The 52,357-nt window shown below is 36.0% G+C and overlaps 2 protein-coding genes across 3 annotated transcripts; both read right to left on the bottom strand.

Moving 5' to 3' along the window:
- Positions 1–3,597: 3,597 nt before the first annotated feature.
- On the bottom strand, positions 3,598–17,348 carry LOC129254109 (peptide methionine sulfoxide reductase-like). Of its 2 annotated transcripts, none has more exons than XM_064095006.1 (4): positions 16,856–17,348; positions 14,419–14,600; positions 10,778–11,029; positions 3,598–6,949 (listed from the first exon to the last, which is right to left on the bottom strand). In XM_064095006.1, exons 3-4 carry the CDS (start codon positions 10,909–10,911, stop codon positions 6,727–6,729), a joined length of 357 nt encoding a protein of 118 aa, XP_063951076.1. In that variant the 5' UTR covers positions 10,912–11,029; positions 14,419–14,600; positions 16,856–17,348; the 3' UTR covers positions 3,598–6,726. The 2 variants fall into 2 exon arrangements, with proteins under 2 accessions (XP_063951076.1, XP_054748536.2); XM_054892561.2 differs by having other exon boundaries at positions 16,921–17,151.
- A 5,078-nt stretch (positions 17,349–22,426) lies between these two features.
- LOC129254107 (peptidase M20 domain-containing protein 2-like) lies at positions 22,427–29,195 on the bottom strand. Its single transcript, XM_054892560.2, has 3 exons — positions 28,750–29,195; positions 26,052–26,343; positions 22,427–25,030 (listed from the first exon to the last, which is right to left on the bottom strand). Exons 1-3 carry the CDS (start codon positions 29,134–29,136, stop codon positions 24,477–24,479), a joined length of 1,233 nt encoding a protein of 410 aa, XP_054748535.2. The 5' UTR covers positions 29,137–29,195; the 3' UTR covers positions 22,427–24,476.
- Positions 29,196–52,357: the final 23,162 nt, after the last annotated feature.

A 52,357-nucleotide genomic window follows, 5' to 3' on the forward strand; every position in this document is an offset into this window, starting at 1 on the left:
TGAATTACAATATTTCAATTTTTACAGATTTGACAATAAGGACCCTCTTCTTTGTACCGCAAAATGTTAAAACAATGATAATTACACATGTTCAGGGAGGAATAAAACCTTTTTTCACATGACAATGAGGAGAAAATTCGAATATTTCAAATTCCATGTAATGAAATACATGTACAAAAGAAATAGTGAGTTGATGATGTCATCAGTCTCCTTATTTGTATAGCGACCAGGATTGTGAAAATAACTTTTTGTGAAATTAAGCGAAACTTTAAATGTCATAACTTTCTTATTTAATTTACATCCGATTTTTATGAAATCTTTGATGTTATGCTTATTTGATTTTTCTTTTTTTATTAAAACCAACTTTTTTGTTGGGGTGCATGGTCATTTAACATATAAAATCTGATAATGTCTTAAACTGGTATATGGATGCACTTTTGGTGAACTCTTTTTTTTATATAAATATTTGTCATTAATGGGTTTGATTAAAAACCTTAGTCCCATGAAATAAATCTTTATATTTTCTGTGATACCGAGAAAGCAAATATCGACATGGTTCTGGTTATCTGATAACTTTCTTACGTCATATCTGCATTATCAACAAAAAATTTACTAATAGTTGCAAGTTTCAAAATAAAACAAGAACACCGATCGACACCCATGATCGACGAACTATTTTTTCCCCTTTTGTTTTTCGAGAGGGAAACGTCGACCATTTTGATTGGCCATTAATATGAAATACATTCTATATTTGCACGATCTGTGGGATTCGTTATGGAGTTATAAATGACAGTTACAATTGACCCCCAATTGTCATGTATCAAATTTCAATATCACTATCATTTCCCTGAATTTTTGTTCTCACTTTCGTGTGACCATCACCCGGACCATCATCTTTATTACCGTTTCTAATAATATTTCTCTTTCCTTTTTGATCCTGTAACTTCATCTTGTTTCCTGCTTCAGATAGTGGAAAAGAGCATATGAATTATGAAAATATAACTTAAACATAGGACTCGAATAGCACTTACACAGAATACTTTCATATTGAATGCCCCCAAATTTTGGAATTCCCTTCCTCTGAATATAAAAGAGAGTTTAAGCTTAAGGGTGGAGCCCCCACCCCATACATCTTTGTTCAGTTATTTTTTTTCCATCCATGGCCGTGCATTTATCATCTCTCAAATGTATATGCCTATATATTATTAATCTTCTACGTTTCTTTGATATTTGTGTTCTGTTGGAGAGATCAACATCATAAAAGCCTTGCTTCTTCGCTTGTATCTTTTTTAAAGCATATACGTAAATACTTTCAAAAAGGTTTGATTTATCTATATTTGTTTATTGTATATTGTTTATTACCAATTTGAAAATGTGAGCTCATTTATTGTTTCGGCCATTTGTATTGATTTATGTAATTATTTTGTTGGCCCCATTTATGTATCTCTGATATAATTTATGTTGAAAAAAAATTGATATAGAAATAAAATAAACAAAATAAACTCAATTCAAACAAAATTTCTTGTAAAAATGAAAAGGACCTATTTTGTGAAAAAGAATTTGTTGCACCACTGAACGTGTCGATGTATTGTTTTAAAACGACTATAAAGTTTGACACATGGATGCACTCTTGGTGAACTCTATCTTTTTTTTAATTCTTTATAATCGGTTCGTCCCATGAAATAAATTTTGATTTTTTTTTTCAATGAGACGATGAATACATAGAAAACAAAACTCGACATGGTCCTGGTTGTCTGATAACTCTTTACGTCATATCTGTCATTTAAAAAAAATCTTACTTGTAACTGTAAGTTAAAAAAAAAATCGAGATTCGAAATTGGATTGAGATTTCAAATTGGAATATACCTTTATTAAAATGTTCTATGCATTGTGTACTTTACTTTCAGGAAAATTCGACTGGCATTTCTTATTTTTGTTGCATATTGTGTATCAAAAATCGTCGTTTTATTCAAGTTCTTATTTTAACCTCTACTTTCATTTCCTGAACCCCTACTGGGGGGGGGGGTACGGGCCATGCCCCCTTCCCCCCAAAAAAGTACCATGACCAAAAAAAAGGAGAAAAGAAGAAAGGAAAGGAATAGGGGAAAAGGGCGAAATTATATCTTTATATCTTTCTGAATACTAAGTCCAAATTTATCACAATTTTTTTGTATGATCAAAACGGTTGAAATTGTTCCTCGCTCGCTTCACTCGCTCTGAACTTTGAAAAAAAAATTGGTCCTTGGCGCCATGTCTGACCCCCTCAAACTTTTTGGCCCATTACGCTTCTGTCCTAAAATAAAATATACCCTATTTACGATCCTGTAAAATATAAAGACTCCCCTATAGGCATATATAAATAGTAATAAAAAAATACATCCTCAATATTTTTACTGTTAGACCTATACGTTTATACTTGAAACAATTGTTACGATTAATGGAGAGAATACACGCATGGAGATGGTAATGTTTCCTTTGTTTTCTTTTGTCGTTTTTGATGTAACATTATTATACGCCTTTTTATTCTATATGTATAATGTATCTACTTTGTATATTTTTATCATTTGTTGTTTAGTTTTTCTGCTTTTAGGGCCCCTTCTAATACTAGTACCATCTTTTGCTGAAAGGGCACCCTTTTTTAATATTGTTCAATAAATAAATAAAATATGGATACATGATATGGTCAAAAATCGATAATTCTTTATTATATTACAAATGACGATCGCGCAATACATTTCGACCTGATTTCACTCACTGATCATACTGAAACGCACACACCCTTGAGCGCTCTCCAGAAATGATACACAATTAATCTAAAAAATCCTTCAACTATCTCTGGCCTGAATACACCTATATAGCAACGACAGATAAAGATTTAGTTACGATCGAGCTGCTTTTGTTGTCAAGGATGGTGATTAATTAGGATGATTTATGGGAAGCAGAATTAAAATTCATCCGGATATTTTCCAGCCCTGCAGTCAAAATGAAAATCATGCAGAGGCCTATTTACCTATCCGATTGCGAGTCTGCATAAAAGTCTGTTTCAAGTTGTATTTAGATTGATTTGATAGAAAGTAAGGGACTCATTCTAAACATCCTCCTCATCGTCGTCGTCGTCAGAATTTCAAAGACGTGGAATCGTCGCTATCATATTCACAATTCATTATCATCTCATTAACATCACCGTCTTTCTCATCGCCATCACCATTCCATCATCATCATTATCTTCATCATCATCATCCTCCTCCTCATCATCATCATCATTCCATCAACATCCCATCATCATCATCATAATCATCCTCATCATCATCACCATCATCTTCATCATCCTCCTCCTCATCATCATCACGACCATCATCATCGTCATTCCATCATCATCATCATTGTAATCATCATCATTCCGCCGACTCTCACACAGACCTACAAATGTATTGTAAATTCTGTAATTCTATTACACAACCTCCTCAACCCCACCCTTATATCTTAATTATTAAAAGATTACTCATACCAACTACCAGATTCACCAACCAACTATTTGGAAACAAAACCCCGCCCACGCTAGTGTAGACATTAGACGAAATAAAAGAAAACTAACACTTGTTTTCATAGTGAAAATAAACAAGCTGCAGGACCAAATTTAATTACGACATGTATATCAACATTATTGTGCAATATAATTATTAAATATATGTCCCGCAAAATCTCTCATAAAATGAATCTATTGACTAAAAGACGAGGTGTAAGGAATGTCTGGCTGAATAAAGTAGATAGAAATCCAGACAAGTCGTCATCGGTGAGTCGGCTTCGATCAATAACCGAGTTTACCAAGCCACGTCATAATGTTCTGGGATTCCCCTACTGCGCTATTCAACATGTCATACCACAGCTAGTCTATTAGCCTCACGGTTCATATACATCAATAACATTGAAATCCACCATTTATAAACCTGCTATAATAACGATGAGTCTCTGACATACAAGAGGTCATAGTACAAGATATGGGTGACGTCATGAAAATCCCCTGAAATATATATATAAATAGATTATTAGGTCACCAATGAAGCATTTGTGCTAGAAGAACGGGTTTATCCACGTTTTGTAAACATGTTCAAACATGAATCTGATACTCGACACAAAAAGAAAGTGAAAGACCAGCATAGCTACGTTTCCAACAATTAAAAATTAGTCTAAAAATCAATCACATGATTAAAACCTTCAATTGCATATATTTCTGTCAAAATAGTTGCCAATGTGATGAAACCAATACCAACTCCTATAATTAACATCACAAGTTCCCTTTCGTTTGTTTCACTCATAACTGTTTAAAAAATAACTACACCTTTTTCTTCCTCGGAATTTCACACAGTTCTTTAGAACCCTTGCTTCCTGATTGATACCAACGAGAAATTTGTGAGCGAAGTAAGTGTCACCTTAATTATTCTAATTTCAATTGAAATATGTTCAGGGTTTCCACAAAAGATTATTGGGTTATGAATTGGGTGTTTTCCCCATGTTCAACATGTGGTTGAATCCCTAAATGATTAAAATCTGTGAGACCAACAAAACAAAAAGAAAGATACTGCCATACAGAGGATTAGCGGCCTTTAAAGATGTTTTTGAGATTATTGTAGCCCAGTAGGCAGTAGGATCAATGGAGGGTGCAAACTCAACTCGTTACTTTATATAGGGTGGCTTTTAATGAGAGGGTTATAACTTTATACGCTGTTTTGTTTCAATAAACGTGGCCTATATAAAATAGTTTCAAGAAACATTTTTTTTCCTTGAGGAATGCGGTGTTGGTCAGCACCTACAATTAACAGAAAATCTTTCATGAAGAGATATTTCTAAAGGAGCAAAATATGTGGGTCAGCACTTTTTTTTTCTCGACAAAAATTCTTTGAAATAAACTGCAGAGCAACTAAACGATAGTGGCCATTCCCAAGCTACATTTCACAGAAACAAGGCCATATTTGTTAGTGACTAAAGATAGTGGCCCGTATTCTGAAGTCGGGTTTAACTTAAACTCAGGTTTAAAGTTGTGGTTTAAGTATGGGAAGCCAAAAGTATCAACATTTTTATTAAGTTGTGTGTTTCGTATGTTTACTGCGCTCTTTCCTGATTCATCGATGGTGAAGACAATCATCTATTTATACTTCCTAGACAATTATGAATGATTTGAGAGCCAAATGAGCAGAAATATGATATCTCTACTGTTAGTGATTTATGTAACAATTGGCTTCCCATACTCAAACCACAATTTTAAACCTGAGTCTAAGTTAAACCTGACTTCAGAATACGGGCCAGTGAGTTCAGGAAGAAATATGTATAACACATGATAACATTACATAATATATTGCGCAACTGATGAAACTTTCGATCATGAATGAAGTTGATATTGTAGTTAAGTTGAAAGCAGTTTCAGAAGTGGTTTTAACACAGGTTATTGGCCTTAAATAAGGAAACATGAATATTATACATATCAAAGTCATGACCCCTTCAATGCTTTATTCTCTGGTGTCAGCTTCCTTTCGGTTTCTGAAACTTTCTGTTTTCCTCCCAATAAACACTTCTTAACAAGTCCATAGATTACAAATATATTGACACAAGAATAAAGATAATTCAAGGTACAGACTGAAGTATATTTTGAGTGCAAGAACAGTATACTGATTTGTACTCATACAATAAACTCTGTAGATTGGCAACAATTCATGTAGTCCCTTTATTGATGCAATACCATTCACATTTGCCTATGGTATACTTGTATTTTATTTAATTTACCACAGTAAACCCCTTAATAATTTCTTTTTTTTTGTCGTACATGTAGAAAATATTCCTCAAGAATTTTAAAAATGATTACCTCACATACAGAATAAGGGGCCAATTCATTAATAGAAATTCTTGAGAAATAATTGTAATAATTTTGTTTCTCTGATGGTAGTAATTTTGATTTCACAGAAAAACATAAAACAAAGGTAAGGAGAATGACATCATCAGCTGATTCATTGCATATGGTATATAATGACAAGCAAACAGCTGTTTCACTTGAATAATGCACTAAGTAACTCAAAACTGCGGTAAGTTCATCATTTCATCAATTTAGGATGAAACTTGTTACGTTTACTGATAACTGAAACCATATTCATTTCAGGACGGCGCACCCCTTGTAACCAAACACAAGTATATTGGGAATAAAATTGGCAAGGACACAACTCACAAATCATCTGACACACATATTCAGAGCATAATGGTTCTTGCAACGCTGGGGAGACCAGGAAGTAGATACAGTGAAAATGATATGCATGCATATCAAATCAAAACTGTTGGCATATATTTTTGCTGGCATGATGGTACTTACAAAAACAATTCATATGAAAATAAATGATTGGCAAACCCCATTGGACTTTAGATTCATCAGAGCACACACAAAAGAATCAAGCTAAAAGAAATATTAAATTGAGGCACCAATATTGACATTCTTTCCCTAGCCCTAAATGAAAGAAGTGCATGTATAACTTCAACAAGATCATTGGAAATAATCAAATGGTATTGACAAATCAGTAACAGAACTCTGACAAATATATATAAATCACACCAAACTTGATTAATGTCACCAAAAGAAGCTATGTCTTTCTTCCTTCATCCAAATCTGGTGAACATGATACGTGTGGCACCAATGTATTAAAAGTCCATTCCATGTAGAATCCTTGTACTAGAAGGTCCTTCGTTCTAATTGAGGCCACCACCTTTGACTTTAGCACGGACATACTGCTCCTGTTCATCGGAAAGGCCCAGGGACTCCAGCTCCGCCTCAAAATCCTTGAGCTTGCCGAAGCCGCCGAGGTATCCGTTGAGGCGCGCTGCAGTGTAGGAGGACACCTCCTCATTGGGCTTGAAGATGAGGCTCTGGAACAGGCTGCGTTGCTGACGGAGCATGTACTTCTGGTGGTAACTGTAAAGAACAAAGGAAAAATGGATGGTCAGTGAATCAGTTGGCACAAATGGAATTCATGGTTCACTCAAAGCTCCAGTTCTGTAGCTAAGATAACATTGGCATGAAACTGATGGGATACTTTCATATAGTCCAAATTATCTGGCAAAAAAATACATTTTTTTATTTATTCCATCCATCCATCCATCCCTCTCTCTCTCTCTCTCTCTCTCTATCTATCTATCTATCTATCTATCTATCTATCTATCTATCTATCTATCTATCTATCTATCTATCTATCTATCTATCTATCTATCTATCTATCTATCTATCCATTTATTTATTTATATATTTATCTATTTATTTATTTATTTATTTATTTGTTTATTTATATATATATATATATTTTTTTTTTTTTGGGGGGGGCTACTTTTCACAACCTACTGCTTAAATATGCAACATTGGATAAGCTTTAGCATTGCAGTGAATGGGGAATTTTGGGGGCTCTTTTTAATTTCCTGGGCTGCTTTCAGCATAGCCCCCGTGCATTTTTCCCTTACAAGTTACGAGTATTAAGACAGGGAGATAGGGTTGGCAACTTGGTGTCTCCCACATAGGTCATATTGTGCAATCACGGTCCAATCTAAGGCCTAATTCTTAGTTTTTAGTGTAATAAGTTGAGGAGAGAAATGCATATTTCCCATCAAATTGACAGAGAAATATATATGTGAACCCTGAGATTGATTGCTATTTCTCTCAAGAATTACAGAGGGTAAATGTTAGTCTATTCAAGCCATAACAGTCCAATGACAATGGTGACAAGTCCTTAAATTCAAATTGGGAGAAATTCACTTTTCCCATCTTTAATTACTAGATAATCAATCGAGTGTTGTCTTATCCAAATACCTACCCTCAATCACATGAAATTGTTTATTCAATATGAATTCATCTCAATCGTGAAAATACTTAACATCTTCTTAGTTAAATTGCCTAAAATGATGGCTCCTGAACTCAGAACAAGGGGTGACAAATAATTCTAGATCACATCAAAAATGTAATCAAATGGTAAAAGTTGTGAATATACTCTTCTTTATTCCTTAAAGGCCAAGTCCACCTCAGAAAATGTAGATTTGAATCAATGGAGAAAAATCAGACAAGCATAATGCAAAAAATTTCATCAAAATCAGATGTAAAATAAGAAAGTTATGAAATTTTAAATTTTCACATATTTTTCACAAAATAGTTATGCACAATTTGCTTACATGCAAATGAATGGACCGATGATGTCCCTCACTCACTATTTCTTTTGTTTTTTATTGTTTGAATTATACAATATTTCAATTTTTACAGATTTGACATTAAGGACAAAGTTGACTGAACCATAAAATGTTTAACAATGGTAATTCTATAGGTTCAGGGAGAAATAAAACTTTGTTTCTTCAGACAATGGGGAGAAAATTAAAATATTTCATATTTCATATGATAAAATACAAAAGAAATAGTGAGTGAGTGATGTCATCAGTTCCCTCATTTGCATACTGACCAGGATGTGCGTATAACTGTTTTGTGAAATTAAGCGAAACTTTAAAATGTCATAACTTTCTTATTTTACATCCGATTTTGATGAAATTTTCAGTGTTATGTTTGTTGGATTTGTCTCTTTTTATTCAAATCAACTTTTTGTTGGGGTGTACTTGTTCTTTAATCAAGAAAACAGGCTGGCTAAGTTTCAATATCTTCCGCCCGTCTTTGGAACAAACTCCTTCCAACTCTCTGAAACATCTTTTCTCTTGACCTCTTCAAAAACTTAAAACACACCTGTACAATTATAAGCCATAACTTGTTTTATGCCGTTAACAACACTTTATATCTATTGAAAAAAAATACTGTATAAATCCAATCATTACGATTATTACTATTTTGCTATTTTGGAATTCACTTTTTTTTCAGTGTACCATCCATTATACAAAGCATGAACAATTCAGTGCATTACAAGAAGGAAAAAAAAATATTCAAGATCTTATATTCTCAAAATCAATTTTGTGTTGAAAAAAAATTATATTTTAACCTTTACAATATTAGATTTTGTGTGGCAAAGTTTACCTGAATTTCAAGCTGGTAATAAATTCAGGTGGACTTGGGCGCACAAAATTGTGTATTGTAAGGGTTAAAATATTTTTTTTTCTCCTGATAAAACCTTTGTCAACACAAAATTGATTTTGAGAAGATCTTGAATCTTTTTTTTTCCTTCTTGTAAATGCATTGAATTGTTCATGCTTTGTAAAATGCTACACTGTAAAGAAGTGAAAAAAAACCCCCCAAAATAGTTCATCATAAATCTAACTAAAAATGAACAAAGAGGGCAGCATCACTAAAATGCAGTCTTTGAGCATTAAATGCAAGTTCTCCACAAGATTATACAATGTGGAGTCACAAGGCAATAACCATTATGTGGGCAAAGTTCAACGAGTGTAAACATACATGTAGCAATTTAGCCTATAAAATATACGAATGCTGATGTGAAGCTAATACCCAAATCTATTCTTCATTAAATAGATGATGAAGAATCTCATTGATGGCCTAAAGGGAGATCAAAAAGCCATCACACATCTACATGCTCCAATATCCAAGGAAATAGTATTTGTGGATGTTATGGGTAGGGGTCTTTAGAGACTGCTACAAGATAGACTGATTTTGACTATCATCATTATTTAAAATGGGAATGCGAATCATTGTAGAAAAAATGGAAATACTGAATTAAAAGCAACAACCGACAATTAGGAAATTGAATAGTTTACTACATGCAAACTTACATGTAAAGTAAACTATCCATTTAGTCAAATATTTGCTTACAGGTATGCACATATAATACTACAGCTTATGCAGTGAAGATACCTCTTCTAAGCAAGATTTCTCATAAGACGAACAGATTCCTGTGGTCCCCCCAAATTTGACTAATACCATGGTCACATTTGCTCTACGGCGGCCGTACGGCGAGTCGAAAACAGCCGTTTTATTAATTTTGATTCAAACCACTTATATGAAGTTGGACAAAAAATGTTAAAACGGCTGTTTTCGACTCGCCGTACGGCCGCCGTAGAACAAATGTGACCATGGTATAAGTCAAAGTTCCCTTTATTTCAAGTTCCATACAAAAAAAAATATATCTTTTTATGTCTATTTCAAATTCAACTGAAAAAAAAGATGATCATATGAATGATGCAATTCCATCTTTTCAATGTTCTTCTAAACCCGATATTGATCAAATTCTGTAATGAAAAAAAAATGTTCTCCATCGTCTCCATCTGAAAAAATATTGCTTTTTTACATACATAGTGATATAATTATAGTTTCACTATACAATGAAGGCAATGATGGTGATATGACTACCACCACTACTACGATTGCCACTACCACCACCACTCCACCACAACCACCACCACCACCACCACCACCACTACTACTACTAGTACTACTAGTACTACCACTACCACTACTACTACTACTACTACTACTACTACTACTACTACTACTACTACTACTACTACCACCACCACCACCACCACCACCACCACCACCACTGCTGCTGCTGCTGCTGCTGCTGCTGCTGCTACTGCTGCTGCTGCTGCTGCTGCTGCTGCTGCTGCTGCTGCTGCTGCTGCTGCTACTACTACTACTACTACTACTACTACTACTACTACTACTACTACTACTACTGCTGCTGCTACTACTACTATTACTAAGAAGTATTTCTACTTCATCCACTGACTACCACTACCATTCCCCCTCCTAATAACCTCCCCCCCCCCCAAAAAAAAAAAAAAGGTATTGCTATGGTGAACTACTCACTCTTCTGCATCATAGAATGTCTCTGCTGGCTTGATCTTTGTCTGGATCTGTCTCTTGACGATCTTCTGATGTTCATCCCTGGTGCTCTCAGCGACTTCCTTCTGCTTCTCGCCGTGGTAGAAGATAGCTGACATGTACTGGTTCTTGTGGCAAGTTGTGCTGTCATGGTTCGCCCAGAACTTCTTCAGCAACTTCTCGTAGCTGGTTTTGGTTCGGTCAAACTCAATCTGCACGGTTTCTGTATGGTCCCCACTGCCAGAACAGGAGGTAGATATAAATGCAGAATAATATACGTTCTATAAAGATTTGTATACTTACATGTAGCAACAATTACATTGTTAATTTACATCATAAAAGGGGGCATGTATAGTACTCTTTTTTTTGGCCATAAAATGCACCATAGTGCAAAATACATGTAGGCGCATCAAAAATACATACTTGTATGGTATTGCGAACATGTGAATAGTATGTAGTTTTATATGCCAACTTGCCAAGGATTTACATTTGTACATTCAATTCAGTTCAATTCATTTATTTCCATACTCAAATCAAACGGTATAAAAAATGAGATACATGTAGGAGGCAAGGGCCTTGTGGCGCTCACCTACAACATGCACAATGCACTTCTAGCTATGTCACAAAGAAAATTTAATACCTATCTTAATTCTTGAACGGGTGATTTAAAATTGTTCAGATTTGTGAAAGAAAAATTTTAATTTATACCATACAAATAACGCTTATTTATGAATGTGTTGTGGATGATGCAATGCACTCGAGTGTACAATTACTTACACCTACATCATTATTGTGAAAAACCCCTAAGTGCGTTGATTGCCACAAAGCAAACACTATCATCTGTGCACTTTATACATATACAATGAATGTATCCCATATTGTTTTATGTAACTGTGATATAAAATCGTTTTGAATATGTTAGTTCCTCCTTTGGTTTCAAGGTCTAACGCACTAAAAACACTCATTTGAAAAGACTAACATAAATGCAGTCTCAATTCAATGTACATCATGTCTCCACTGAACAACAATTATCAAACAACCAACCAAATTACAATCCTAATGCACAAAATATTTGTTTTCAGAGTAAAAATTCAAATAAGAATTACTTTGAAGAAGAACCCCAATTACTTTTTTTTTTTTCAAATCTAACCCCCCAAAAAATAAAAAAATAAAACAACTGATTACAAGAACTGGAAGTTAATTTTCGAGTGATATCATTTTCAAATAAAGGCTCAGATTTCACTTCATTTGAATCAACTTCCCTGACCGTGCCTTGGTTATGACTGTACAAGTCTTTCATATTATCTTTCATATGTTCTTACCATGTTCAAATATCAATTATCATATCAGAATATTTTTCTAAACATAGAACTGTTACTCAATCCCTTTTATAGGCCTAATTGAAACAATAGAAATGTAATCAGGTTACTGCACTAGACTACAATATTTTTTCTTAAAAATCATTGTTTGCGTTGTGTGTTAATGTGCAGATTGCCTCTTCCGATTAAATAGCAGTATCACTTCCTGTATACACAGTAGAATATATCCTGAATATTGAGGACTCATTTATAAAATGATAGTACCCTTTTTTCAAGTACTGAAACTATAATGTCAAAAAGAGTACTTGTACCAATTACAATTCACTTTTTTAGTATGAAAGTCGATTTTAAAGCCCATCTCGGCCATAAGTTTTGTAATTAATTACCAATTCCCAATTATTTCCAGTCAGTTTCTTATCAGCAGAATGTATACAAATACATTTAAATTTCAAAGTGTTATTGTTCACATCAACACTTGAAATCAATATTTTTGCAGTCTTGTAATTAATTGCAAATTTGCAGCTGACTACTGGTCTGCTGCTTGGGATATGATTATTTTTCAACATTTCAAAATTATCAACCTATTTTAGGATAGTAAATGCAATCGAATGAAAATGGGTATTGTAAATAATTGAAAAATTTGCAATTTCTTACTGGTCTGATTCTTGTGACTTGAACTGACATCGATTTCAGATTTACAATTGATTACAAAGTCTGTTTCTTACAACTGAAAGTAAGCACTCATTGCTTTTCTACAGTATATTTAAAATTGTTCTATCAATTATTAATATGCAAAATATAAGGTTTTGGGATAGAAAAAAAAAACAATTGCAAACTTGCAACTGATGACTACTTTGTTTCTTGCAGTTGAAACTGTGTATACTACTTGTGATCTGGTACTACAAAATTAACCTAATTTCATACTGTGTGATTTCAGTAAGTCTTTATGGAGTGTTTTGTACAGAACTTTATACATGAATACTGTACTAAAAAAAAATATGGGTCTTTTTTTTGTGACACATCATTTGCTCCTGCTGCATTTGCTCAAGTCTTAATATCTTAGAGGGCACAGCATTAGTGTTAGGGTTGTAATAGATTTTAAGGGGGGTTCTGAACTTCTGAGCAACGTTCAGATAAGGATCCGGATTTATTTAGATTTAGAGGTTAGGTTTTAAGTTATGTTAGGCATATTATGCAAATTATGCATCGGAGCAGTTGCCACTGGAACAAATATTATGGAACCCTTTCTTGTAGTTGTTAGCTGAATATTTCTCTCACTTTGTTCCATGAATTTAAAACTGAGCTTAAATTCTTGCATTGATACAAAACAATAAACAGGACGTGCTTAACTTTGGCGGCCATTTGATGACTCCTCCCATGAACTTATATAGGGCTCTCTAAAATATTCTTTTGTCAGCTTTACATAATAGTGGGGAAAGAATATGCAAGCTTGCAACTTTTCTCAAAAGGTAATTTTAATGTTTGGGAGTGAACAATATGCTTGTTAAGTGGATTAGTTCAGGAATATCAGGGGCTCCCTGGTCATATTAAAGCTTAAATCTCCTCTTTTAGAAGATCTTATTCATTTTTGGATGCCTGGCCACATACTACAAAACAATGAACCGGATGTGCTTAACACTTGCATTAAATTTGGGGGCAGTTTGTTTGATGACACCTTTCATGAAAAATCTACAGGGATCTCTAACACTCCTTTTAACACCCTCGGACAATAACAGGAGTGGGAGAATAAGTGGGCATCAATTTCTCAAAACAAAAGTTAGCTTTTTTGTTTGGGAGTGATTCTTTGTTTAGTGGATTAAATTAGATTGGGGGGGGGTGTCATTTTAAAGCTTAAATCTGTTCCTTGAGAAAGGATCTTGAAGTTTTTATTCATCTCTAAAGATTTCTTGAAGTTCTTAAGATTCATTTCTGAAGACTTTTTGTGTGTTTAGTGGAGCCTGGTCACATATTGATAGGCAGAATTGATCAATTGGTATCTGTTGCAGATTTCAAACTGAACTTTGCAATCAAAATAGAGAGAGAAAAATTAAAAACAAAAAATATATATAACATACACATAAAATGTGTCATAATACTAGATACACATAAAATGTATACTAGGCCTACATGGACACATGACACCACTGTATGTACATGCACACAACCACAACCACTTTGCACAAGCAACCTCACATGGGCGTGCCATCCAACCACACGCAACTGTCTATAACTTCCTTGTATGTTGCAACATCCCACTCCCCCTGGATGTGGACGACTTCAACAAGATCCCTTGCACAAGATACTTACAGGCTGTAGTAGGTGGGAAACTTCTTGCTTCCACCCGTGTACCCGACCTTGGTACGGACCACCCCCGGGGCACAGCCAAACTGTGCCTCGGGGAACCAAAATCAGCTCATGGCAAAGGTGGCGGTCTCCAGATCGTCCTTCGCAATCTTGGGCTCTTCCCGCGGCATCCTGTTAGATGCGATCTGAAGGGAACACAATGAATGGAGAGAGATATTGAATAAAAATCCACAAAAGCAATTTTAATAGGACCTGATAAAACTTTGATATTAACTGTATCAACTTCCTTGTTTAATGCACCTACACTACACTACATTTATAATTGTAAGCATTTGAATAAAACCACTGTGTGAGTACTAACCAGATGAGTGTAAGGTCAATTTACCATGCACGCTCAACAGTCAACAGGAAAGTGAAACCAAAATTATGAAAGTTTAAAAACGAATAGTGAGTATCAGGCATGTTTACAAGTGTACATGTATTGATGTGTGATTAACTGAATAGTGGGATACGGTACATCAATCATCCTTGTCAAATCTCTCTAGACTAGATTTCAAAGTAAAATTCTATGGGACGGATGGAACCCGCCCCCCTTAAAAATTGATTTTGCTTATATACAAAAATTTTTCCTCAAGTGCGCACTGGTAATTTTTCATCAGTTTAATTTTCTATGAAAAAAAAAAAATCTTGGTAAGAACATGGAGCTACTAACAGATACAAAGGCCTACTAAGCTAAGCTAGCTACGGTCTCAACCACGAGTTTGAGCACAGCCTGGACTACAGGTATTTGAAGGCTTCATATTTGTGCATTATTTGTTGATAAATGCATGATGTAAATTTAGTATGGGGTCCGGACAGCCCGACCCTGGACAGCCCGACCCGCTGCCCTGGACAACTCGTCCTGGTCGAGTTGTCCAGGGTTGGCTCTGAATCGGACAACTCGACCACTAGAATTCTTCTTCGGAATTTCATGAAATAAAATTTCAAACTTTACTTCAAAAGTATTTTCCCGCATAATCCATGTTTCTACAATACATTCTCGACAGGAAAAATCAACTCAAATTCGCAGACCATGAACACAGGGGGCGGTATCGGTTTGTCAACTTGAGATTCTCGTTGCAAGGGAACCCGCTTTATTTTCTTTTAAAAGAGCTCAAAATGCATAGAAATGTCAATTTTTATTTCAAGAATGTATTGTAGAAACATAAATTACGCAGACAAATACTTTTGAAGCGATGTGGGAAAATTTATTTCATGAAATGTTGAAGAATTCAAGTGGTCGAGTTGTCCAGGGCAGCGGGTCGGGCTCTCCGGTGGTCGGGCTGTCCCGGATTCAAATTTACTTACATAGGTTTATAGCGCTATAAGAGGAAACATCCACAGTAAAACTTGGATAGATTACAGTCAAATGTCATGGGGACTGAGCAAAATTTATTGACTTGGGCGGATACTCAACACACAAACTTTGACCTCAGAATTTAGAGTAGAGAGAGTCTTAACTATTGTGAAAAGTTATGTACCTTTTTTACCCTTCGATAAAATAACAACTATTTTCGTTAAATTTGGTAAACATTTGTGAAAAATAGACAACAGAAAAATCTAGCAGTGATCAAGTTTTACTCAAAATTGGCTCCCCTACAAATTCTACTTCAGGTCTTAAAACTTGAGGAAAGTTTTCCTCAGACTGACACCAGACAGATCGAGGTGTCTGCCTGTATACCATACCCAGTCATGCCAGTTGTGTGTCCAGACAATCAAATCAATTTTAAACAGCCCTTTGAAAAAGTTATCAAGCAAAGTCTCATAATTTTTTAGTAACAAAATATTAGGCAATTTTATTGAGAATGAAATTGAAGATTGCAGCTAATGAATTCATATTTTTGTGTACAATCCAAAGACAGACAAGAAGGTTTCAAAACATAAACAGTCGATCATGACAGTATACATGTATCTAAGTGGACCCATCCTAACCACAGCAAGTTGCAATTGCAAAAATTAACGTTACTCGTCAGAATATGAGTAACGGTAGGATGGGGGGTCGGGTGTCCGGACAGTTTATCTTTTTGAAGCCTTCTTTTTTGTCTTAAGATTACACTAAAAATATGAATTCAATACTTGTAATCATCTTCTATTTTGTTCTTTATAATATTTCCTAACATTTTGTACTAAAAATTGATGAAACTTCGCTTGTAATTTTTTCCAAACGACTTTCTAAAATTGATCGTCCGGACACACAACTGGGTATACAATTTACAAGAATAAATTGAAGGAACAAGTGGTAGGCCCAACAATAACATTACACGATTCATGAGTATGGTGACGTCCTGTAATACTAGTAATAATATTAATAAAATTCAAATTCTTCTTAGCACTCCTCTGCAGTGCCACTGACGGAAAGAATAAAAGTGAACAAATTGTGAATGTGAAAAAACAAACAAACCTTTCCGTTCATTTGCCCCATGGCATGCATGCAAAAAAGAATTCAAATGATGTCTAGAAATTCACCTTTGCTACAGAAAATAGTGACCAACTGCCGAATTCTGCTCGTGATAGCTGTGCTATCCTTCCAATTGCCAATAATGCCATGTAATGCAGAAGTAATTATATATAAAATGCTTTTGATACGTCGGAAGGTCCGGGTGCGGAGGTCATTTTAGTCTAGTTCTAGACGATATTAAACGAATTTATTTGCACCGATATATACGTTCTATTCCGTGCGTACGCCCAGCCGAGTGTGCGCGCAAAACCGAGAACCTGTATTTCCTCGGAGTACAGGTTCTCGGTTTTGCGCGCACACTCGGCTGGGCGTACGCACGAAATAGAACGTATATATCGGTGCAAATAAATTCGTTTAATATCGTCTAGAACTAGACTAAGGTCATTTCAGATCAGACTCAGAGTATGACTAACACATTTTGGTGTAAGCTGTATCTGAAAAATCAGCGTTCAGCGACAAGACCGTAGGAGTGAATGGAGAACATTGCGCAATAACGTAATACAATATCCGAACTATATTGCAACTTGAAATTATGAAACGGTTTCGGATTGGCAGGGGGGGGGGGGGGGATTCAGAAGCATTTCTCCCAGAAAGTTTTGATCCGGGGTTTTGATAGGCCTAAAGTAATTTACCAAAAGGCTTACATCGCAGTTACCTTGCTTTATTCTACTATATATATGTAATTTTATTCAAATGTTTTTCCAGTCAGTTGGAAAAGATCGAATAGGGTCGATATGGTCCTCCGAAATGAGATGAAGATGATTTTTAGCCGGGGAAAGAATATTTTTACAAGTAAAGTGAAAATTTCAACAAAATTGGAGAATAATTTTTTTTAGTAACAACAAAATTGAGAAACGGAAAAACATAATTACATGCAAGCAAGCTAGCGAGCTACTCAATTCAGTTTTTCTCATTTTTAAAAAACTTCTATTTCCATTTCATTACATGAACTTCCATGAAAATGAGCATTCGTTCTCTCTTGACTAGTTCTATCAAGTGAGAATATTACAGGCATGAGGAGCCAACCGATTTTCTAGCATTGCAGAGCTGATTAATTTCGTACAAAGTACAAATAATTGGGATTGCCTCACAAGTTGTAGCACCTTTTTCATATCCACAGCTATTATAGGCCTTCGATCTACTCTTCGGAAACAAAATATTCAAATATCAAAATGACAGGCCCTATAATTTTCATGCAATTTTGATGAAATTTTGTCACTGCTTTATTTTATTTTATTTTACTCTTTTTAGTTCCGGTCAAGTTCCCAACAAAAATTTGACTTGGATGAAAAGAAAGAAAAAAAAATCAAATAAGCAAACGCTGAAAATGATGTGAAATAGGACAGTTACCGCGACATGTTTAAGTTTCACTATCGTTATCCTGGTCGGTAGGCCTATATGCAAATGAAGGAGCTGATGATACCATGCACACATTCACTATTTCTTTTGTTTTTCATTATTTGGAATATCTTATTATCCCCCTAAATAATGAGAAATAATGTTTGCTTACTTTGGGAACACCATTGAAATTGTCAAATCTGCAAAAATTGAAACTGTATCATTCATATAATAAAACTCTAAAGAAATAGTGAGTGGGTGACAGTATAATATGGACTGTTCTGTAAAAAAATAAAGAAACTTTAATTTCTTGACATCCGCGATTTCGAAATTTTCTGCATTATCCTTGTTTGATATTGTTTTATTTATTGAAATCAACTTTTAGTTAAAGTGAACATGCCCTTTAGGTCAACTTGATTACAGGTTGGTCAAGGAGTAACTCCTTGGGTTGGTTAAAAACACCTGTGATTTTTTTTTCTCCTTTCTTATTCATTATTGACTGAACTCAACCTGGTACAATTATAGTTGAAAATACACTACACTATAATGCATACAACAAAAGATGGCGCTAGACCACTTTTCAGCCCGAGTCTGTGAACATATGCGTCAAAGTCTGTTTATACTAACTTTTCTCTAATAATTACTTACTTTTGGCAAATAAATATAATGCGTTTGTTTTCATATTCAACTTTGGGATAACTCTTGCATTCTCCCCCTATAGTTCCTTCACGTTAAGCTCTCTGACAGTCTAACACATAATATGCCCATATACTCTTTCGCTTCCATCCCTTCTCTTCACCTATATAGCTCAATGAATATACTCTTAATTTTTTTTATTAAGGTCATCTTGATACAGGCATAGTTGGTTTATCTCTAAGGTTAAAAAACGTGTGATTTTTTTATCAATTGAGTCAAGTCAACCGAGATCCCAATAACACTGTTCTTCAGTTGGGAACACTGATCTGTATTCAGATCAATGGCTGGGAATACACCGAGAATACACTACACTACATTCAACAAGAGATGGCGCTAGACCACTTTTCAGCACGAGACGGCACACGCCTTAAAGTTTCATTTCATCAATTTCTTGTTTTCGCCTGAATTCTAAAATCACAAATAAAACAAATATTCTTTATGTATTTTGTTTCTTATTCAGGTGCATAACAAATGGCATTTACGATTGAGGTTTCATGAAGTTAATGCATTAATATGAACACATAGAATCAATATATTGTCATTTGCGCGTTTCTTTGAGATAACTCTCCCCTCTCTCTCGATCTCATACACACGACTCTCTCTCCCCTTCTATCCTCTTCTTTCCATCCAAGAAGCAATAATCAACCCCTCTACTGCCACAGCTGTCAAATTATAAATCAGATGCACAAAACCACTGTCTTAATGAAACATTATCCTTTCATTTGAAGAAGGTGGTATGAATTTGCAGCCTTTACGTTCCAATTGAGTATTGGGAATTGAGTATTGAAGACTCCTCAGTTGCATCGATTTCTATTTGGTTAGACTTGTCTCAAGCCCCAATTATTGATTATATAGTCAACCATTCATATCCAATAAATCAGTTTAATTGCAATTTAGCCTTTGGATAGGCCTACTGTAGGTATACAACATAATTTTTTCCACTTTAATCTAAAAAAAACCAAAACAAAATAAGTTTAATATAAAACTATTATGTCGTAGAATTAATCATGGTAACTGCAATTTAGCCTTTGGATAATGTAGGTCTACAACAGAATTAAAAGTCTCTTAACCCCCCATCCCCCGCCCAAAGACTGCTTAGCTCGCCGGCCGCATATGCCATTGAGATTTTTGTGAAAAATTGGCGGATGAAATGGGTGGAAATAGTTAAAGGAAAATGAAACCTTTGGAACAAGAAAGCTTGTGTGAAAACAGAAAAATCAAAGAAACAGATCAATAGTGTAGTAGGTGTCACGGTACACCATGTATCTTTTTTGGGCAAGTGTTGGTCCTGAAAAGGACCACCCAATCTCGACAAGTGTGTTCTTGTCGTCTTCAGTAAAATGGGCAAAGTTTGTAAAAGCAGGCCTTATATACTCTGTCAAACAGATCAACTTAAGTTTGAGAAAAATATGACAAATGATGAGAAAGTTATGAGCATTTCAATATTGCGATCACTAATGCTATGGAGATCCTCCCTTTGGCAATAACAAATATGTGTGATGTCACTTGCGAACAACTCTCCAATTACTTCAGTATAAGAAAGAGCAAAAAGATACTTTTGGGGCCTTTGGGGGTATTTTATAGTCCATCAGAGGGAAAGTTGTTCACATGTGACATTACACATCTTTGTCGCATTGCAAATAAGAGGATCTCAATAGCATTAGTGATCACAATATTCAAATGCTCATAACTTTCTCATTATTTGTCCGATTTTTCTCAAACTTTCTTTGTTCTTCTTCTTTGATTTGTCCGTTTCCACACAAGCCCACTTGTTCCAAAGGTTTCATTTCCCTTTAAGAACCTCTTCTTTTCCTAAAAATGATGCCAATGTCCTGTCTCTCAACTTTACAATCATTCTTATCTCATTCTTAAAGCTTTAACATTGTGATTCATTAAAACATTCTAAAGAAGAAATCTAAGTACTGACAATTAATATCAATATAATACTTCTTTATTGAAATGATATCCGGAAATTCTTGACCACAAATACAAGAGTTTAATTAATTAGTACAGTCCAAAGAAATTCCAAACATGATACAGGTAGTATACTTTTAGATTGTTCGATAAAATCAGGTGCTGTGACATGTACATTAACAAATATCAATTGAATACTAGTAAATAAAACAGGAAAGAAAGAAGAAAAGGAAGAAGAGGAGGAGGAGGAAGATGAAGAATGAACAAGAATTATTCAATTATTATTGCAGCACACACATCCTTCCCTATAGACACCAATAATAATAATAATGATGGTAATTATAATAATCATAATAATAATAATAGTAATAATAATTAAAAAATAAATAATAATAAATAATAATAACAATAATGACGACGACGATGATGAATTGAAAAAAAAAATGAACTATGAAAAGCCAGCAACGTCAAGATCTAAAAAACATGTTGGTTCAAAACATTTTCTAGAAATGATGTATATTCATACATTCAACATTTTCTTGACAATTCTCTTTGTTTTCAAAGGGCATTGTGCAAATTTCCAAAAGAAAAAAATTATGACATTGATGGATTTCCATATACTTGAGGTTGATCGGATCAATCGTAACTCTTTGTAAGACGGGGCCCAGGGCTCTTTTGGGCATTTCGAGGGCAAAATCACCCCAAGGCCCAAAGTTATTTCCCTGGTTGAACACGTGGCCCTATACATACCATGAAGACCACATATGGCACTTTCCAATAAAGAAACCTATGTGTAAATTCAGCATTAAATGAAGGCTAAAGCAATTACAAAGAAGAACACCTTTAAATCATTACATGTCGAAGTTGCTATTTGGCATCATGCAATAAAAGAGAGTTCCCAGAGCTCAATTCTAGCGATGGTGTTCATTTACAGCCCCAGTGGCATAAATTATTGAACTTTCCACTCAAAATGAACTGTAATGCAATCGTCACCTGTGTAAGAATAGGAAGAATAATAACCTCTTTAACACTTAAAAATACATTTTTCAAATCAAATATCCATTAGAATCAACCAATAGATGTTCTTGTCAAAGTTGTACCACTGTCAAAAGCACATGATTTTTTAAAAAGTATAACACACTTAAACAGCAACCTTGGGGACTGTGACACAAAACTTCATGATCAATTGCTAAATTCAATCAATGATCCTAAGTTAGTACAGTGGGTATGTTATACAATATATGTAACAAGGATCTTGATTGGACACGGTTATTATGCGATTGATCACAAACCTTTGCGTCAAGACCAAGGTGTTGTTGTTTAGGGCCATTCTTGGTCACGTGTGTGATGAGAAATCTTGACTTTAATTAGTTACAAATCTAAAAATATGAGAGATTTATAGCCAATTATGATCTCGAAAGTTACATTTCATTTTGAAATTAACAGGAATTTCAGAATGAAATTAAACTTTCACAATCATGCTTCTGTGTGAAGTCACACACACGTGAACAACTTATTTTGACCTCTGACCTTGAACCTGCACACTGGAAACAGCAAAAATATTTTCAAATGATAGCTGACTAAATATGTCAATGTTATATAACCTTTGAATTACTAAAGCTAGAACTTTCACAAATTTGTGTTAATTTAATAAATCATCCCAAGACCAGCTGCATAGAATCGATCACACAAACTCTCTATTACCAGTATCTTCTCACCCTAAACAATTTTTACAGCTTGTTATATATTTTACATTTGAAAATAGACATTATTGAGTGCTGACACTAATGTAAAATATATGCATGTAATAAACAATCCATAAGTCTTTGACAACATATGTATCCAGAATATTTCTGATTTGTGCATGATGCATAATGAATCAAGATATTTCCACAGGGCTCAATGCATGACAATGATTGATGTTACAAAATATTTTAAATGCCTACAAAGATTTGAAGACTTCTTGTTTAATTACTCCCCCTAAGTATGTGAAAATGGCTCCTAATGAATCAGATGAACTTAAATAATATCAATTCTGCTGCTAATGAGGAGGAAGTCTATGCAGAATCCATCAAACAAAACAAATGCTTTTCTGAATTTTACTTTCTATTTAGCATATTTAGCAGAATAGGGTTAATCATGTCAGGCATTTCTTGGTTAGGCCCCAAACCTCAATGTCAACACAAGCAGTCTACTTGCAAAATCATTCATACATGGATTTCACATAGTACCTGCATGATTTTCAGAGAACAATGCTTTAAAATGATATACTAACTGGGCAGGGGTAGTTTCATGAAGAGTTCACTGAGGGCTGATCTGAGCCGAATTTCACCGACTTTCCTTTGTTTTTTATTGTTTTTACCAATATTCCAACCAAAAATTGGTCGGTGAAAATCATCCAATGAGAGCGCGGGCTGCTATGACGTCATATTGAATATTCATGACTTATCCTAAATGGCGACCCATGGGTTCTTGGCGAAGAGTGACAACGAAATATCAAAGAGCATTGATTATGCCTCTAAATGCTGAATATTGACCGATATAAGGATTTGCAAGTTGATGCAATTAAATCTGCACTGAAAGGACAAGATGCGTATGTAAATCTACCCACAGGATATGGAAAAAATGTAATATTTCATGCGATTCCACTTTGTCTTTGCGTCGATTATATTCGCGGTGAGGGAATGCTGGAGTCGAGTTGTTCAGTTAGTGCTACCCGTCCCGTGGACCAGGCCGATCTCCCGGGAAGTCTCGGTGGGAAGTTTGGGTGCGGTGATATGTAGTACCACTACTTGTAGCATTTTGCTGGTTATATCCCGCAATTAAATAAACCCCTGCAAAATAGTGGACTACTCCAATCCCCTGACGAAACAGCTTTGACATTTCATTGGTCAATTTACTAGGTGACCATTAAATATTTCATTGAGCTCATGTATATTCAATAGACAGACGTTCCTCATGAATTATATAATTCAGCTCAGATGTCAAGAGGCCCTGGCTCGCTGCGCTCGCCAGGCCTAATTCGCTTATATCCCCCCTCGCTACGCTCGGGAAGCAGCCGTCAGGGCCTCGACAAGAGGCTAGATCATGAGTAACTTTTTGTGAAGAACCCCCTCGAACAAAGTATTGTTTTCTAAGACTTGGCAGCACTGAGCCCTGGTAATAATGAACTGCAACCAATATCACAAACTGAGTTTACAAATGAAACTTTTACTGCAGTGAGCTGGGCCCAAATTACCAACCGCCAGAAACATTGTTTTCATGGTGCATTCAGGTGGGCTTGATAAAGGAGTTGGGGGGGGTCACCTTATCTGATAGACAGTGTAAAATATGTAGGGTTTTAGTTTCATTCTCAGAAATAAAGAGAATATAGGAAGGCAATAGTTTAAGTCAACAGGATTAAAGAGATAGAACTGAGGGAAGAATAAAGAAAATAAAGGACACACAGAAAAAACAAAAGTTGGAGGATAGAATACATAGAAAAATATTTCATGCAATTCAGCTCACAATGGCATCATTCAAATAATCGTTTGAGAATGGTCAATAATTAGGGCCAAGCACGCTGCATCTTCAAGCATGACAAGAATTTAGTACCCGCCTCAAATAGCAATCAATCTCAAGACCATTCTGTCAAAGAAGCAGCACAAGAGTCCTTCTCAAAGTCACTCTTTATACCCGCCAAGATAGCCGGATCTAACATTGCTTTCAGCAACGCCTTACACATTGCCTTCGAGGCCACCATGGTCTGATTGTGTGCTTCCTCCGTCCCTGCCAGCTCTGCAAAGGACTGGGTGTTGGTGGCACTGGCAGCAATCGCAATGTCGTAAGCCGGTGCGATGGTCGGTACCACATGTGACACGTTGCCCGAGTCTGACGACCCGACTAGTCTCGAACTGGTCTCCTCGTTGGTACTGAATGTGCAGCCTAGTCCTTCGGCTTCTTCTTGATACAGAGCAGCTAGCTTGGAGCTGTTGCATAGGTTGGAGTAGGGTGTCGGGGTAAAGGCTATTTCTAGCTCACATCCAGTGGCTCTGGCAGCTGCTTTGAATGCTGCATCAGCTCGCTGCTGTAGGTGGGCCATTTCGATGTGGTCAGGAGCACGCAGGTAGAACTTCATCTCGGTTTGCTCTGGGATGATGTTGGGTTTTAATCCTCCCTTGGTGATGATGCCTGTCAGAAGTAAAATAGAATAAATAAACAAACAAGCAACATTTTGATCTTAAGCAATCTTCATTTATTACTCATTAACTTTTACAGCAATGGTGCTCTTCTGGCATAAGGCAGATGATATGAAGTTTTAAATTTAATTAACAAAATAATTCTTGTAAATAATGTGATTTTCATGATGTTTTGAATAAAAATAGAATTATATAAAAAAAAAATAATAATAATGAAATCATTGACAACTGCTGCAAAGAAATCCAAGTAATATATAAAATATCGCTCTGAGATTTAAATAGGCGAACTCTGAACAAAGCAACCTCCCCTCCCCATTATTGTATGCCTAAGTAGGTTTAAAGTATGTTTGGTAAGCAAATTAACAAGTTTTTGAGCTAGTCATTAGGAGGGAAGTTGGTTCAACCAGAGGCCCAGAGAAGCATAACCTTGTCAAGACAAATGTGGGTTTGAATTCAACCTAGGCGGGTGACTGAAGCTTGCATTGTTTGTTTGACCTGATCATTATTGAATTAATAAAACATTAAACTTTGGAATGCACACTTGGACGTTGGCAAGTCTTTCCTTGCTGAATAAAGCACTTTTAAAACAAAGACATAAACATGGGAGTAAAGTGATCATTGTAATTTGTATCTAGATATACTCAGGTAAATTGGGTGTAAAAAATAACCATTTCCTGATAATAATAACATCATATTTTACCCAGGGTAGCCACTTTAGTTCTGAAAACTTTTCTCCCAGCGGGCCTTGCTTAACATGATAATGTTATTACTGAACCAGGGGTTAATTATAAAGCTGGTGAATGGTAACATTTCTTGTATTAAACGAGAAACCCTAAATTTGATCTTTTTTATCACATGTCTAAGAACCTTTTCAAATTTAGACATAATAATTGCACATTCAGTCCGCTTTGCAATATGGAAAAGAAAACTGATTAATTCAGCGTACAGGCAAGTCCTTCCTCAAAATTGATTATCAACTAAAAACATAATGCATCGATAGGAGGATCACTTACAATGAATCTGCATGTATGGCTTGAGCTGTTGTCTCAGTAATGAGATGTTATTATAGCACAAGATGGCTGCATCCAGGGCATTCCTTCCATCCCAGGGACAGGTGGAAGCATGAGCTGCCTTGCCCTTGAAGCTGATAGTTTCCCTCATGATGGTCAGCATGACAGGCTTGGCGACATGGCAGGTAAATGGGATGAAGGTCACAGCAAGGTCAACATCCTTGAAAAAGCCATCCTTGATCGCCTCCATCTTCTTCCCGTTGCCTTCCGAGTCCGGGGCTCCGAGAACAGTCACCTGTTGGAACATTAAAGAAAAATAATGATTTGAGGGGATAATGATCTAAGTAGCAGGGACTCAGTTTTAAGTGGAGTGAGAGTGATCACTCGGTACCGCTCTCCTTAATCCATTTTTGGTAGAGCGATTTATCACTCGCCTCAGCAATTGCTTAACAAGAGTGTCAGTCAATGATCAAACTGTTAGAGTCAACCTTGAAAACCTCATTCTCTGTCAAGGTTTTCACACAATTATATTGTAAGCAATAACACACTTACAAGAATGACATTAAAAAGTTCAATGAGATAAACGTTGCAAAGATCTACCGGTATATCTGATTGTTTGTCTCCTTTGGTTGTGGGTTGTAACTTAGTGTACTTTCCTCCATCTGTTTTGAAATTGGACAAGAGAGCTCCCCTTGTATGTCAAAGAAGAGCTTTTTGTAGTGCTCCCCTTAAAAGTTTTAGGAAAGCTTTTTTATTGCTCCCCTCATAATTATAAAACTGAGTCCCTGAAGTAGCAATGGCATTTGAAAGATCATTGGTCTTCACAAAAGCATCCCTATCAAGACAACTGATTTTTTTTTTGGTGCATGTATAGTATGAATCAGTTGTCTACATAAATCAAATCCATATAACCACGCAATGTGGGGGGGGGGGGGGGGTACATAAGTCTTTCCCTGATCATTCAGGATAGCATTGCCATCAGTGGCACATGCTATGTTTTATGCATGCAACTATGCAAGTGGATATTATCAGGTTTCCTGATGCATGAATGTGAATTGCACAAGCTACATTAATACTTGCAGATGAAATCATATTTGCAGTGAATTGTGCAATGTTTAGGACCTAAAATTGTGTGTGCTCAGAGCTGTAGCCTGCGATTTCATTTAATGTGCAATGTATGGTAAGTAGTCCCAAAGCTACATACATCACTCAATTTCAAATGCGAACTCCCCATGTACATGTAGACATGTATGGAACTCTGACTGAAGTGTAACAATTTTTCTAGAGGCTGAAATAAATTCACGGTACAAAAGGACCTGCAAGTGTTTGCAATATGGAAATATTTTAGAAACTGAGGTACAGGAAATACAATATCTTTGCATGATGAATCGAGTGCGTAGCTATAGGTTACTTCCAAATCTGGTGGCAAAATAAACCGGTGTTTGATAAACATGGCAGGATTTTTATTAATGAGTTTTGAAGTTTGTGAGGTTTTCTTCTTTTACAGTAATGATAAACAGCAAATTTGAGTGAGACAATCTGTTCATACATATTCAAATTCTTAGTCATACATGTAGTTTTTCATCATTTGTAAAGAAAGTTCATACGTAGGCACGGTAGGCTACATGTACATTGTACATGTATGCAGCTTTTAAGTGTTCCCATAATACATTAATTGCTAAACAGTGATGTCCACTATTTTACGCTGCATGCAGAAGAATAAAAATCACTCACACTGAGTAAGCAACATAATATGCATTGTGCAATAAACATATAGATGGTCTTGGATAGATCTACTAGCATCATATCCATATTCCATAATCTTGCATGTAAAATATGGCAATTTAGCTATACCTCTAACTCCATATTACTGGAGCACCCTGAAGGCATTTGGAAGGCAAGGTAAAATCATTTGACAAAAAGTACTACTACCTGTACTGTAAGGTTATTCTTCATAAAAATGAATCTTACTTCCTAGGATTCTACTCTCAATAAAAATAATTTGCTATTATCATTTTATTCATTTAACACGTCTAGCGTCTCTGATCGCTTCCACTTTGACTTAGGCCTAGATCTCTAGACTTTAACGTAAGTTCAATCATAGATCTAGACCAAAAGCTTTGGTCTGTTTATATTGGTTGTTCTGCTGAACTCCGTTGGCTCCAATCACCAATTACAGAGACTGAAGTTCTAACTCGATCTGTACAGGGACTCAAAATCAAATCTCAATCATATTAAGATCGGATAAACCAGTACCAGGAAGTGGGAGTTGCGTGACAGCCGAAGTAAGTCACCGTTTTTTTTTTCTTTTAAGTTTATTTTTTCCCGTTTTGGTGCATTTCAGGCCAAAACGGAATAATAATATTTATTTTGGTCCAGTTCTTTTTAACTTATCTATTTTTATGAATTACGGTACATGTAACTAAGACAAAAATCGATGAGCCCTGTCTGGGGGATTTTGCATTGTTAACCCCATAATCGCGGCTGCACGATCGCAAGCCGTCTGTGTACCAGGAGAATTAAAGAAAAATGTTACAAAACTCCTTGAAACAGACCGCTGCCAGCTGTCTATCAATAGATCTAAAATCTAACTTTGTTAGACATTGTTGCATGCATTATTATTGGCATTGCATTTGCATCATTATCGACACTTGCCATGCTTGTTTAGTTTGCTATATTTAAAAAATAAGAGTTCTCATACCTTTCCCAAAGTTCCTTTCTTGTCAATAGCTGCTTTTAGGCCCATAGCTGTAGCGACACAAGCCTCTGAAACTAAATTATGAGCTGTAGCATGACCAAGCTCTGGAAGCGCATCGTATTCAGCCATCAGACACACGTGAACCCCTGACGGGCTAGAGGCCCCATCACCCTTGTCCATACTTCCGTACGAAGCTCGAAATCCTGTGGGGCCAAGGAATTCGTCTACCGTGAATCCTCTCTCGCGAAAGAAGTTACACAGAATCTTGTGGGCATGAAACTCTTCCAAACCTAATTCTGGATTCCTCCATATTTCTTGGCCAATATCTCTGAAACTGCTTGCTCCAGCGTCGATCGTTGAACAACAAATATTAAGTAATTCTTCCATCATAACGTCGTTTTTTTCCACTCCTATCTGTTGAGTGAGTCGATCCAGAATTAACGAACGAATGTATCGAGCGGATATGGTACCGGTATACCGGTACCTATACGATACGGCATTGGCACCGCGTATTTCATAAGCGTTGTGATGGGGGGGGGGGGGGGGGGGGGCCGGGGGAACCCCTAAATAATAATAATACGGTAAGCAGCACCAGGGGCTGGGGCCCTGGGGTTTATGCTAAAGACAAAGTTAGACCCATTCAAGCCAATCGCAACACGGTACCTTATGTATAGGTTGTTGGTAAGTGATTTTTTAATGACATTTCTTCTTCGTCTTTAAAGGACAAGTCCACCCCAACAAAAATTTATTTGAATAAAAAGAGAAAAATCCAACAAACATATAACACTGAAAATTTCATTAAAATCGGATGTAAAATAAGAAAGTTATGACATTTTAAAGTTTTGCTTAATTTCATAAAACAGTTATATGCATATTATCCTGATCGGTATGCAAATTAGGAGACTGATGATGTCATCCACTCACTATTTCTTTTGTATTTTATTGTATGAAATATGAAACATTCTAATTTTCTCCTGATTGTCAAGTGAAACAACGTTTTATTCCCCCATGAACATGTGGAATAAGCATTGTTCAATACTATATGGTTCAGTCAAGTCGGTCCTTATTGTCAAATCTGTAAAAAATGAAATATTATATTTCAAACAATAAAAAACAAAAGAAATAGTGAGTGAGGGACATCATCAACTGTCTCATTTGCATGTCACCGTGTTGTGCATATCAATGTTTTGTGAAAAATAAACGAAACTTTAAAATGTCATAACTTTCTTATTTTACATCCGATTTTTGATGAGATTTTCAGTGTAATGCTAGTTTGATTTTTCTCTATTTATTCAAATCCACATTTTTCTGGGGTGGACTTGACCTTTAAACAAATTCGCTTATGCCCTTTTGTGCTGCTTTTATAGAACCAATAGTGCAGTCTATCAAAGTGATATCGCAAGATGTTAACATTCAATTTGATTTGGGAAATTCATAAATCCGTAATAACTATAGGCCTACAGTGAATTAAGTCACACAATTAAAACCACAATATTTTTCTAAAAGGTCAAGATTATGACATCACTTTTTTACCAATCAACGACGAGGAAATTTGCATTTTCATATCACATTAATTGACGTGATTATGACATCATTCATTTGCCATTCAACGCCGACGAGGAGATTTACAATTTCATTTTCAAAGCGCATACTATTTTTTTAACCTTGCCATGTTAGCAAGGCTATTTTCTATTTAGAAAAGGAAAAATAAAATAGTACAGAAAAAAAATTTCGGGAAAGTATATACTATCTTTCTACAACCGATAGTACCTGAATACATATGAGTTTTTCAGAAGAAAATTGGCTTCTCTCAATGATGGTTAACGTAAAATTTTGTGGAAAAATCTATGCGAAATAGTTTAATTATTGGCCGGTGAAAATTCATGTCTAAATGAATTATGGATATAACCACAACGACAGACATTTTGGTATTTATTCAGAATAATGATGAATAGGAGCATTCAAATTGAGACTAATATAGACACTTTCTGGGTCAGCAGAGCCTAATTTTAAAGTGGTTCAGAGTGATGTGTTTCTGATTACTACACACAAAAATGGTGATGTTTTCTTGAAATAAGCCCCCACTAAAGTTTAAAAAAAAAATCCCTCAATGTATATTTATTCTAAAAACCGGAATTTCACATTTTTCGCGGAACAGTAATAAGAACTCGAAATACGAATGACCCCCTACGGTCTTCAGTGGCGCGCGCGACGTATAAGGCCACTGAACAGCAGTGGTCACACCGCCAGAACTTTGCTGGAGCGGTTCTTGAACAATTTACTTAAAGCAAATAAATTTCCTTTTTTTGATACAGGAAGAAAACCATCAATCAATTGCAAATTTGCGATAAAACGTATGACTTTCTAATGAATTTTGGACATGAAATTGACTTGCGATCAATTGCAAGTTTCTTGCATCAAGCACCCCGGCATGCACCCCATCAATCTTTTCCGTAAAGAACTCTTTCTTGGCGCGCCAGCGCCTATGCACTGCCCCTGCCCCGCTTTCTTGACCTTCAGAATCGTTTGAGTGAGATTTGTTTTAAAGTATTCTTTTATTCAGAATACAAACAAAAACTGGCTTCATAAATCTTACATGCTCAATGGCGTAACTACAGGGGGCACCCCTCCCCATCGGTTGGCAAAAAACCCCGATCGAACAGGGGGAGAAAGAGGGGGAAAGACCAAAACCATAAATGAAAAAAAAACGAACTATAAGATTTTTTTTTTTATTACAATGATAATTTTTTGGGGGCTTAAAATAAAAGAAAGGTTAAATATTGTATGTATTCTAATTCAGTTGCTAAATTTCATGCCATCTGTAGAAAGAGGGGAAAAGACCAAAAACATAAATGAAAAAAAAAACGAACTATAAGAAATAAATTGTAATTACAATGATAATTTTTTTGGGACTTAAAATAAAAGAAAGGTTAAATATTGTATGTATTCTAATTCAATTGCTAAATTTCACGCCATCTGTATATGAATTTTGCACTTTTTGATGGAAATGAGAAAAAAATAAAAATTGAAAATAAAACTGAAACTGGCGCTAGGATATTCTGTTCAAGAGGAATATATGGCACTAAAAACAGTCCGTTTTCATCATGATACACCAAATATTTTTCCTCGCACTAAAAAAAAGAAGATCAGCACGCGCTTCCCGCTCGCATCAGATGAGTATGGCGAGATGTATGCTCTTCATGAATTCCTAAAAAGAGTCCTAAAAATGTCGATTTTGGGGGGTCAATATATACAAAAATTCCAGCTTGCGCTTCGCGCTCGCATTGTTTGCCGAGTGAGACATAGCAAAAGTGCAAACAATTGCATATAACATGTATAATATCCCGTTTTGAGGTCTGAATTTCAAAAATTTTCAGCTAGCGCTGGTTAGTTGTAAAATTGTATAATATACACCTTGGAAGAGGCACAATTTTAGCACTTGCCCCGGGCGCCATTTGTCCTAGATACGCCACTGGCTGTAAATGCTATATAGTCGTAATTTCTTAAAGGCAGACAAAACCATAGAAATGGTTAAGAGTTAACAGTCCACCTCTGATTTAGTAACTTAGTCCAGTTGCTCAAGGCATGATTTCGCATGGGTCGGACTTTTTAACTTCTCTTTTGGATAATAATTTATTGGGTTCCAATTCAGACCTTATGTATTCAGGAAACCTTTTATGTTTGTAGAAACAGATAGGATGGTAGGAGAGGTGGTCTGGCTATGTATTAAAAAAAGACATCACTTTCCAGTTTATGAAAGTTCAAGGGAATATCAAATGTCAAAGGGTAGATATTTGTTCAAGGAAATGAATTATTTCCATTATTAATTATTACAATCCCTGTAAAAAAGACTGGACTAGAAGAACTTAACAACATAATCAGAAATGTGCCCGAGAAGCTTATTATTCTTGGTGAATTTTAACAGTCATGGGAAGAATGTTGAATCTTTCATGGAAGTTAATAATGTACAGTGCGTATAAAAAAAAACGGGACAGATTTGAAAAGTCTATAAAATCTTTGTTTCAAATTTTGATGTCTATATTTTGGTGTTAATAGGTGCTCTAAGGTCTTATCTTGCAAATGCTATTAAAAAGATTTAGTTTCGTTCATGCTTGAGCGAACACGGAATGTTTTGTCTAGGGTTAACAAGTGGAACGCCTCTGGCAGTCTCGCCTGCATTACGCAATTTAATATAGCAGCAGTGCTAACTTTGAAAACTACTATAAAATAATTATTCACAAAAACATAATTCATATAATGACATAATACCACGTTCATTGACCATAAATGACATTTGAACGGAGACTTAAAGACTGTCAACTACACCCATGTCCACATTTCATTCACTCTATCTATAAACTTTCAAAGTTATGATGGCACTTCAACAATTACCCCAACATGGCCTAAGTTTATTGACCTTAACTGACCTTTGACTTGGTTTTGTGACCTGAAACTCACAGGGGATGTTCAGTGATGCTTGATTACTCTTATATCCGAAGTTTTATGAACTAGATCCATAAACTTTCAGAGTTAGGATGGTAATTCAACAAATACCCCCAACACGGCCAAAGTTCATTGACCTTAAATGACCATTGACCATGGTCATGTGACCAGAAACTCGCACAGGATATTCAGTGGTACTTGATTAACCTAATGTCCAAGTTTTATGAACTAAATCCATAAATTTTCAAAGTTATGATGGTAATTCAACAAATACCCCCAACTTGGCCAAAGTTCATTGACCCTAAATGACCTTTGACCTTGGTCATGTGACCTGAAACTCAGGCAGGATGTTCACTAATACTTGATTAACCTTATGTCCAAGTTTCATGGACTAGATCCATAAATATTCAGAGTTATGATAGTAATTCAACAAATACCCCCAACTTGACCAAAGTTCATTGACCCTAAATGACCTTTGACCTTGGTCACGTGACCTGAAACTCGAGCAGGATGTTCACTTATACTTGATTAACCTTATGCCTAAGTTTCATGAACTAGGTCCATATACTTTCTAAGTTATGATGTCATTTCAAAAACTTAACCTTCGGTTAAGATTTTGAAAATAATTTTCCCAACATGGTCTAAGTTCATTGACCCTAAATGACCTTTGACCTTGGTCATGTGACCTGAAACTCAGGCAGGATGTTCAGTAATACTTGATTAACCTTATGTCCAAGTTTCATGAACTAGGTCCATATACTTTCTAAGTTATGATGTCATTTCAAAAACTTAACCTTAGGTTAAGATTTGATGTTGACGCCGCCGCCGCCGCCGCCGTCGGAAAAGCGGCGCCTATAGTCTCGCTCTGCTATGCAGGCGAGACAAAAATGAGGCTTGCGCCAAAATGGCATAAAATTATAAATATGATGACCGGACTTCTTGGTAATTAGCAGACTTCCTCTTAACCTTTTCATTATCTTTGCCATAATTTTCAAATCATGCGGTCAAACTTCATTTTCAGATCTATTTATTTGCTTGAATTATTCTGTTTTTGTTTTCTTTTTAATATGCTCTCTGTTAGCTTTGAATATTCTTTCTTCAAGCTAAAACAATTTTGTTTCAACCGAATCATGAGAGAGCGTGGATTTTTTTAAATCCTTTCATTGTGTGCTACAAAGGTTATGGTGCCTTTCAAACAGTGCCACACAGATGGGCGGGCGCTCAAGATGCTCCCCCCCCCCCCTCAATTAAAAAAAATCATGACCAAGAAAAAAAGTGGTCAGGAAAGATAGAAAGTAAAATATGATATTATTTTCTGAATATTATGTTAAAATCTATCACAAAATTTGATATTGTAATAAAAAAAGTGGGAATATTTGCGTGCTCACTTCGCTCGCTCACAACTTTTTAATACATTTTACCCGATCTGCCATATCTAGCTCCTTCAAAATTGACTCAATACACCTTTGTCATTGAAAGACATGAATCCCTTCCTGTGTTTTCTGTCAAGCAATTAAACTTGGACAAGGAATCAACGACCCCTTGAAAAATAGATTCATGTCTTTTAAAGGTACATAACATAATTTGTTTCGCATAATAAAAGGATTTGAATAATCACAATTTTTCCCAATTAATAATTCAAATCTTCTTGCTTGGGTTGACAAAAAAATCTTCTTTTCTCAGTTACTTATGAAGGAAAATTAAAAGGTAAGAGAAGTTTAAATGAAAAAACAAAGTAATTCAATTAAATAAATAAATTTGTAAATGAAATTTGACGGCATAATTAGAAAATTGTGGCACAGATAATTAAAAGGTCAAGAGAAAGTCTCCTGATTAGCAAGAAGTCTGATCATTATATTACTCATATTCTGCCATTCTGGCGCAAGCCTCTTTTTGAACCCCCAACAAAAACGTCCCGTGTTCGCTCAAGCATGAACAAAATTTATCTTTTTTAATTGCATTTCAAAGATAAGACCTTAGAGCACATATTAACACCAAAATATAGACATCATAATTTGAAAAAAAAAATTTATAGACTTTTCAAATCTGTCCCGTTTTTTTTTATACGCACTGTATAGCATTACTTAATGACGGATCACCAACGAGGCTAGACCCGCATTTCGGTTCTTATTCCATGTTAGATTTATTTATAGTCTCCAAGGAACTCGCTTGTAATATGGACATGATGGAGTGACAAGTATTGACCAATAATTTTGGCAGCGACCACAATGCAATCGTGATGAAATTAATACAGACAAAAAAATGTAAATATTAATGAAAACGCAAATATAGATTTTAGGAGTTTTAGGAACGTGAACTGGGAAGAGTAAAGAAAAGCAATTAAAGATGAATTGCTAAATCTAAATTACAAGAGCTATGACTCGGCATGTGATTTGGATATGCTTCGAATAGGTGTATTCATCGAGCGCGAATAGGAGGAGAAAATAGAAGTAAAATAACTCCCTGGTATATAGAACGAAGCGTGTCAAAGAGCGGTGGCGGAGAGAAATCATACTAAAAATAGATTACGAAGGTATTATGATGGAAATAACGTTCAACTATACTTGAAAAGGAAAGCGTTAGCTCAGAAGGTGCAACGGAGAGCACGGTGTGACTATTGGTCTAAATACTGTGGTAAAATGAATAGATTTACAGATATTGGGAAAGTATGGAAACTAGTAAAAGGAACGAGAGATAGCACGATGAACACTCATAATTTCTACAATTTAATCGTTGACGGCAATATCATTAGCGAATCAAAAGAGAAACTAATGCGGTCGCTCGTTTTTTTTCAAGTCTATTGACAGATCTTTTAATAATAAAGATGGTGAAAACGAAAATAATTTATATAAAGAAATTTCAAAATATGACTGCACTAATGATTTTAATATGAATGAAATAAATGATGTTTTACAAGATTTGAAAATCTCAGAACCAGGTAAGGATGATGTTTATGCGGTTATGTTAAACAACTTACCCCAAATAGCGCTTTCAACGTCATATTAGATCTGTACAACGACATAATTAAAGAAAACTTAACATTTTCCTTGTCAGTGGTATGAAGTTGTTCAAATACCTATTTTGAAACCTGGAAAGGATCCCAGTTTAGTATCATCATATAGACCGATTTCTTTATTATCAACCTTTTTATAATCATGGAAAAAATTATTAAAAACCGTCTGACTTGGTTTTAAGAAAATAAGAAAAGTTTCAACCCATTTCAATCAGGATTCTGCAAATATCGTAGCGTCAAAAATCATTATTTTAGTCAGACTTGAAACAGATGTAAATTTAGCATTGAATGATAAAAGATATAACGTGGCAGTTTTTCTAGACCTGGAAAAGGCTGGCTTATAATTTGTTATGAAAAGAAGGTCTCTTGAAAAAAATGTATATGGGTTTTTTATTAGAGCTTTCTTAAAGAATAGGTATTGTCATGTGAAAGTATTTCGGAAAATTATGTACAAGAACACGGGATCCCGCAAGGGAGCTCATTAAGTCCTGTCATTTTACATTGATGTTAAATGACTTAAAATTAAAGAAAGTGGATTAAGAATATCATGATCATTTTACGCCGATGATATCGCGATTTGGTTTACTAGCTCTATAACTCCTGTTTGTTGCTGCTGGTATGTTTATTTAGCTTCGGGGTCTGATGGGGGGGGGGGGGGTTCTGGGGCGGGAGAATGCTTAATATGCATTCATTCTTTCAGTTTGCGTATAGCTGTTACGTTATGTTTTTTTATTGCTTTAGCTGCATGTATGACTTGTTGAAATGTTATTTTTGCATGATTTCGGATTATGTCACTGTTCCGATACAATTTGTCTACTATATGTTTATTACAGTGTAATTTTATTTGTGTTTTTACAGCTGCAATAATCATTTAGTTTTATATTTTCTTGATCATGTATGTATGAACGTTATTTGAATGAATAATAAAGACTACTACAAAACAAAAACAAAAAAATAACTCAGAAATGGTCCGCCAAAAGCTGCAAGAAGCCCTCCATGAAATCGAAATTTGGTGCTGGAGATGGAAACTAAATATTTCCCACACCAAGTCTGTAGTTTTAATTTTTACCAATAAACAAAAGAAATTACTTTGAAAATAAACGGGAATGTTTTTCCTCACTGTGAGCAGTTTAAATTTCTTGGTAGTGGTTACTGGTTAGACTCTAAACTAACTTGGTCTATCCATAAAATGCGATTACTGATTAATGTAAGAAAAATTTGAATTTATTACGTTGCGTTTAAAGTAAACCTTGTAGAATAATAAGTATTAAATTTTGATGATGATATACAAAGGACTTTTCTTATCTATTTTAGACTATGGAAGTGAAGTGTATGATTCTGCCTGTACATCTCTTAAGAAAAAGCTTGACTTTAAACAATATAGAGCTTTGAAAAATCATTACAGGCACAAAATACAATGTATACAAGTTTTAATCGGTGAATTACCGTTTTTTGAGAAATCTGTTTAATATCAAATTTATATATCATTTGTTATTTAGCACTTCATGTCATCCAACTAATACAATTTCATTGATCATACGAACATACACGAATTGAAGGGGAAGGAACTTTGAAACTTCGAGCCTGTAGAGATGAGGTACTTGTAGAAAATCAAGACAATATTAACAGAAATCCCGAAATGGCGTTTGTCCCGCCCTCCTGTGTCGTTTTATGCTCATCGTAAAATTAAAAAATGCTATAACGGCTGAGATGAGTTCTAAAAAGAATTGGAATTGTGTGGGATGGTTATTTACATATTATAATATATAGAGATGGATCAGAATAGGAAAATCTTACACTCTTAAAAATGTTGGGCAACATATACTGTCCTCACAACAATTGGCTAAAACTTTATCCAATTCTGGGTTGTTTTAAACCAATAATGTGTGCTTTGGGTGAAAGCATACACAGTATTGGTTGAAAACTACCCAGAGTTGGACAATTTTTTTTAACCAATTTGTTGTGTGGACAATATGTTGCCCAACATTTCAAGAGTGTGGAACAGGAGCAGCATTTTATGTCCCTAAGTATAAAATAATTAAAGGGGAATCCAACCCAAATAAAAACTTGTTTTTATAAGAAAAAGAAGAATCAGACAAGTTGATAGGTGAAAGTTTGAACAATATTGGACAAACAACAAGAAAGTTATGAATTTTTAAAAGTTGTAAATATTGGTAATCACTATACTCATGGAGACTTCAAATTTGCCGCATATGGGATGTCATAGTGATGTAAGGCAAGGGCTATTCTTCAATGTACTACAATACATATTATGGCTAAAATGTAATTTTTCCCCAAAAGTTTTATTTAAAATTATAGTTTTCTTTCATGTGGACATTAAACAATATCCTACCTGGGTTATATTTAGATCACTGCCCCAGGGGAATGGGTACTTAGGAGAAAACCACAAATCACTGATAATAAAGTACATGGCCTATGGGAAAGTTGTCCTTGCCCCTTGTTATAATTTACTTACCCAGTTGCCAATTTGAAATCTACATACTATCAATGATCTCAATTTTAAAGCAGCTATAACTTTCTTATTGCTTGTCCGATTTCTTTCAAACTTTCACCATTCTTTTTTATTTATTTTTCCCCTTCCCAACACAACATTTTATGGCCAAGGCTGGATTCCCCTCTAAGTATTTTAGGTTATCCAATGTAAGTATCATGAGAGCGGAACTCCTGGTGGCCATTTATATGGCACTTGAGTGGTTAGACTCTTGATAAATCATGTTCAGTTGTCATTTTTGCGAATCCTTGTCAGCACTTAGTATGATTAATTCCTATTTCATAAAATGCACTATTGTAAGTCAAATATTATTTAGAATTCATAAACTTAGATTGAAAGATATTTGTGTTTATTTTAAGTGGATTCCCTCACACTGTGATGCTAACGGGAATGAGACCGTTGATAACGCTGCCAGGAAAGAACCTGTATGAAAAACTTTGTAGACATTGTTTTACCAAACACGATCATCACGCTTTACTTATTATAAGCGAATTGGAATGCTTCTGAAAATAGTAGATTTTTATATGCTATTCATGATATGATGTCTTTAAGGGTACTGGGATTTCAATCGTAGAAGACCTCACGATGAAGAAACAGATACTCTTAAATAAAGCTCGGAAAATTCCTGGAGTGAATTCAGCATGGTCATCCGAAGGTCGAATCATTGTTACCTTACCGACATCAGGAGGCAAAACGTTGAAAACACAAATTGCAAATGATGAAGGCCTACATAAACTAACAACCGATAATTCACAAACATATGACAGAGAACTAATTTTGTGGACAAAGTCACTATCATAATCTTCATGATTATTCGATCGATCGAATAATTTACAGGCATTGACGAAGTGCCCATACGCTTTGACTTTGTTATGAAATAATATTTTTTCGTACCTGGAAAGAAGTGAACAGCTGATGATATTTTTAGCGACCACAACTTTCTTTTACTTCATTGGTATAAGTAGACACTGTCTCAGTGTTCATTCTATTTTCTTCAATGTGTACTCTATACAGTGGCGTACCTAGGATTTTCCAAATGGGGGGCAAATCCGTCCGCCAAAAAAAAAGGTCTTCAACCACAAATAAAGGACATTTCGCACCAGAAAAAAAATTTACAAGCAAAAAAAAAGGTCTTCAAGTTCAAAGGAGGGGCCCACTTAGCTCGTCAGGGATCAGTTTTGACTCGTCAGGGGGGGGGGGGCAGAGATACGTCCCTTACATGTGTCTGCCCCCCCCCCTTAGGTACGCTAATGACTCTATAGCACTTTTATTATGGTAGTTTGAAGACAATGTAGTAGTAATAACTTTCGTTAAATGAGCTGAAATGTACACATGTACATGTATGCTAATTGTACACATTTCAACTCTTAAACTTATATACCTACTCATGCAACGCAACTATACAATTATACATACTTTTTACGTATGTCACAATGAAAACATTTTAACAAATGTGTATACATGTGTACGTATAGTTATACATTTTCTACACTAGTACATCAATACATAATCAACTCATGTCTACTCGTGTACATGTAAGTAAATGAACTATTGGCTAAAGTATGGCAGCAAATCTTGTTCTTCACTGTTGTTGACACTGTCGCTGATAGGCCTATCCACACATACATTTAAACATTAATGCATAAAATTAAACACACACAAAAATTACAGAACAAATAAACTAACATTGAAAACATCATGAACTAAATCCACCTAACTCTCTAAGCCTTACAAACTTCATATGCTTTTTTAAAACTTGCTTATACAGTCAAACATTAATACTTTATTGTAAGGATATACTAAAACTGTATCGAAATCGAATTAAAAATAACGAATTCATGACATTTAAACGTCTCTTTAATTTCAATGAAACTATTTAATGTACGCGATCATGAATATGTAATGCCTTTTAAAAAATTCTTTCTTCAAATTTTCTGCTCCAAGAATGTAAAAATATGATACATATAGGTGCAATCTCTAATCTGTAACGTATTTTGTTACGAAGAATATGATATAAAAATGAATCAGTTGCGTAAAGAGGCAAAAAACTTGAGGGGGGGGGCAAGATATGGCGTATCGGGCAAAATTATAAAACGTTGCGAGCGAGAAAAAATTTCAAAATTGTTATTACAAATATCCAATTCTAGAGTTTGACATAATATAAAAAAATATCATATTTCACTCTTTCCTCTCCCATTTTTTTTTTCTTGGTCGTAATATAAAAATGTTTGGGAGGAGGCGCCCCAAGCCCCAATTTTGTTCGCCACTGAAATGAACGAAAAAAAATAAACAATCAAAATTTCAAATTTCATATAAAATTGTAAAGTGATATCATTCACTACTGTAGTTGGACATCCGATTTTATTGACATTTACATGTATCATTTTGGTTTACTTGATTTATTTTAATCATAAAAATTGTAAGAATAAAATAATATTCCAGTTAAATGTCAAGGGGTTTTCCTTTCGATTGAACTTTGAAGATCGAATGTTAATGGCTGGCCCCACTGGCCGATGGACACAAAACGTATGCATAAAGGACACAGCGGACTAGCAAAATTTCGGGGGTGGTTCCATCCGTTATCATCCGCTCCAGATATAGACAAACGTGGCGAAAATTTGCGAAAACAAAACGGAAAAACAGACGTGGGTTTAGCCCTGGTCCCACTGGCCGACGGACACAAAACGTACTCATAACAGATACAGCGGACAAGCAAAATTTTGGGGTGGCTCCATCCGTTTTCGTCGGATATATAGAGCGTATGAAGCACGTATGCAAATAGTACACAACGGATACATAACGTTTCCAACGGAAGGCAAGATTCTTTTCCGTTTTACATCTGTGCATCCGTGCAGTGAGATCAAGCCTTTTATCTGGCCTCCCGCTTTTCGTTTTCAGCTGCAGTGGATGTGAGTTGCATTAAGCATGTAATGTCCAGAGGAAGCAATGGGGATAAAGCGGACGTTTGACGGATGATAACGGACATATAACGTTTGTTGCTCGTATATGTCGTGAATTTGCATCGTACATAGCGGAAAGTTCATCCTTTCTGAAGTTTTGTACAGCTCAAAACTTTTTGCGCAGATGAATTCAAAATGGGCGGATGCTCGATGGATAGAGCGTATGGAACACGACTATGCAATGAGTACACAACGGATTCATAGCGTTTTCCAACGGATGGCAAGATGTTTTACGTTTTACATCCTGTTGCAGCTCAAAACTTTTTGCGCGGATGAAATCACAGGGACGGATTGATGCTCGATGGATAGAGCGTATGAAACACGTTTCCAACGGATGGCAAGAGTTTATACGTTTTACATATTCTTTGCATCCGTAAGTGCAGTACGTGCACTGCAAAAACTCCGGTGTTGATTTAACACCAGCCCGGAATCTTTATGTCCACACCAGAGAAGTGTTAAAGAACACCAGTTTCGTTTTGGTCTAACACCAGATAGGTGTTTATACAACACCAATTAGTATTAAACAGCATCGGTTTGATTCCAAACTGGTGTGGACATAGATTCCGGACTGGTGTTAAATCAACACAGGAGATTTTGCAGTGTGGGACCGGGCCTTAACAGCCACATAAACCGCACTGTTCAATCATAATAAGAATAAAATTAACTCTTTAACTTAATTAAATCTTTAACTTGTAACCGTAAATAATGTCGGATCATACTAATGGTAAGATGTAAGCATTGAAGAATATTTCACAACTGTCATACTGGAATTAATTCCTGCAAATAAGCGACCTGCAACGGTTTACAAAACATACATGCCATTATGTGAAACAACGGCAAATAAGTCGTACAAATACAGGTTTATCGTGTTTATTATTATTTTTTAACAGGATACATGACTTGAAAGGAATTCGTTTATTATCGGCTCTTTTACAATTAACCAGGGCCATAAAACTAACTAGGAGCCGGCATATACGACTTTTAAGTTACGAAATTGACAGCAACATCAATTCTGCTACTTCTACTACTATTGTTATTATTACTACTACTATACTGCTACTATTACTAACAAAATTCGAAATTCGAGGAAGGGGCCATGCCCCTTTTACCCCTGAATTGCCGTCTATCCTACACCTACTACATTAACTACTACACTGCAAAAACTCTGGTGTTGATTTAACACCAGCCCGGAATCTATTATGTCCACACCAGAGAAATGTTAAACATCACCAGTTTCGTTTGGTCTAACACCGATAGGTGTTTATACACCACCAATTAGTATTAAACCAGCATCGGTTTGATTCCAAACTGGTGTTGTTTTAATACTTATCTGGTGTGGACATACATATATTCCGGGCTGGTGTTAAATCAACACCGGAGTTTTTGCAGTGTTCTACTACTACTACTTTTACTACTACTACTTCTACTACTACTACTACTACCATGACTACCATGGTTTATGCTCAAGTTGTTATTTTGATTTTTAAATGCCATGTAACTACAATAATATTTATTAGGAGGCTGCACTCTACAAGCTCAGCTTTTTAGCAGCCTCCTCCATTTCCAACCTGATATGTAATGATCTTGAATATAATTTTTTTACAGGGATACTTGAAATATGTTTTGTTATTTGTATGTCAAAATGTACAAATCAAATGTAATTGTTGAAAATGGAAATAATCGAAATGAAATGAAATAGGCCTAATAGTAGACCAAAATGAACAGTTCAATTCCAATTTACCCCGGGTAGTTTTTCTTTAGACATCAGATTGACATTGTTCAGTGTATTGTTTATTTCTTTCTTGACGAGGTATTGGTTGAAATTAGTTCATATTTCCAAAAGGTATACCTTCATTCTTTAGGGAGTTCAGAACTATCAAGCGCAGGAGCGAAATGATGCTTCTGATTTGGTGAATATAAAGTTATGTTTGATTTTTGGAGATGCATTGATTGCATTTATTCTTAAAACACCCCCCTAGGGATGGTTGATTTCATTCTCATTCCTGCAGTGAAATAATTTCTCAAATATCAGTGTCAATAACTTTTCACAATAGACAATGGTATATAAATTCCAAATGCTCAACACATGCCCGCAATAGAATTCCATGCTTTCATACAATGGGGTCAGATGCATAAAAAGTAGCAATTGCTTTTGCCAGGCTTTTGCTTGATTCCGTATGCATGAAAATGAGCAAGCAAATGCTTTTGCTAGTAAGCTCAAGCAATGAACTGCCTGCTAGCTTTTGCTTCACGATTAAGCTATTGCTAAAAATCATATTCATAAAGCTAATATTTTGCTTGTGAGTTTAAGCATTTGCTTATTTTTTTCAAGCTCTGTCAGAGCAGCTTTAGTGTTTGCTTGATCATGACGTTTGTGTCTTATAATCATGTTCATGTAAGCTCAGCTTTTTAGCAGCCTCCTCCATTTCCAACCTGATATGTAATGATCTTGAATATAATTTTTTTACAGGGATACTTGAAATATGTTTTGTTATTTGTATGTCAAAATGTACAAAACAAATGTAATTGTTGAAAATGGAAATAATCGAAATGAAATGAAATAGGCCTAATAGTAGACCAAAATGAACAGTTCAATTCCAATTTACCCCGGGTAGTTTTTCTTTAGACATCAGATTAACATTGTTCAGTGTATTGTTTATTTCTTTCTTGACGAGGTATTGGTTGAAATTAGTTCATATTTCCAAAAGGTATACCTTCATTCTTTAATTCTAACTGAACAGTACAGAAAATCATCTCAACGTCCTAGTAAATGTAATAACCATAAATTTAGATGTTATTTGAAGATCGTTCATTCGCTGATCCCGTTTTGTTTTGTTTCTCATTTTTCGCCAATGAAGATTCACCTGATCTACTGAATGCACCGCGTTTTCTTTTGATCAGGTTCCAAACTGCTGTCCTGTAAGACTTGTTCAGAAAGAAATAAATGATCGCGTTGATCCAGTGATTGGAAAACGCCATCCACCCCATTGTAAAATATGCCGCTTCTGTGATAGAAGAACCGGTTGCTGCCACCACGAAAGTACCCAACGTATGAGGGGTCCAAGCAAGGTAGAAAGTACCAACGAGAATAGCGACCGTTACTGTACCTCGGTAATTTGACTTCGAAGTATGGGCAACCGCTTTGTTGATTGGGACCGCGGTTGCGCCCGCGTTGTTGAAGCGAATCGCTTGATCAGCTATGCGAATGCGATGTCGCCGGGCAATCCGTAACAGTTGAACGTTGAATGCTGCTGATATTGTTCCAAACACAAATACAATGGCGGAATAGATGGGGATTAGGCGAACATTAGCATAATGTTGGGCACCACGATCAAAGTCGCACGAGCCATATACAGCAATATGAGTGATTCTCGTCGTAGCCAAGATAAACCCAACACACATAGCAATCACAAGTACTATCTTTATTCGCCTATAAGTCAAAATGGTTGTATAATACATTGGCCTGGTCACAGCTATGTATCGATCAAGGCTTATAACGAATAAAATCCATGTGGACTGACTGACGAATATAGTACATGATGCACTGACGACATTACACACAGCAATATTCGAAAGAAGAAGAGCTTGTTTAAGTTCGAAAACGATGCTACTGCCGAAACACGTTAGACCCCCTAAGATGTCCACAACAGCCAAGCACTGGAGACATAGCCTTCCGTTCTCACCGAAGCGATTGGGTATCTTCGGAAGGATAATGAGGTTGAGAAAATTCAAAGTAATGGCTAAGAATAGCCCTGTTCCGCTTGCAACAACAATCAACAAACGGTTGTGTATCTCAGAGTTTTGATTCTCGTTAGACATGTTAGAAAAGTGGATGTTGAACGTCATCTTTTCAATGATTTCATATCTTACCCCGATCCAGCAAAGTACAAAATTGTGCCTAACCAAGAGATTAATGTCCTTCCGAATTCGTCGATGTTCAAGAGTATAAATAAATCATGTGAATGAAAGTATCAAAATAATTATGAGCTTCACTCTGTCATTTATTGGGGGTAAAATGCAGTCGTTATCATCTGTAAACTTGTGTTTCACCAGGCTTACAACTTTCAAAAGTACACAAGGCAGTCCTGCAAGAATTACCAAGAAGGCCCTGTTAAGGTAATATGGAGAGGATAAAAACAGAAATATATAACATTTCCAAATGCTGCAACAAAAAATAAAAATTTTCCTTCTTGTCTGAATGTTGGTCATACAGCACCTTATTGTTCTTGAGACTATAAATCCACGCTAGATTTTTCATATTCAAGATTTGTTATCTAACGCATTCCCCTGTTGTCATTTCGAACTGCTTTAAATGGGTTTATGAAGAACGGCTTGTGTCTAGTTCAAAATTGACTTAGAAATATGATAGCCTTAATATTTTTCCACATCATATTGCTGTGCATTTCAGTAATGTTAACTTTCAGTTAATCAACATTAAAAAAATATATAATTGAAATGATATAACTTCCAAGAAACCTTGCTCACATGGATGATTTTTTTATAATTTTTTAAATTTTTTATCTTTCCACTTTTTATTCGTCACAAAAACAATACAAATTATGCGTTGCATTTCAATTAATCAGAACATTGATAATGTGTGTTACATAATAAAATCGTAAATAAATTGTCATGCACTAAAAAATAATTGAACTTGTACCCCAGCCCTGCCGACAAGACGACCCATAGACCGAAGTGATTAAAGGGAAATTACACTTGGATGATACTGGGTGTAATAAAAATATACTGGCTGAAAAAGAATTTACTTACTGCATATTAATAAAGTAAAGAGATGTCATTTCCACAAAAAACATCGTTCTCGAATCAAACGCACAATGTCCTTTCCATCTCTGACTAATCCTCCACATTGTTGGCGTTTTAATCACAGTGTGAGAAAAAAAGGGACGGACGTGTGCACGACCAAGCAAGCTCGCTCGCCACATCAATTCTGCTGTCATTTGCGACTTTTCGCTGGGCAAAGCGGACCTACCTTTACGACGGTAGTTGATTTTGGAAGACTTTGGGCCCGTCGTAAAAGATTGTCCTGTGGTGCAAATTGTGTGACATGAGAATTTATTTACCTTTCGCATCCGCAACGGAAATATTCAATCTGCGGTTCGTGTGCAAAATACTATGGTAACAGCGACATATCCGATTTAGGACGAGTTTCCAGAGCCACATTTGGTTTCTCCCAGAACTCGAGGAAGCCGCCCGGGGGTGTCACTTCCATTGACGAGTGGATACCAGGCGCGACCACGCGTAAAAAGGGATTTCCTTTTCAAGAGTGGGCAAGTTACGTATGTAACGTAATGGGGTGTTCTTCGAAACCTACAGTGGTATCCACTCTTCAATGGAAGAAGTCCCCCGGGATTTTAAATATATAATCCCCATTTCGGGGGAAAGTAAAAACATATACCCACCATGCACACGGGCATAATGTCCTTCACACTGTGTGCGAGATGGCTTGCCGTTTGTGTAGGAGCCAGCAAAAGAAAAAAAAAATGCTGATCGTTTTTGGACAGATTTGCTGTGCATGCACATGCGAAATGGTTTGGCTGGAGTGGTGAATGTGACCAACGGATTTAATTGCCAGCGATCCACCAATAATCCACGTTAGATGCAATATAGATTCAACGGACTTTAATGTATATACCTAAGCATTAATTCAGTGAAGTTTTTCCTCACTTAATATGTACTCGGTTTGTTTGAAAAACCACTCTCTTAATTATCCATGTCATAATTCACCATGTACGCCTATGGTTTCTAATGAAATCTCCAGCCGAGCGGCGCGACCGGAGTCCCGGGGCATGCTCGATGAGCAGTCCTACAAGCTCTCACAATTTGCGAATGGCTGGTGTCGCATGAAATAATTTTCCACACGAAACGCAGATCTATAGCCCGTAAAGCCCCTTTCACAATTGACGTACGACAATTTGCGACCTTTTGGTCGTGCGATAGGCTGCAACAGGCATCAATCGCTAGTCATCTCATAAGATCGCACAGAGGCTTTCACAGTTGCAACAGCCGTCGTACAACAAAAACAACCAGTAAACCCCGTTGCACGAGTAAGTCGCATATGCTCTTATTGTGCTCGTGCGATCACATGCGAGTGTTGCACGAGGGATTGCGAGTGGAACGGTCGCATACATGCGAATGAAACGGTAGTGCAATGTTGTAAGCCGTTGCGATCGGTCTTGCAACAGTCTTATGGCCCATATTATTATCGCAACCAGTCGCAAGACAGGTCTATGTACATGAAGGTCGCTTGCACATGTGCAAGTGTTGTACGACCTCCAGTCAAGTAAATGATACTACTTAGTTGTGCCACCTCTCGCACCAAGTCGTACAACGTTGAACAACACTCGCACGATGATCGCCCGAGCGATGGTACGACCCCGGGTACGGCCTGATGCGAGTGAATCGATCGTATTTGATCGCGTTCGGATTTTGAACATGTTCAAAGTTCAGATGTGACCAGTCACGACCACCTCGAGTTCGTGCGACCGTCTACAACGACTGCGAGTGCTCGCAAGACACCAAGAGATCGATCGTGCAACAACAAGAAAAAACTGTTGCAGGCGTTCGTAAACTGGTCGGACGTCAATTGTGAAAGGGGCTGAACAGTCGCATACAAGCGAATGCAACGGTAGTGGAATGTTGTAAGCCATAATTTCGATCGATCTTGCAACAGTCTTATATTATCGCACCCAGTCGCAAGACTGGTCTCTGTAGGTCTCCAGCACATGTGCAAGTGTTGTACGACCTCCAGTCGACTAAATGCGACTATACTTAGTTGTGCCACCTCTCGCACCAAGTCGTACAACGTTGAACAACACTAACACGATGGTCGCCCGACCGATGGTACGACTTGTTGCGAGTGAATCAATCGTATTTGATCGCGTTTGGATTTTGAACATGTTCAAAGTTCAGATGCGACCACTCACGATCACCTCCGACCACCTCGAGTTTGTGCGATCGTCTACAACGACTGCGAGTGCTCGCAAGACACCAAGGGATCGATCGCGCAACAACAAGAAAAAACTGTTGCAGGTGGTCGTAAACAGGTCGTACGTCAATTGTGAAAGGGGCTTAACACAAAGCTTAGCAATGATTGAATATTTCCGAGGTTTGCGAAAAGTCGCAAATTGGGACCTTTCGCAAACCTCACGGACGCTAATATTAGGGTCCCCTAACACAAAAGTTAACGCCGCTTAATCATACCCTTGATTTTTAACATTGATTGTACATTATAGTCAATATAATCAAACGTAGAAAACTGCTCTACAATCAATGCTAAGCTTTGTGTTACAGGGAGGTTACAGGCCCTACAGTTCTGCTTTTCGTGTGCAAAATTCTTTCCCGCGACACCCGCACAATACATGCATGTACATTACGACTGATGGCTGGAGATATCCGAAATGCAGGACCTACAATAGATTATGACATGGATAAGAAAGTGGTTTTTCAAACAAATCGAGTACATATTGAGTGAGGAAAAAAGTTACTGAATTAAGGCTTAGATATAGATCATTACAGTCCATCGAATCGATATTGCATTTAATGTGGATTATTGGTGGATCTCTGGCAATTGATTCCATGGGTCAAATCACCTCTCCAGCAGAAAAAATTTCGCATGCGTTGATTATGTACACAGCATGTATACGTCTCAACAAGGAGTTACCTTGGTCTGAACACGTACCAGCCGAAATTTCTTTTGTTTACTCCTACACAAACGATATGCCTCTAGCACACAATGTAATGGGCATTATGTTTTACTTTCCCCCAAAATGGGGGATTAGATTCGAATTCCCGGGGGGACCACTTCCATTGATGAGTGGATACCAGGCACGACCATGCGGTTTCGAAAAGCACCCTAAACAAGGGAAGCAAGGCTTTTCCAGATTATGAAAATGCATCTCTTAACAAGTATTTAGCTTGTGAAACCCTACAAGTATTGAAAACATATCCTCCTTTTCAGTATTTTAAACATCGTTTTTGACAACCTTATAACGTTACATAGGCCTATACGTAACGTACTTGCCAACTCTTTCCCTTTTTACGCGTGGTCGCGCCTGGTATCCACTCTTCAATGGAAGTGGGCCCCCGGGCGGCCTCTCGAGCTCTGGGAAGAACCAAATGTGGCTTTGGAAAGTCGTCCTAAATCGGATATATCGCTGTTACCATAGTAGCAACCAGAATTTTGCACACGAAACGCAGATTGAATGTTTCCAGATGTGAAACGAAAAAAATCTCATGTCACACGATTTGCATTGCAGGACAGAGTTTTACGACCATGACGACGGGCCCAAAAGTCTCTTCCAAAATCAACTACCGTCGCAAATAAGCGTTCGCGTTCTCCAACGAAAGGTCGGGAAAGGTCTGATCGATGCGGAAATCGGTAACTATAGTCACGGTAAAAATGGTCTTCGGAATCTCACTTGCAGCGTTGTGGTGATAAATAGACATCTTGCGATCAACGGCAAAACCGCCCGTTTGTGAAAATGGAGGGGTACCGACGAAAAGGGTAGTTAATGAAAAATTGTACAATGTTATTAATCTATCAAAAACCTAATCTTCCTTTTTTTTTTAAATGATGACACTGAAGGTTATTGCTTTGTAAATAAATCCTATCAATGCTGAGAATACGGTACCATCACAGAAATTTAATCATGCCTGTGAACCTTGGAAAATAGAAAATGGCTTCAGTTTAAGTTTATTTATTCAAATACGGTAAAGAGATTAAAATAACATGCTTTCGGCTATCAAGCTGTTTTTCAGCATGCCCGTATATGTAAAAAATTAAGCATACATATATGTAAAAAAAACATGCATGATACAAATCAATATATAAACAAACATTAAATTAAAAGTATAAGAATATCGAAAAAAGACAGAATCACAAACTAAAAAAAAAATATGGTTGAAATTTAAAACGGCAGGGGTATAACTGAGAGATCATCTTGATGAATACATTTACATTAGTTTCTAATCGTATAAACTTTGGAGCTCATTAAGCAATTTCCAGCCAATAAAAAGAGAACCATTTCGTAGAAAGTTAGTTTCAGAGGCGTCGGTAAGTGAAGATTACATTATGTTTACGAAATGAGGTCTTTTTTTACAGTGAGTTCCGAACAAAGAGAGCTTGGTGCAGGAGTTTAAAATCAGAATCAGTAAGTCCTTATTAACTTTAGTAGAAAGGCATTCAACTTTAATATTATTATAAATATCTTTCCTACTTATATTTGAAGTCTATTTCAGCACTCTTCTCAAAGCTATATTCTAAAATATTTGCAGTTTCCGTATTCTTTAATTATTTTGACCACCGAGGTATTGTACCATATTTAATTATGCTGTGTTATTTTGTTTCAAGTCGTAACCTCGGTGGTGATCTCGGTGAAGCATCTTTTGTCTATTCTTTGAATATAATATATGTAGAAATATTTCTTTTATTTTCATTCTAGACATGTCAAAAAAAATTCCAAGTGATTATATTAATATTATTAAAGGGCGCTCATTTCAAATCTAATTTTTTTGAACTAAACATGGAAGTTATCAGAACTTGAAAAGAATAAAAGATATTAAAGAAATGCACTATAAAGAAAAAACAAAAAAAACACCGGAAACCTTTCGTCCGTATAATTAAAGAAATAGGTTTGAAAAAAAACCTATCCTTATATGCCATATGCAACAAACTTTTCAAACACGTTTACAATGGGAGTTTGATCAACCTTATTAAAACCTGGGCCAGTAAAATATCTAGGAAAAGAAGAAAAATATTGGGTGCCGCCCCCGTTCTGCCCATCAAAAAAATAAAGAATAAAAAAGGTAAAATATAAATGAATCATGCTAACATTTGCACTTCTGGGCTGAAAATCTCAATGCAGCTTGAGACCCGTAATTGTGAAAGGAGATTTGGACTAATTGATAATTGTATTTACTCTACAACACCGGGGCCTGCATTAGGCAAACATTGAAAGCGTTAGCTGAAAACTTAATATATCCGTTAATATCAGATGTAGACAAGACCAAGAATTTAGTCTTGACATTGATGACAGATCCACGTTTTTCCTGATTGATTTTATCCTAATACCCTATCCTTTCCCCGTTTTCCAATTTGTATTTCTCTCGACACAGTAATGGTTAGGTGCGTGTGAAGGTGCGATGATTGGTGATATGCTGTTTAGTGAATGAGTGAATTATGTGGTTACACGACTTCCAATTTCAATTTAGAGATATTTATTTCATAATTTTATTTGCACATGACATTTGTCAAACTCAAGACATTTAAACGTCTTTTTAATTTCAGTGAAAATGTTTAATGTACGCGATCATGAATATGTAATGCCTTGTTAAAAATTCTTTCTATGAAATCAAAGTTATTTAAATTTTCTGCTCCAAGAATGTAAAAATATGAACAGTATAGGTGCAATCTGTAATCTGTAACATATTTTGTTACGAAGGATATGATATAAAAATGAATCAGTTGCGTAATGAGGCCAAAAACAAGATTCTTTTCCGTTTTTCACCTCTGCATCCGTAAGTACAGTGGGACCAAGTCTTTTATCGGAAGCCTAGAGGTTGAAAGCGGATGTTAATGGAAGTGGGGTTGGTTCGCATAAGATGCATACGCTTACATCCTTTCTATTTCCGTGCTTCATGAACGTTATTTTTCCTCCCTCTTTTCGT

Source organism: Lytechinus pictus, chromosome 2 (genome assembly GCF_037042905.1).
Source record: "Lytechinus pictus isolate F3 Inbred chromosome 2, Lp3.0, whole genome shotgun sequence".
Lineage (NCBI taxonomy): Eukaryota > Metazoa > Echinodermata > Echinoidea > Temnopleuroida > Toxopneustidae > Lytechinus > Lytechinus pictus.

Coding starts and splice junctions, on each gene's coding strand:
- LOC129254107 (XM_054892560.2), bottom strand. CDS start 29,136: ATGATGGAAGAATTACTTAATATTTGTTGTTCAACGATCGACGCTGGA. Junction 26,344..28,749: donor AGAAAGGAACTTTGGGAAAG/GTATGAGAACTC, acceptor ATGTTCCAACAG/GTGACTGTTCTCGGAGCCCC. Junction 25,031..26,051: donor GCCATACATGCAGATTCATT/GTAAGTGATCCT, acceptor TACTTCTGACAG/GCATCATCACCAAGGGAGGA.
- LOC129254109 (XM_064095006.1), bottom strand. CDS start 10,911: ATGTCAGCTATCTTCTACCACGGCGAGAAGCAGAAGGAAGTCGCTGAG. Junction 6,950..10,777: donor ACATTCTATGATGCAGAAGA/GTGAGTAGTTCA, acceptor TGTTCTTTACAG/TTACCACCAGAAGTACATGC.